The sequence below is a fragment of the Capra hircus genome, chromosome 10, assembly GCF_001704415.2.
Source record: "Capra hircus breed San Clemente chromosome 10, ASM170441v1, whole genome shotgun sequence".
NCBI lineage: Eukaryota > Metazoa > Chordata > Mammalia > Artiodactyla > Bovidae > Capra > Capra hircus.
The window spans coordinates 8217590-8289678 of record NC_030817.1 but is presented as its reverse complement, the minus strand read 5'-3'; positions in this window follow the sequence as shown (position 1 = coordinate 8289678).

Here is a 72089-nt window from a genome sequence, read left to right as displayed (position 1 = left end):
AAGGGAAAAAGGAGAATTTGGTTGCATATGGAAAATCTCATAGGTCAAGATTGTAAATAGAACGTTTCTCTTCTGCCTGCATTCTACTGATCAGAAAATACTTCTGGTGGGACACAGCTGTTGGAAAGCTGTCCAGTGGCATGTGTGAGGCTAAGGTGAAAAGGATATAGGTTTCGGCAAATAGTCAGCAGTCTTTGCTCACTTTCAGTGGGCATCTTTAGCTCAGTTTTATAACATACTCTGCTGTTAATGTTTCCTAATATGTTCTATTTTGAGGGATGACCTCTTAATATAGGACCTGTAGATAGTAAGTACTCAACAAATCCTTGCTGAATCAATAAGTGAGTCATATTTTACAAAGTAAACTTAATTTTTAAGTGACCCATAAAAGGTGTAATGAACATTAACCATTATATTTTGTTATGTAAAGAAAAAATTTACTTGAAACTTAATTCATTTGACCATTCAATCAATTTAGTAAGTGTCCATTGATGGAAAATCTATGATTTGCCACTGTCTTAGGTATAGGGAATACAGCAGTGAACAAGATTATTCAATTTCTTAATCTAACAGAGAATACACTCTAGTGTTAAAGGCAGTCAGTGAACAAATGAACAGTGATATACCCATTCATTCTGCATCGTAAATTACACTAAAGTTAATGCAATTAGTTTTATTACATTAGTGAATTTAATACATTGTTTGAAATATTTTAGGCACTATTTTAAGTGCTAGAGATATGAATGAAAATAAAATGCAAAATTATTTTCCTTCAGAGAGCTTATATTCTAATGGAAGAGATGTAGTATTATTAAAAATTAGATAACTTGTTCAGTCACTGAGTCACGTCTGGCTCTTTTGTGACCCTGTAGATTTTAACCCACCAGGTTCCCCTGTCCATGGAATTCCCAGGCAAAAATACTGGAGTGAATTTCCATTTTACTTCTCCAGGGGAACTTCCTGACTCAGGGATCGAACCCACGGCTCCTTCTGTGTCTCCTCCTTTGCATGCAGATTGTTCATCCCCGAGCCACCAGGAAATGCCAACACATTACAGGTAGGGAGGCTGGAGCAGCTGTGTTCAAGGACAGTGGTGGTGGTGGAGTCTCTGAGTGTAGGGACCTACAGAAAGCAGGGCTTGGACCAGAGTACGTCTGGGGGGCCTTGTGTAAAAGCCCAGCTAGGGATCTCCACAACTCAGCCCCCAGCCAGAGGGACGAGCCCATGCTGGGACTCCAATCTTGGGCACTGTTCCATGATTTGATGGGGGAAATGAGTCCAAAGTCCCCAGAGTGCTAGCACCAAGGATGCCTGGTTTACAGTGTGGTCTTGAAAGATGAAAGACCAAGGTCCTCGTACAGTTTTATTTCTCAGAAGGAGAGAGGTTGCAGAGGCTGAGATTACAACTGTAGGATGGGGCAGCTGTGAGAGGCTGCTCCTGTCTCCCTGAGATGTGTGTCCACCCATGACCGTGAAAGGTTGTCCTTGAACCACACAAAAATGCCGGGATCCTTGGCCTCCAGAGGAGAAGAAATCAATCCGGGGCCAGAGATGAGGCTTGATCGCTCAGAGCTTTTGTGTAATAAAGTTTTATTAAAGTGTAAAGGAGATAGAGAAAGCTTCTGACATAGACATCAGAAGGGGGTAGAAAGAGTACCCCCTTGCTAGAGTTAGCAATAGAGTTATATACTCTCCAATGAATCCAAAGAATGTCTGGAGGTTGTAAAGACCTCACCAGACCTACTCCCCTAATTTACATTTTAAGATAACAGGATTAGCCAGAAGTTTTAATCCAGAGACTGTCCTCAGGCAGGATACATTATTGTTATATAATCCTAAGGAATGTAGAGGAAAAAAACTTTGTCCTTTCTTCCTCCTTGAGAATTCCAGACCCCTGTCTCCTTAGGGACCCCTAGACTTCTTATCAATCTGCCTAGAAAATGACTCTCTCAACCACACGAAGACCAAGCAAGATATGGTGGGGAGTCTGCATTCTTGGGATGGTGACTCAGGTGATGGTGCCCCTTCTCTCTTAGGGGAGGAAATGGACTTCAAACACAGCTGCATTATCGAGAACCCAACAACTAAGGGATAGGCATGGAGTGGGGGGAAGCTGGGAGCCCCCTTTGACCCAGGTACCTAACCATTCCATCTGAGGAAACCATCAGTCTACCAGGATGAAATATGAGGAGACAGGCCAAATTTATGGCTGACCTTTTTGATATGAGCTCAAGTCCCTCATAGCTCTGTTGGTAAACAATCTGCCTGCAACGCAGGAGACCCCGATTTGATTCCAGGGTTGGGAAGGTCTTCTTGAGAAGGTCTAGGTTACCCACTCCAGTATTCTTGGGCTTCCCCTGTGGCTCAGCTGGTAAAGAATCCACCTGCAATGTGGGAAACCTGGGATGGATCCCTGGGTTGGGAAGAGCCTCTGGGGAAGAGAAAGGGTATCCACCCCAGTACCCTGGCCTGGAGGATTCCATGGACTGTATAGTCCATGGGGGTCACAAAGAGGTGGACAAGACTGAGTGACTTTCACTTTCATGTGCCACAAAACTGCCTTTATTGTCAAGAGCTATGGCGGCAGCCTGTAGATTTATGCCCCTTTTCACAGACCCATTATGTCAGCCACCTCACACCCACATTATGGAAGTATGTGGTGAGACAATCCTCTATGAGTTCCTTGAATTCCTACATGTCTCTCCAGGTATGTCAAGAATGCCAGGACTTCAGTGCTCTTCAGCTTGGCCACTTTCCAGGGTTGTGTTTGTAGAGTGCAGTCTTAAAAGATGAAATAATGTTGCTTCAGGGACAGAAAGCCGCTTTGCCTGTGGCTCGTTCTAGTGGATTATGCTAAGTCAGAATATCCTGGTGGGAGTGAAAATTCACTGAACGTGTAGCATCTCTCTTGCCTCCTCCCCATGTAGGACTTGGGGACAAGTAAAATAACACAAATATATTGATGCTCATACTGTTTGTGGTGCCATTAGTGACAAATCCCTTTAGTCCTTCTTCTGATCCAGGTGCTCTGCGCCTTCTGACAGCATCCGCAAAACGATGCAGGTTAATTTAATAGCTTATAAATGGGATAAGATCCAATCCCAGACCCCATAGGAAGTTTTCAGATGGAGTTCACTTTGGGGCATGTTGTGTTTGAGATGTTTGAACATCTATGTTGGAATTGTGCTACATAGATCTTAAATTCAGAGAAGAGAGCCTGGCAATCCACTCCAGTATTCTTGCCTGGAAAATCCCATGGACAGAGGAGCCTGGCTGGCTATGTTTCATGGGGTCATAAGAGTCAGACGTGACTGAGCGACCGAGCAGGAGTACGCACAAGGGTATATATGGTATTTAAAGCTCTGAGACCGAATGAGTTCACCAAGGGAGTGAGTGTAGAGTAGCCAGGACTGAGACCTGAGACACTTCAATGTTGATAGAGTAACAAGTGGCAATAAGTGCCCTGGAGAGTTAAGCACTCTTTTATGATTGTGTCAAGAGAATGGCACTGCCTTCTGAGAGAGACGTGTAAGATTATGCACTTTGGAACATGACAGTTCTGCTTTTCCATCTTATCTCAGGCTGTTTACACTCTGGGGATAATGGATATATTTGGCTTTTGGAGCATGCAAGTTTTCTTATCATATATTCTTGCCTTATTACATCTCTCAGCTTGGAATGCTCATCTCACTTCTAATAACTAACTCCTCTGTCCTTTCAGAGAAAGCAATGGCAACCTACCCCAGTACTCTTGCCTGGAAAATCCCATGGACAGAGGAGCCTGGTGGGCTGCAGTTCATGGGGTCGCTAGGAGTCGGACATGACTGAGCGACTTCACTTTCACTTTTCACTTTCATGCATTGGAGAAGGAAATGGCAACCCACTCCCGTGTGCTTGCCTGGAGAATCCCAAGGATGGCGGAGCCTGGTGGGCTGTCATCTATGGTCGCACAGAGTTGGACATGACTGAAGCAACTTAGCAGCTTTCAGATCCTTTCAGATCTCTGCTAAGATGTCATTTCTTTAGTGAGGGCTATTCCAACAGCCTCACACCCAGGTATGTTTTATCACAATATGCACTCATTGTCTTTGTTGAATGTATCACATCTTATATATTTACTTATATGTTCAAAAAGTCTTCCCAGGTGGCTCAGTGGTAAAGAGCTCACCAACAGTGAGGGAGACTTGTTCAATCCCTGGGTTGGGAAGATCCTCTGGAAAAAGAAATGGCAACCCACTCCAGTATTGTTGATGGGGAAATCCCATGGACAGAGAAGCTTGGAAAACTACAGTCCATGGAGTCACAGAGAGTTGAACATGACTTAGTGACTAAACAACAAGAACAATAATATGCTTAAAATATGTATCATTTTACATATGCTTACACATTTACTTATATACCCATCTGGTCCAACAGAATATAACTTGAAGGTATGGTTATCAATAATCATATCCTCTGCTATATTCCCAATGTCTGATCCAGAGTCTGAGTTTGAAAATAGCTTGGTAAATATTGAGAGAATGAATCTGAGACTCATCATATAAACTTTGACCTCTTAATCTATCTGAGCTTTTCCTCACTCATTTGTAGAATCATATCTACTTCACAGTTGTATTGAGGATTAATTAACCTTGTTGATATATGCTTTCTGACACATAAGTAGCCCTTAGTAAATGAGACATTAATCACTCAGTAGTGGAGGACTATATGGGGGAAATGCACCAAAAAAGATTATTTATTCAGAGGTACAATTCTTTCTGCTCAGGAAGAGAAATAAATAGGTTAGAGTACTCTATGTGTGAATAAAGAGCACACACAGAAATAAGATTAATAGACAGACTGTAACTTCAAAGGTTGGGAGACTGGAAAACATCCAAAATGAAGTGAAAGAAGCTAGAACCAAAATGAGCAAAGATCTAAGCAACAAAATGAAAAGAACATTGTACAAGATGTGTCCATAAATCTAAGGGATGTTTCTGGTTCAGAGGGAGCAAGAGATCAGCTAGGAAGAAGAGAAGCAGTGAGGAATGACAAAGATTGTTCTTTGATAGAGGCGGCAGAGCTGTCATAACATCAAAAATAATACCTTCTCTTCAGGATAATAAAAGAGAGTAATGGAGACGAGATGCAGAAAACACAGGTACAGCTTCTAGACAAAGTGCTAGGCACTGATTTTCAAATCTATCAACCTTGAGTCTAAATAATTGTTTAAAAATTAAGCTTTATGTGACCTAGACTGAACTCTGAGAAAGTTCCAGAATTCATAAGAAAGAAGTCAAAATGTTGTAGTGACTACTTTAAGAGAGGCTTCTTGAAAAATATATTTAGTAATATGGTAAGCATTTTTCTTAAATGGAGATTACTTAAGGATATATCAGAGAAGGCAATGGTACCCCACTCCAGTACTCTTGCCTGGAAAACCCCATATATTAATAGATACATATATAAACGTGTTTGTGTGCATATGTGTAAATATATAATGAAAGGAACAGAATAAGAAAAACAAACTAAAAGACTATTTCTAAAAGAATGAAAAGGTTCCTGCACACATATTAAATGCAAAGTATTTATTTATAACTATAATTTTATTGTAATATGTGTGCTCAGTCGTGTCTGACTCTTTGTAACCCCATGAACTGTAGCCCACCTGGCTCTGCTGTCTATGGGATTTCCCAAGCAAAAATACTGGAGTGGGTTGCAATTTCCTTCTCCAGGGGATCTTCTTGGCCCAGGGATTGAACCCACATCTCCTGTGTCTCCTCCACTGCAAGCAGATTCTTTTCAGTTAAGACTCTCTGTAATTTTATTGTAAAACTTAGAATTATTATAAGCTATTCTTTGAATGAATTCTACATATATACATATATAATATAATATTATATAATTATATAATATATTATATATATATGTATACATATCAATTGTGTCTGGTTCAAGCTGAAATTCAGGGACCTTGGATTGGGCTTTACAATGAGCAAGAACTTGTCTTCAAATGACAGGCTACAAAGGAAAAGTTTGAGAGAGTTGTATCATGGATTGAAACTCGAATGTCCTTGGAGTTTTCAGAGTCAAGGGTCTTGGTAGAATGGTGGAATCCAGGTAGAAGGAAGCACATGAGAAATGGTAGCAGAGAAAATAGAATGGAATCAAGGAGGCAGAGCCTAAAAGCTTTTCTTCAGTCATCAAAGAACTAAGTGGTCTGTGCTCTACCCTAGGTTTCGGATTGGTCCAGGGGGGCTGTTACAGGATGTGGTGATGGAGGAGGCAGCTATGAAAACGTGTTACTAATGTCAGTTGCCAAGTTTGCTTTGACCTATGGTCAAACTAAACCTAAAGTAATAGCTTCAAAGACCTATTGGTTTAAAATGTACATTAATATATTGAAACCTTAATACTCAACAGAATGGTATGTTGAGACGGTGTTTTGGAGAAGTAATTAAATCATGAGGATGGGACCACCTTGACAAGATCAATTCCCTTGTGAGAAAAGGCAAGAGAGCAAGTTTCCTCTTTCCTTATCATGTAAAGACACAAGATGATGACCATGTGCAGATCAGGAAGAGTGCCCTCATCAGAAACCAAATCACTACCTTGGCCTTGGACTACTCAGTCTCCCAAACTGTGAGAAATAAATGCTTGCTATTTAAAACGTCCAGTCTATGGTATCTTGTTACAGCAAAATGAGCTAATAAAAACAGCTTGCTACTCTAATAAAAGAAGTAAAGATCTTTCAAGCAGATATTTCAGATTAGTATAATATCAGATATCTAAGATTCCTAGCATCAGCTTCCTAAGACTACTGACCTTGTAAACATCAAATAGTAATTTTCAATATCAGCCTCGTTTGAAAAGAAAAATGTTGTTCTACACAGACATTACTTTCCTCACTTTCAGATAACAATCTTTTGGTAATAGCATTGCATGTTATGCAATAGAATTCTGAGACAGTTTTGGTAGAGATTTAACAAAATTTTCCTGGTGTCCACCTATATCGTTCACATGCTGTTTCTTACAATAGTTAGGTACCAGATTAGGGGTTGGCAAACTTTGACCAGGAAACCAAATTTGACCGACCAGCTGTTTTTGAAAATAAAGCTTTATTAGAATGCGGCCTCACCCATTCTTTCCTGTACAGGCTTTGGCAATTTTCCTACTGGTGATTTATTGTCACTAGATTCCTTTTACGCTTTGGGGACCCAGTAATCTGTAGCATCACATGTGATGGGGTACTCTGCTCATGGGTCTCCTTTCTAAACTTCATGATGCTTTTTCCTGCATCTCATACATAATTTTTAATTTATCTGGAATGTTTTACAGGTCTTCAAAGAAAAACCAACATACTATTCACAGGCAAAAGATGAGTAATTTTACCTTCTGGAGTCTCAGCTTTAGTTGAGTCTTATTGCTTAAAAAACCTTCTAGGACCTGCAAGTTTGGTTTCACACAGAGCATGCTTTGTTTCATAATCATGATTCTTCATCTAAAAAGGGGGAATAGCTTTTTGTTCCCCCTTTCCTGGTTGTTCTTTATGCTTGCATTCCATCTTTTCCTTCAGCTAGTCATGTCTTTGAAACTTTGTGATGACTCCTCATCTCCCCCAGGGTGAGTTTAAATTGCTTAATTAGGCATTAAGGACTTTGCATCCCGTGACCTGAATTCATCTGTCCTGGTTTGTCTCTCGCCACCTTTGCACACTCACACTTTGCTCTTGCCGCACCTCATGGAGGCTTTCTCACACCTCTAACATTTTGCATCTTCTCCTTTTATGCTCCAAGGAACTTGCACATCCCCACATACACAGTACCATTCATCATTCATTTCTTTATTCCCTCCCATTCATCAAATATTTATTGACCACCTGCTCTGTTTCTGCTTCCATGAAAAGCCTTAGGGGAGAAGGATGAATAAGTACGTGCTGTCTCAAGGAACTAATCAATCCAGAGGGAACTTTAACCATATAAACATTTAATCAAAATGCAGCATTGTATCTATATTAAGATAAATAGACATTTTTGAAAGAAAAGACAGATATGTATTATAATTTTTGTGCTATATATATATATATTTTAAGAAATGTCCTTTTTCAGAAGGTAAGTGAGTCCTGGATCCTATTAAAAATGGCACCAAAATGGTTGATATTACTCAGAGTAGTGTGTGTCAATCAGATTCTTTTTGAATTCCTACCAATATTTCCTGTCCTCATTTATTAGCTAACTAATCAGCAGTAAAGAATCTGCATAAAATGTAATGCAGGAGACGTGGGATCCATCCGTGGGTACAGGTGAACCCCTGGAGAAGGAAGTGGCAGCCCACTCAAGTATTCTTGCCTGGGAAATTCCATGGACAGAGGAGCCTGGTGGGCTGTAGTCCCTGGGGTTGCAAAAGAGTTGGACTAAACAGAGCGACTAAGCAATGACAACAGAGATGCACTTGGATATATTAGTGTTCCGCAAATTGGTAGCTCCATATCTGAACTCATCATCATATCTACCAGACATGGTCTTTTTGGTGAAACCATTTTCCTTCCCGTGAACCCCGAATTCCCCATCTGTAAACTCATAAGCATCTTGTGAGTCATGTAAACATACACCCACACGTACACAATTGCACACACAACTTAAATTTCATTTAACTCCGAGAGACTGAGGCTAGTCTGTTATACTCATTCATAAATTTCTATCCTTTCACAATGTTATTCACTGTAGAATTAGGTACTGCATAAAAAAATATAATTTAAATTTAATCCCTACCTTCTCCCAAACCCATTAGATTATATCTATTTGTAGCTACATGAAGAATAAACCATTGCATTCCTAGAATATACTCCAGTCTCTGGCACAGAGAAAATATTCAATAAATAATTATTTAATGAATACAAAGACACTGGTTTTCATGTCTGATAATTTTCCTAGACTTGTTGAAATTATTTCAGTACAAACATTGCATTGATACAGTTTGTCCTGATTTTTATAAATTTAAATCGTTAGTCTTCTATTTTTAATCTATTTGATACAGATAAGTCAAATTACATTCGCTTGAACTCTTTTTCATGTTTAACTTACTAACTCAAAATTTTTCAATAATTTCCCATTAACAAAAGAATAATTTCTAATTTTTTAGGCAGACAATCAAAGCCTTAATTTTTTTTTTTCTTGGAATCTATAATGTTTTTTTCCAGCTGGCCTTAAAATTGAGTGTGTAGAGACAACTGAGTACTGGTAAACAGATTAAGCCATGGTGGTGTGCCTTACTTCCAGGAAGGGTCCATGAGAAACTTGAATGCATGAGTCTCTACAACCTTCTCCATCTGTTGGCTGGATGTCAAAAAAGCAGGACAATCTTGGATATTTTATATTAAAAATAACAGAACACCAGTATACTATTGGTTGAACGGGTGGAACAGACAAGCTCCCTACAATCCAAGACATCAATTAAATTTTACATTAATCAGAAGTACATTTCTATTTGGTAAAGCTATTGAGATTTTAAGGTTTATTGATTATATTATCTCATGTTGATTAACTCATGTATCTTTACATCAATATTCCTCTTTAGAAATATTTTCCTCTAGTCAGACCAAACTTTAACTTTTTTTCTCTCTATGTATGTAAAAGGCATACTCTGTAATGTGTATATTTCACTTCTAACAGAAAGAAGACCTTGTATTAATGGAACTATATACCACATTATCCCTCACTGAAGTTGCAGATGATCAAGCAAATCATGGTCAAGAATGAATCAGTTCTATTCTCTCTCCCCGCTTTGGGACAGAGAACTGAATTCAAGCTGAATGGAGACTGGAAGCTACCGTTCTTGATAGTCACAATGGGCCAAATATACTAAGAGCAGAGAACACAGATAGGCAAAACCATCTTTCTCAGCCTCTACTGTTTCAGTGAAGAAGCTACAGGAAAAAAATCAACACTGAGGAGCAGTGTGGAGGATGTGATGTCCCAGATACTGACAGGAGGTCTGATTTGGGAAACCGTTGATAGGGATGTAGAGGAAGAAAAGGAACTTTCCTTTACTCTACTGAGTTCTCATATGAGACTCCTGTAATGGAAACCATGTTCACAAGAGAAAGACAAACAGAGGTTTATTAACAAATATGCGTCACATATACAGGGGAGATCTGCCAGTTCAGTTCAGTTGCTCAGTCATGTCCAGCTCTTTGCGACCCCATGGACTGAGCACACCAGGCTTCCCTGTCCATATGAGTAGCACCCAGAGGTGGTTTAAATTTCAGGATTAAATGCCATCTTCATTAGGAAAGTAAGAAGGGGATGTAGACCTCTTAGGGGAGAGAAAATGATTTTTTGAAAAAAGATGAACAGATGGCCTTAGATGCCCTTAGGACAGATGGGAGAAATGGTAGCTGGTGATTAAGTTTGTCTGGGTGAGGTGTCAAATTCTGGTCTCCTCTCCTGTGATGAATCAATCTTTCCTGGTTGATGAGACTCCCAGGGAGGGGATTATCTGTCTTTATGTTGATAAGAGGAGTTCAGAGAAAACATCCCCTTTAAAATTTGCTGTTTTTCAAGTGCTTACTATTCAAAATAATCGCTACATCAGAGAAATGCATTTTGGGATGGCATCTTCTACAGGGACATACTCAGATGATAGCAAGGTGTGACCAGTCACAAAGAATATCAGTGATTTAGGACAGTGTTTAGTGTGATTTACTTTGGATGCTACATCCTGGAAGGAATTAAAATGATGAGAGGATTTAAGTAGAGAAACCCAGGTGCCCCGCAGCACAGGCAGGAGTGTGAGGCACCTTTGGAGGAACAGGGTCTGCACTCAGTGCTACTATCTCATCTCCAGACCCTGCCCGCGACTGAAAGCATTTTGTGATATAAATTTGATTAATGCAGGATACATAGGAAATGGTGTTTATCTACTGTGTTGATACTTATTGCCATGCACAGATTCCTTCTCAAGAAATCACATAGATAACCATTTGAAAGATGCTCATGTTAGTAAGAGGAACCACGCAAGCTCAGAGAGGGTGGGCTTTTCTCTTTTCAGGCATATTTCAACGCTACCATCTGGAATCCCACTCTTAGCTTCTGTTTCATTTCTGCTACATTATGTCCAGGCTTAGAAAAGCTTAAATTCCCTCAGCATGTTGAAGCCAAACCCAGCACCAGTTTAGGACTGTGACACATTCCCACTGGCTCCATGCTCTTTTTCTTTTAAAACAATTTCTCCATACCTTTCTGTGGGTACCATTGCTTTTCTTCTTCTTCTTCTTTTGAAGAGGGAAGTAAATTCCTGAAACCCTGAGTCTAATTGCTGGTTGTAAAGTAATCATGACTTGTTTCTCTCTCCACAGCAAAAGAGACTGGCCAAATATATCATGTGGAGAGCCAGCAGAGGCCTTGGGCAGCAGGCAGATGGGTTGTACCTGACCCCAAAGATGCAGGAACCCAGCCATAGTCACTCAGTTCTGGACCAAGCAAATCATACAGAGAGGTTTTTCGCTGAGATGGCATTCCTGCAAACCAAATGGGCTCGAGTTCCCTGGAAAGTAATGGGGTCATTGAGAAGCCAGAAAAATAAAGACTCGTAATGGAGTAAGAGTTACAAATGCCTTATTGGCATATGGAATAAATTGTGAAGAAGTAATCATGAGACTCAAAACCATAGATTTAATAAGACTCCATTTGCACCACACATACAAACAGAATTAGAAATAAATCTTATATGATAGCTTGGGCAAACTAACACAAGAGCACTTACCATAGATAGATAGATAGATACACATGTATATATGTATACATATTTGTTTATTTTTAAAGAAGGAAGAATAAATGGTAGTCTATGTAATTCTGTTGACACTTACAAACAAATGCATGTTATGAAATAAGCATAATGCTTGAGAGATCGTTTTTAACATTTAATTAGTTCCCTGTTTTAAACATTTCACCTATCTAGTAGACTTTGAAATTTTGCTTTATCATCAAGAAAATTTTTGCTTTTATAACCCAGTGTAATTGTCTGTATCTCTATTTCTAGCATTGGAACTGAGGAGAGCTAGCAACATTTGAAAGCTGAAATTTTTCTCTGTGAATTTAACTTAATTTTATGTTTCACTCAGCAGGGTGCATATAGAGAGAGATTCATTTAACTTTCGGCTTCTCAAATATTTTCTGCATATTTTTGTGTTTGGATTTCTTGAACTACGGGTAGAGGCTTAAGCATAATACTACTTGAGCTTTTTTCAGTGCAAAAAAGTAATGGTTGTGGGGTGTCCCATATTAACCCCCAAATTATGAATAGAACATCAGCTATAAATTTCAAATTGCTGATATGTTTAGTTTTCCATTTACACAAAATAAAAAGTGATTTAATATAAAACCAATTACTTAAAGAATACCTTTTAAAACTCCATAGTTTGTGCTCCAAGCAGTAAAAACTAATGCGGTTTGAAATTAAATGATTTTACTCTCCATTGGTAGCAATTATATTAATGATAGAAACAAATTTTTTGTATTGTTAGTTGTGCATGGTACCCATTCTCCTTTCCCAAATCTGAATGATGCTATTTCAGGATTTGGGTCATATTTTTAAAAAATATAAAATAATATTTTGCACATGAAATTCATATATATTTTGTATTTTTAATATTATGGAGCCATTAATGAACTCCTGTGTATACATTCTCCTTCTAAACTGTCCATGTGCTTACCCTAATCACATTACTCTGGGCTCTTTTCCAGGACCAACCCCTCTCCTGAATATGAAATTTATAATTTCTTTCTATTTTATAAATTATAATTTTACCCCCTTTGAATGTAGTCTTAACCAATATATCACCTAATTACTTCTATTTTCAAGTAGGTTCAGTTCAGTTTAGTCGCCCATGGGCTGCAGCACCCCAGGCCTCCCTATCCATCACCAACACCCAGAGCTTGCTCAAACTCATGTCCATCGAGTCAGTGATGCCATCCAACCATCCCATCCTCTGTCATCCCCTTCTCCTTCTGCCTTCAATCTTTCCAGGTATCAGGGTCTTTTCTAGTCAGTCAGTTCTTTGCATCAGGTGGCCAAAGTATTGGGGTTTCAGCTTCAGCATCAGTCCTTTCAATGAGCATTCAGGACTGACTTCCTTCAGGATGGACTGGTTTGATCTCCTTGCAGTCCAAGGGACTCTCAATTAGAGTAGGTGGTGGTCTTGTAGGTCACCATCTTGTAGGTGGTGGTCTCTAATTGGCTTGATTTTGCCTAACAGTATTTGTATGAACCATCCGTTTTTGTTGAATGTTGTTATAGATTGTTTATTTTCACTGCTGTATATATTGCTTTGGGTGGATATACTGTAATTGATATCTGATGCTGTGATGATTAGATTTGTGTTTTCAGCTTTTATCTTGGTGCTATATGTTCTGCTACTATATATTCTGCTTCACAAGTCTCTTGGTGAAATAGCCTCCGAACTTTACTGATGGTGACCCACCACCAGGAAAAGTTCACAATATGGCTAGGCAAATATTGTGAAGAACCGTGCAGAGTGCGGGATATTACCCCACTTGCAACCTAGTGAGCCTGTCTGTTATTACCACATGGATGCTGGCAGAAGACATGAAATTCTCAGGTCAGAGACACAAGATCTCATTGCTGTGGCAATAGCATTACCCAGAGCTCCACATTTGCCGGCATCAGATTCCCATGCCCTCAAGTTCCACAGGTGTGACAAGAAGGGTTGGTGATGGATGCCTGAAAATGCAGTGATCTGTGTTCCAGGAGAGAAACACGCAGCTTGGGTAAGCTTGTGCTTACATAGTAAGCCTGCACTTTGTCTTGGAGGAGACATTACCTCATCTGTCAAAGCTCTTCACTGCAAATACAACTGTGAGTACTGACCAGGGCAAAGAGCTATCAGAGCTTTAAGTTCTTGGCACACCCAGCAGGAATGCTCAAGAGCCGGTAGTGGATTGCCTCTCATGACAAATATGTGTATGACTGAAACTCTCACACTTCACCTGTTAGGGGAATGTTGATTTTTTTTTCTTCTACATTTCATGTTCAAAAATCTGTGTGTGACCCACTGAAACAATTGTAAAACTTAATATGCAGCAACTCTCATTTAAAAAAAAAAAACACAGAAATATAGAAGTCAATATATTAAGTCATAGGCCGGAGAGTGTGATTGCTGGATTACATTCAGCCTTAAAATCGAATGTGAACTGTTTTATAAGGTAACATCATTATTTTCACATCAGTGTATGAATAATCTCCTGGTATATATCTTCACCACCACTTGGTGTTGTTAGACATTTTATGTTTTGATAATCAAATGATGCATAATTATCTCTGATTTGACTTTAATTTGCATTTTAGCATATTTTTAAATTGAGATACTCGTCCCTTTCAAATTAACATACAAATTTTTTACATTTGTCAGTTATGTATTTTGCCAATATTTTCTCATTGTGGTTCAATTTTTTTTTTAATTTCTCGTGGCATTTATAAATGGAATTTCTTTTAATGTTTTCTATTTTTAATTTACAGTTTGCAGGTTTTTCATGTATAAAAAAGTCATTCTAGATTATAAATCATAAAAACATTCTCCTAAATTCTCTTCAAAATTTTGAATGCCTTTATTATTCAAATACTGAATATTACATCTGAACTCGTCATGTCATTTGAATCAACCAAATACCTCAGAAAAACTGTAACAAAAGAAGAGATAAACCGATACAAAGTAATTAAAAGGCATTATTGAGAATCAGTATAACTTAAATGAAAGCAAATATTCATGAAATGCAAGACTTTCTATGGAAGGAGGGCAATTATCTTCAAATTCCTCTGTAAATTTACTCAATTCATCTGTATATTTACTCAAATCCCAAGAAAAATTCCAACAGAATTTTGTCTTGAAAATTACAAGCTTTATGAATATGAAGTTAATATGAATTAAAATTCATATAAAAATTCAAAGGGCCAAAGATAGCCAATGCAATCTTGCATAAAGAGACTGAAATTGGAAATCTAGGACTCTCATATATCAAAACTTACTTGAAAGTCACTGTAATTAAAACGGGCTTCCCAGGTGGCGCTAGTGGTAAAGAACCTACCTGCTAATACAGGAGACAAAAGAGCCATGGGTTTGATCCTTGGGTCAAGAAGATCCTCTGGAGGAGGGCATGGCAACCCAATCTAGTATTGCCTGGAGAATCCCATGGACAGAGGAACCTGGTGGGTTACAGCCCTTAGAGTTGAATAGTCAGATACAACTGAAGTTACAGCATGAATGCATGTACGTAATTAAAATAGAATGTGATTGGTGCATAAAAGCACTCACGAGAACAGAATAGAGAGTTTAGAAACAGGCACAGACATAAACAGATATTTGATTAACGGTAAAGGCAGCACAACAGAAGTGTTAGGAAATAACAGTCATTTAAATAAATTAGTATCAATTGGACATAAAAAATAGATTTGGAGAATTCTCTGGCTGTCCAGTGGTTATGTTGCAGGAAGGCAGACCCTTTCCAGGGCCTGAAACTGGGCTCTTGTCTAACACTTGGAAATGAATTGTCCAGGGAGACACATTGTGTTGTCAAAGCAAGAGATTTTATTCGGAAAGAGCACCCAGGAGGAGAGCAGAAGGGTAAGGGAACCCAAGAGAACAGCTCTCTCACGTGGCTCGCAGTCTTGGGTTTTATGTGATGGGATTAGTTTCTGGGCTATTTTTAGTTCATTCTGACTCAGAGTCCTTCCTGGTGGTGCATGCCTTGTTCAGCCAAGATGGATGCCAGCAAGGATTCTGGGAGGTGGTTGGACATGTGTGTCTCCTTTTGACCTTTCCTGAACTCTTCCGGTTGGTGGTGGCTTATTAGTTCTGTGTTCCTTATCAGGACCTCCTGTTGTAAAATAACTCATGCTGATGGTTACTGTGGTGCCTGGCCAGGGTGGGCAATTTCAGTCAGTGTGCTTGCCCTAACAGTTAGGACTCTGTGCTTCCCCTGCAGGGGATATGGGATAGAGCCCTGGTTGGGCAACTAAAATCCCATGTGGCACACAATGCAGACAAAAAAGAAAAGAAAAGGAAAAACATATCTTGGTGCACTCATTGCACAAACTAATTAACTGCAGAGGGACTTTAGATTTTAATGTAAAATAAATATTTCAAAGGATAATATAGAGAATATCTTCATTGCTGTAGAGTATATATAAAAACTACTTAGATTAAACAGGATGAAATCCCCTAATTATTAAAAAAATTAACAAATATTATATAGAAGTTAGGGTTTCCCTAGTGCCTCATACAGCAAATAATCTCCTTGCAATGCAGGAGACGTGAGTTTGATCCCTGGGTTGGGAAGATCCCTTGGAGAAGGGAATGGCTACCCACTCCAGTATCCTTCCCTGGGGAATTCCATAGACTGAGAATCCTGGCAGGCTACAGTCCATGGGATTGCAGAGTTGGACATGACTAAGCTATGAACACAGCAACAACAACAATATGGCAACAACATATGGCAATGGTATGGCAATATGGAAATTTAAAAAATCAATTAAATTGGTATATTGTTTATCAATATACACTATACCTTGAAGGGAAATCACAAGGCTAGCCCTAGAATGAGAAGTTTGCAATACATATTATTGACAAAAAACTAACGATTTGTTTCCAGGATATATAAAAAGTAATTCCTATAAAGGAATGAAAAAAGAAAGAAAACCCAATAAAAAATAACCAAAAGACTTAAACAGAAATTTCACAAATGAGGATATTCAAATAGAAATAAATACTTGAAAATGCACTCAACCTCATTAATCATCCAGGAATTTCAAATTAAAACTACAGTGACATACAACTTGAGAGGCAATAAATAAGAAGAGTAGAAATACTCTATGTTGGTTAGAATATAATGCAGTTTCTTAAGCATTGTTGATCCATGTGAGTAGATAGCTTTCTTTGGCTATCATCCTCCATAGAGTCTTCATAATATATCACATCCAAGTCATAAGTGGCAAATGCGTAATCCATAAAAGAATTCAAGTATACTTTACAACTTTACCATGTTTAATTATGAAAGTAGTTCTTTTTGATTTTCAAAACCTGTGTCCAGAAATCTCATTCTATAACAAGCAATTTCTATGTTTTGTTCTATATTTATCACTTATCTCTTTATACATTCACAATTTAAATTCTTTTTAAACTTTAGGTTATGTTTATCCATTTATCCATTCTATACTTATTTGACATGGCATATTTATTTAAGAACACTAATAAAAGTTGGCAATTTGAGCAGTCTCAATAAAATCTACAAGTCCAGGGTTTTTAGTTCTCATATTTAAATATTTTTCATATTACTCTGTACCTTAGCATCTATAAAAGTTGGAAAGACAAAAAACAGAACATGAAATGCATGGTTGTCTGGGAAAAGGAAACATATTTCTTTGTGGGAGTTCATTGTGAGAGTGAATAACTTAAGAAAACACTATAAAACCAAGGATTATATGATCCATGAGAGTTATTCAGAAAGAGATGTAGATGTTACATTTTTGAGCTGAAAAAAGAACTAAAAGTTCAACAGAGTTTGAATGGAAAAAACTAATGATACTGTTGCAGAATTCAAGTCTCTTTTCTTCCCCTTATACTGGAAGCATTTTGTTAATTTGTATAATTCTCACTGTGAAGATACATAAGCATGAGACCTCTGTCCTAAATTCTTTGTTTTGTTTTGTTGTTGTTGTTGTTGTTGTTGTTGTTTGTTTTCTAAGGAGTTTTCTTTTCATTAGTGACAGGCTGGGTTAATTCCTGGAAAAGTTCAAATTTATTCTCCTAACACAATCATCAAATCTGTCTCATGTTATTAGTTTAATTCAGTTTAGTCACTCAGTCATGTCCAACTCTGCAAACCCATGGACTGCAGCATGTCAATCTTCCCTGTCCATCGCCAACTCTCAGAGTCTACCCAAACTCATGTCCACTGAATTGATGATGCCAGCCAACCATCTCATCCTCTGTTGTCCCCTTCTCCACCTGCCTTCAATCTTTCCCAGCATCAGGGTCTTTTCAAATGAATCAGTTCTTTGCATCAGGTGGCCAAAGTTTTGGAGTTTCAGCTTCAACATCAGTCCTTCCAATGAACACCCAGGACTGATCTGTTTTAAGATGGACTAGTTGGATCTCCTTGCAGTCTAAGGGACTCTCAAGAGTCTTCTCCAACACCACAGTTCAAAAGCATCAATTCTTCGGTGCTCAGCTTTATTTATAGTCCACCTCTCACATCCATACATGACCACTGGAAAAACCATAGCCTTGACTAGACAGAGCTTTGTTGGCAAAGTAATGTCTCTGCTTTTAACATGTTGTCTAGGTTGGTCATAACTTTCCTTCCAAGGAGTAAGCATCTTTTAACTTCATGGCTGCAATCACCATCTGCAGTGATTTTGGAGCCCCCGAAAATTAAGTCAGCCACTGTTTCCCCATCTATTTGCCATGAAGTGATGGGGCTGGATGCCATGATCCTAGTTTTCTGAATGTTGAGCTTTAAGCCAACTTTTTCATTTTCCTCTTTCACTTTCATTAAAACAATAATAGTAATAATAAAAACTAAAAGCCTATTTTACTTATAGTAGCTCATCAAATTATCCATATTTCTTGGGCATAATTTTTCATGTCTGAGTCTTGTACAATTTCAATGCAGACTTCCATCTTGCCATCTTTATGAATCTTCCTCAAATTACATCAGGTCACAAAATCCTGACGTTTCTGCACACCTTTCTAACTATTAGAATATATATGTACTAGTAGTCATACTCAAGTAGGTAATTTCTATTAATTATATTTGTGTAATGTTGTCAAATTAACATAACTATGATTTTCTTATTACTCTTATATCATCTACAAACCTTTCATAAGACTGAAGCTAATACATGAATATTGAGCAAAATCTCAAAATTATGTCACTGAAACCAATTTCCAGCTCAACTCAATTTTTCTCCCGTTATGGGTCAACAGTCCAGAATTATTAGTTCTCTTCGTAGACTGTGAGCAATTTGTCTGAAGCTGAGTGATACCTGTCCCCATTCAAGTTTTCTTGTGGTTGGTTTAAAACCATTCCTTGCTTCTGGAGATTTTTTTTATCAAAATTTCCTCTTAACACCTTCTGTGTTGAGGATTGATACCAGTGGAATTCTGGGAGTGGAATTATTAGGATGTCCTTAAAGTCATTTTCCATAAATGAATAATTCATTGGGACAATGAAAGAAAAGAATAGGTTTGTCTGCTCAATATTGCCCATCATTTTTGATGACTGTGGTTCACCTTTGTGCAAGAAGTCCAGTTTAGCACTGGTACCTTTTCTGGAATTTACAGAGAAGAAAATTGTAAAATATCTTAGAAATGTGTCCATGGCAGGAACACACTGAGGTGGGAAGTTTCAAAATCTGAACTACATCGAATGCACCATAAAGTCAGTCCTGTCCAGGAAATTCCTCACTGGCGTCAGTGGTTAGGACTCCACTTGCACTGCAGGCAAGCAGGGGTTCAATCCCTGGGTCAGGGAGCTGAGATCCTGCATGCCACACGGAGCAGCCGAAAAAGAAAAGACACACACACACGTGCGCGCAGTACTGTTTGATATCCAAGATATCCACAGGATAAAATTCGACGTTTTTTCTTTTTGTAGCCTTTTTGGCTTGGTATCGACTCCCAGGCAGCAACATTTCACTTCTTTATGTCTTCTATGTTCATATTAAAGAGTGGCTTTAGGGCTTTCCTTGTGGCTCAGCTGGTAAAGAATCCGCCTGCAATACCGGAGCCCTGGGTTTGATCCCTGGGTTGGGAAGATCCCCCGGAGACGGGAAAGGCTACCCACTCTCGTATTCTGGCCTGGAGAATTCCATGGACTAAATTCATGGGGTCGTAAAGAGTCGGACACGACTGAGAGACTTTCACTCTCACTTTGTGGCGCGAGGGCTTCCCTGATAGCTCAGTTGCTAAAGAATCAGCCTGCAGTGCAGGAGACCCTGGTTTGATTCCTGGGTAGGGAAGATCCCCTGGAGAAAGGAAATGCTGCCCACCCCAGTATTCTGGCCTGGAGAACCCCGCGGAATCACAAAGGGTGTGACACGACTGAGCCACTTTCACTTCAGTCGCTTGACATTCAGTAGTCTGTTGGGTTGACTTGCAACAGTTTCTGAGAGCACTGTGTACATTTCTTCCTGATTCCATTTTAAGTGGCCTTATGTTTACAGCTTGTAGTTGGTCACAGTGAGAGCATTTATGCCATGAAAATTGGCATACCCCTTATTATCAGAGCTTCCCCATTTCCAGTGACCCACTGGGCTAAGCATTAATCATGACAACACCACACTACTACTTTCAAAGGGTGAATTGCAGAAGCCTCTCACATTTTCACCAATGTGTCAATGAAAACTGCCAGTATAATATGTTGTTCATCTATACACACAAAACTGTTTTCACATTCACAAGTTTGCTTGGCTATTACCGACTAATGACTCAATGAAATGAAATATACCAAAAAGAGTAATTGGTATACATTTTCTCAGATAATATAAAATATAGTGTATTTAAATATAATTTATCTTTTGCAAAATAAACATAGACATCAGCCATAGAAGAAATGAAATATGGAGAAACCCCAGGAGACTTCAATTTAATTTGAATTTCATCTTTTATGCTTATAATGGAAGTGATCTTAAATTACGTAATTTCTTTAAGCTTCAGATAGTTTGTAAGTAAACTTGGAATTGATATCTACATTTTAGGATTATTGTGGCTGTATGTTTTCCAAATTGTAGGAAATACATGCACATAACCACTCACACATCAAAGAAAATACCAAAATCCTTTGAGAACACAGTCTACAATCCTTTGCATTGTTGCAGTGTTTAGGGTGTTAATTTCTTAATCTTGCCTCAGTCCAACCTCTTGGGACACATTGAGCCAATTTCTCCTTTTGTCAAAATCTCAGATATGTGACTAAGTAGTTTAAGTAGTTGTGTGGTTCTGGGCATAGCACTTAATTGATATAAGCCTTGGTCATTTCATATGTAAAATAAGGATAGTAAAACTTACATACTTTTAATAAAAATATATAAAATAATGCTTTTAACATAATTATCCCAGGAATGTTTCCTTATAATTACTTAACAATGACTATTTGCTTTGTTATTATTAGAATTATTATCTTTGTTTGCTACCATCACTTTTACTAACAGGAATTTGTATGTTGTGTCTTGGGTGCACACTTCTCTCAAAAATATGAATAGAAAGTAAGGGAGCAATGTATCTCTCTTTCACAAAGGGTGTATTTAGCAAAGGAATACAAGTTCGTTTAGTCAAAGCTATGGTTTTTCCAGTAGTCATGTACGGATGTGAGAGTTGGATTATAAAGAAAGCTGAGCACCAAAAAATTGATGCTTTTGAATTATGGTGTGTTGGAGGAGACTCTTGAGAGTCCCTTGAACGCAAGGAGATCCAACAAGTCCATCCTAAAGGAAATCAATCTTGAATATTCATTGGAAGGACTGATGCTGAAGCTGAAACTCTAATATTTGACCATCTGATGCAAAGAACTGACTCCTTGGAAAAGACCCTGATGCTGGGAAAGATTGAAGGTGGGAGGAGAAAGGGACAACAGAGGATGAGATGGTTGGATGGCATCACCAACTCAATGGGCATGAGTTTGAGTAAATTCCGGGAGTTGATGATGGACAAGGAGGCCTGGTGTGCTGCAGTCCATGGGGCTGCAAACAGCTGGACACAACTGAGCAACTGAACTGAACTGGACTGAGAGGCCACCTATCAGAGGTTGCAAACCTGATACTGATACTGACCCAAATATCTATCACCATGTCCTTGAGTGATATCGGGATGCCTAGTCCTCCTAACTTCAGATTTCATTTCCAAAACGCCTCAGGAAAAAAATGCTAAGGTGTCTTCCTTCACTGGGTACAAAGTCATGAGTTCTAGAAAAGGGAAATAACGATGTGCCTTGCTTGAGGCACTGGAGGAAAAGCAGAATCTTACTGGAGTGAAGGCGATGCCTTGCCTGTTTCTAAAGACGTCATCTTTATCCTTCATCTCAGAATTTTTCTGAGGGGCTGAAGTCAAGGCTGTGGTTTTCCCGGTGATCATGTATGAATGTGAGAGCTGAACTATAAAGAAAGCTGAGTGCAGAAGAATGGATACTTTTGAACTGTGGTGTTGGAGAAGACTCTTGAGAGTCCCTTGGACTGCAAGGAGATCCAAGTCCATCCTAAAGGAGATCAGTCCTGGATGTTCATTGGATGGACTGATGCTGAAGCTGAAGCTCCAATACTTTGCCTACCTGATATGAAGAGCTTACTCACTTGAAAAGACACTGATGCTGGGTAAGATTGAGGGCAGGAGGAGAAGGGGACGACAGAGGATGAGATAGCTGGATGGCATCACTGGCTCAATGGGCATGAATTTGAGTGAACTCCAGGAGTTGATGATGGACAGGGAGGCCTGGCGTGCTGCAGTCCATGGGGTCAGAGTTGGACACAACTGAATGACTGAACTGAACTGAACTGAAGTAACAAGAGAGGCAGTAAAGGCTGAAGGATAGTTTGTGATATTTGATAACAGGGGCATTTATGTGGGAGGGGAGAGGACCCACCAGTTCTTCCGCCAGTCATTCACATACTCTCAAACCTGGGCCAATCTCACTGTCACCAAGGCTTGCCACATTTTGTCCCTGTAAAAACCAACACGTTTTCTATACTCTCACCTCACTGCTTTTCCACCACTCCTAAAACCCCTCTAAACTCCTAAAGTTTCAAAGTTACTTTCTTCCCAAAAATTCCAAAAATTTCTCCCAATTTGTGTCTAGATCACACTGGATGCATCCCATGTATTTTCTCCTGTGTCACAGGAATTCATGTTCTTTTTTAAAATGAGAGTAGGTGATAGGATTTGCCCATGACCCCCAGCTTTTTAATGGTACAGGAGGGATTTCTACAAAAATTTGATTTGTTTAAAAGTACCTGCTTTTTCCACTAAAGTTCACTAGCCCTAGAGGCAAGGTTGGATAAAATGAGAGGATTCAGGCAACAATTCTAAATAACTCAGTTGACTCTCTAAAGGGTTGTAATTAAAGTTGCTTTATTCTGAAAATTCTTTGTGAAGAAAAGAAAAAGAAAGAGCTTACCGTGGACAGCTGGAGTTGATAAAGGGTATTCGGAGAGAGAAAAATCCAGACAAATGAGACTCTTGGGAAAGACAGGGTCTGGCAGAAGCAGGATAGAGCATAGGTGGAAAGAATATCATTCCTAAAGGGAAAGAGAGAAAGAAATGTCACCGTGAGGTTTGGGGCATTAGTCTCTCTTTTCTGGTTGAAGGAACTCTATTCTTACCTGGCAGGAAAGATGGGTCTTCTAATCTTCCATTTACTTAGAGTGTTAACAGATTCCCAAATCCAGGTGTTAGGACAGCGGAGTGGAGAAAAAGCCATTATGCAAAAACACCTGCAGGACTGGCTTTAGACTTTTTTTTTTTTTCTTCAAACATAGAGTTTCCTTTTTCTAATTATATTTTGTGGACCATAACACTCTTCAAGGGTGATGCTACTCTTCTCCTTGGATGGGGCTCTTTGTGAAGAAAAAAAGGAGCTAGTTTCATTGATTTTAGGTTTCTTCTTTTTAGAACTGACGATTGTGCCACATATATATTCTGTTTTCTTTATTCTTCCTTTTAATTGCAGCATGCAGTTTGACTTCACTTGTTAAAGTGAGTTGATCAGTGTGAATGCATACCCAGTTAATCTCCCTCCTCATTGGGCCCTGTTTGCTCTGCAGACCAGAGATACAGGGCAGAGCCTAAGAAGGCTTCAGCAGGGGAAAATAAGGAGCTTGTTTTTCGAATACATTTATTCTCCACTCTCCTGTCCACCCTGATTTCTGACCTGAAGGGATTAAAATTGAATTTCTTATTCTACCTAATACAAAATGAATTTTATAAAATAAGTGTATATTTTCATTGGAACCCAAATTCGATCAGCCTCTTGATTTAGCATTGCTAAAAGGAGAGGAAGTCTATAATAGCCGTTATTCCTATACACTCAGCAGTCAGATCTGATTTTGAATCCTCTTATAAATACAACAGTGGACAACTCACATATCCTGTCTGAACCACAGGCTTCTCATCTGGAAATGGTGATAATATTAGTCCTCAGAATAATCCTAAATAATCCTTATAATAACTCTAAGGATATATGAATGAAGCTATGAATTTTGAAGATGATTATGAATATCTTAGTACATAGAACTTAGTGCAAAACCTTGCATAAATTGTTAAATAAATATGATTTTCTTGTCATTATTTTTCCTCATCTACCTCTTCATGTACATCATTTTCTTCTTCTTCTTCCCACTTTTTTCTCCTTTAATAAATTCCGTACTCATCACCTCGAGACGGGCTTCCCAGGTGGCATTAGAGGTAAAGGACATGCCTGCCAATGTAGGAGATATAAGAGATGTGGGTCTGATCCTTGCGTTGGGAAGATCCCCTGGAGAAAGTCATGGCAACTCATTCCAGTATTCTTGCCTGGAGAATCCCATGGACAGAGGAGCCTAGCGGGCTATGGTCCATAGGGTTGCACAGGAAAACACACACACATGTACTCAAGATGTTGATTTTTTTCAATGGAGGATAAGAGAACAAGAAAAATCCAATTTAATTTGCATTTTGTATTGTTGCCAATACTACTGAAATATGATTGTAGGACTCAGGCTTTTCTACCTCAGCCTTTGTTTACAGGTCCTGAATTACTCTTCCTTTCAGTAGCCATTGACAATTATACTTATCTAAGTGAAGACATTCATGGAGTTGCAAAGAGTCGGACACAACTGAGCGACTGAACTGAAGTGAAGAAAATTCAGGTAAAGTCCTCTGGCTATTAAAAAACAAAACAAAACAAAACAATTCCTCAGTTCTTAAAATCTACCCTTTGAACAAAAAGTGATGCAACCTGGATCAACTGCTTCTTTAATTGTATTAAATATTCTGAGATACCTGGATATCAGCCAGGACTGATGGAGTACAACTGTAATGCCTGAAGGGAAATGGATGTTTATTATACACAAAAGAGTACATGTGGAATATTTATTTTGGTGAAGGGAATATATCACGTATTCTATGTATTATTACTGGGATGGAGATATAGCTCTCATTCCAGGGGCATAGAATGTAACAGTAGGGACAAAGTTCTGACTGTACAATACCATGCTGTCTTAGTTCTCTTTGGGAGTCAGTTGACAAGCAGAATCTTAAATTCTGAAACCTGTGGGTTGTGCTTAGAAGAACAGAGGCTGGCATGTAAAAATTGCTTCTTCTTTGTCATTTTTTTTCCTCCCCAGTGCATGTTGATGAGTTCTCTAGATAATCTCTTTCCCTGAGAGGTGCTTTATATGAACAGAGTCAGTATATTTTACCAGGTGAAAACAGCCTAAGATTTTCAGTAGTATACATTTATTATATTAACCGTTTCAACTATTTATATGCCTTATTACTTAGTAAGGAATATTCTTTGTGATTTTTCTTTTGTTATTGTGCTGAGAATATTTCAATCCATGCTTTTCATAGCCAGAAAGGGGAAATATATTTTCTATGACTCTTATTTCATAAGGATTTCCCTTTTTATTTTATTCATGCATGACCACTTTCCAAACACATCTTGGTGCACAGAAATCAAAATGCAAATATCTTCTAACACAGATGACCAAATAGTGACTAATATAAAGTCTATTTTGCTCAATCACCAGCAGTGGACTTAGGTCTGGTGGGCGTTTTTAATGAAGAAGAAAATATTTCTTAGCCAGGCTTAGTCCTTTAGGCCAAGCCTAAGAAAAAAATCAATCTACCTCAACACAGCTTTTCTAATTTAAAAAAGTAAAAGAAGAACAAAAAGAAATCCTGCCTCTGCAAGGTGCAGTGTCCTGGCTGAAAGAGGAGTCCCTTCTTAAGCTCCATAAATGTTGTGTCTCCATTGTCAAGACTCTTGCAACTTAAAAAATCACTGTACCTGCCCCATGTCATGAAAATATATTTGGCAGTAAAGTGAAATCAAAAATAGTAGACTTTCTCATCTGTTTCTGATAAAGGCAGTTTTTCACGAAGAGTCTAAGCTTTTAAGATAAAGATTGTTAAGCCTTCCTTTCATACGCAGTTGATCCAGTCTCTAAAGTTCCTAGATCTATGGAATTTCTATGGATGGAAGGACATTAGAAGAGAGATCCTGATGGAGGGAAAAGTAACAGAGAGCTGACAAGGCAGGGAAGAATTGCAGGGCAAATGTCTAAGGCAGCTAGTAGCTCTGAGGGGCGAGCTTAGCATTGGGTGTTGCTTTCTCCTAGAGGTGCCAGATGATACATGAAGATGTAGTTGGAAGACTGAGTAATGGAATGGAATTTTTGAAAATTTGAGCAGGTTAGGGTGGGAGTGGTTAGAGCTTAAAAAACATAAATAGAGCCCAATGCTTGCCATATTGGAAGATGTATCCTGGCAAATCTCAGTGGGAAATATATAAGCACAATCTCTGTAGCAAAATATATCATGAGGAAATCAAGTGCATTGAAAATGTTCTGTAATCTTTTATTTAATGTTGTAAGTTATGTTAGACTTAACAAGGCCAGGGTTCATCTTGCAATTTTAAGAGTAAGTGATTCCAGAGAGTAAAATGCAGATTTCCTCCAACTTATGACAAAGTTATGTCCCAATAAACTCATCATGGGTTTAAAATATTATAGGTCAAAATGCAGTTAATACAGCAAAGCTACTGAACATCATAGCTTAGCCTAGGCTACCTTAAATATTCTCAGAACAATTATGCTAGTCTACAGTTGGGCAGAATCATCTAACATAGAGCCTGTTTTGCAATAAGATGTTGAACACCTCATGGAATTTGTTGAACACTGTACTGAGGGTGGAAAGCGGAATGGCTGTGTGGACATAAGATGGTGGTGTGTCAGCTGTTTGCGCTTGTGAGCTGGCTTTGCTGACTGCATGGCAGCTCACTGTCCCTGCCCAGCCTCACAGGCTGCGTATCATGGTCTGGAAATGATCAAAATTTAAAATGTGAAGTAAGGATTTTATTGAATCTATGTCACTTCCATATCATCATAGAAGAGAAATATATTAAGTGGGACCCTCAGAAGTAGGCATTTATGTGTAAAAATCAACAAATTACTGCAGGAGAAGGAAACATTTTTAAGTGAAATGAAAATACATAAAGGAAAAAACTAAAGAAAATATGAGAAATAAAAAGCAGATAGTAAGAAGAAAGATTCATATTTATATAAGAATAATTTAATTAATATAAAAAAGTAAGCTGTGATACTAAAAAGACAATTGGGCTGAGCTAGAGGAAAAAAGAGAAGCTACAATCAAGTTAAGAAACCAGAATGCAAAAAAGAAGGTTAGGGAAAAATTGAATGTGAGAGAATTTAAAGACATGTAACATATAAACACTAAACGTGAAAAGGTCAAGATACTGCTACCTTAATATTAAAAAATATATTTTAAAATGTAAATAGTATTGCTAGAAAGAAAAGAAGGATCAAAATGGTTAAATATCTAACCTGGAAGGTTATACAGATATTAATAGAGATTAAAATATATAAAAGCAAATATTAACAGAAGTGAAAGAGCTAGGCACACTTTCAATTACAGAGGAATCACTCTTTTAGTGAACAGAATAAATAGCTAAAAACAATTAATAGTGATACAGAGTATTTAAATAATAAACAAATATGTCCTAAATTATACTTTGGAGATTCTGTACTAAAAAACCATAGAATATATATTCTATTGAAATGATTATAAAAAGTTTGTCAAAATTAATCATATGCTAAGCCATAGAACAGTCTCTATAACATTCAAAGAAATTAAATTAACAGTGTTTTATATGTTCTTTAACAACAATGCAATTAATAAAGTAGCTAATAATAAAGACTATAATTAGAAAGTTACTATATGTTTGCAAATTAAAACATATACTTGTATATAACTTTATATTACTTTATATAACTCAATTTAAAAAAATACTGATGTTTTTATATTTAATTTTATGGAAATGTAATGGTAGTATTTTCAACAGAGTTCTTGTCAATGGTGAATAGAGGAATAAAGAAAGTATAATGAGATTCTAAGATTTTTATTAATGAAAATTTTTATTTCATATATTTATGTCATTTAGAAACTTTCAGTTCAGTTCAATCCCTCAGTCGTGTCCAACTCTTTGTGACCCCATGGACTGCAGCATGCCAGGCTTCCCCGTCCTTCACCATCTTGCTCAAACTCATGCGGATCAAGTTGGTGATGCCATCCAACTATTTCAACCTCTGTCATCCCCTTCTCCTCCTGCACTCAGTCTTTCCCCAAATCAAGGTCTTTTCTAATGAGTTGACACTTCTCATCAGGTGGCCGAAGTATTGGAGCTTCAGCTTCATTATCAGTCCTTCTAATGAATATTCAGAGTTGATTTCCTTTGGGATTCACTGGCTTGATCTTGTCATCTGAGTGACAGTCAAGAGTCTTCTCCAACGCCAGAGTTCAAAAGCATTAATTCTTTGCCAATCAGCCTTCTTTTGAAGAATCTAAGCTACTCCATTTTGTAAGGTTCCGGGAAAAGAGCCTTTGGAAATCCAAGAGCCTTTGGAAATCCCCTGACTTCACCCCACCACCTGCGAACCAATCAGAACCCTTGGCCAGCCCGGGAAATTCGAGTCAAGCCTGGGAAACGAGAACCAATCAGAACTCAACACCTAACCCTTCACCAGAAGGTGACCAATCAGACCCGGACACTCCCGTTTTTTTAATTTTTTGCGCGGGAATACCCTATATAAGCAATGCAACCCAGAGCTCAGGGCTCCTCCCTATAGCTGCTGCATCGGTATTGGTAGGAGCCCCAGCTCAAGCTTGGTAATAACTCTCTTGCTTTTGCATCGGATATCAGCTCCCTGGTGGTGACTGGGAGATTTTGCGACTAGGGCATAACATTTGGGGGCTCGTCTGGGATCTCCCACTGGCTCCACGGGAAGACCCATCTGGAGAGTCATCTGCAGCTGGTAAGCTTTTTTCTCTTTCTTTTCCTTTCTGGCAGGGCCTGGTATCTGAGGTCGGTATACGACTCAGGCGGACACGCTGGAGAGTCACCGGTGGGGGTCGTTGGGAGACGTCCCCGACCCCAGTAGTGGGTGAAGGAGTGCCCCTGTTCTCTGTAGACAATAGCGGATTGCTCCCACTGAACGGCTGGAGGCCATCGTCGGGTTTTACCTCCGGACTCTCGGAGATGTATTTCTCCTGTCTCTCTGTCTGTCTGTGTGGCTGTTCGTATTGTCTGTGTTAATTTACCAATATCTGACTGATCCAGGGACGATGGGGCAACGCCACTCTAGCCCCACACCTCTATCCTTGGTTACTGATAATTTTAAGGAGGTCAAGGTGTGCGCTCATGACCTCAGTGTAGAAATTAAAAGAAATAAGTTAATCACTTTTTGTAGCACAGAATGGCCGACCTTCCATGTAGGCTGGCCCTCAGAAGGCACCTTTGACTTGGGGACTGTACACTGAGTCCGAGATATCATCTTCTGACTGTGGATCGGACACCCTGACCATGGATCGGACACCCTGACCAAATTCCCTTTGTCAGCACTTGTGTCTCCTCGGACAATTCATTTCCGAGTGTTAAACAAGAGCTCTCTTCCTGCAACAAATGGCGACTCTGGCGGGGACTCTTCTTTGCCGAGACTGACATCCTGACCACTCGGGGTACTCAGGGGCCAGCTTGCCTGCCAATGGACCAGACCCAGCGGCCGCAACTGGGACAGTTTTGTCCCTGGTATCCTCCTGACGTGGACAACTGGCCAGAGTGCCCTGACTGGTAAGGAACAAGAGATTTTATTGATCTCTCTCCCCTTCTCTCTCTGTCTCCTCTCCTTAACCCTTCCTATCCTTCTCTGTTTTTCTAGTCCCCCGGTCCTGGACGTAGGAATCTGGTCAAAGGGCCCTCAGCCTGAGCTGAGGATTGGAGACAGATCACCTCCTCTTGGTAGAGAACTCAAATTCTGGTTCTGACTTCTGGTAGGGCCGAGTTCCAGTCCTTCCTTCTCTGGAGGCCCAGGAAAAGTCCCGTAACACCTGGGTATCTGTAGGTGGCAGGAGATGTCTGTAAGTCCACCCCTTTCGCCCCCCTCTCCCGCCTCCTCTCCCTCCTTCTTCAACCTGGCTTCCTTTCCTCCCTTGAAATCTTTGATGTTAGTACTTGGATCTGAAGTTCTGTGTCTCTATAGGAGGTTTTCTGAGAGACTGTATTTTTGTATTTAAGGGCTTCCCTGGTGGAGCCGAGGTTAAAGCGTCTGCCTGCTATATGAGAGACCTGGGTTCGATCCCTGGGTTGAGAAGATCCCCTGGAGAAGGAAATGCCGCTCCAGTATTCTTGCCTAGACAATCCCATGGATGGAGAGGCTTGGTGGGCTACAGTCCACGGGTCGCAAACAGTCGGATACAACTGAGTGACTTCACTTTCACTTTCACTTTTGATGAGGACTGCCAGGTTTATCTGTGTGTGTTTTAACTCTGTGTTCTGTGTTATGATTTTTGATGGCCATTCTGCTTTGTCTGGCCACCATTTGGTTTACACCTGCCACCATTTTGTTAGAAATTGATTTTCTTTCCCTGTGCCTTGAGACCAGGGCTCTCAGGAACACTTACCTAGACCATCTCTAACTCCTGACACTGAGGAAAAAGGGAAAAAAGGACTTGAAGCTAGATCTTGCACTGTGTCTGTGTAAATATTTCTTGGTATGTCTTTGTCTCTGGGTAATATTTTTGAGGTTAATTTATATATGAGCTCTATTTATTTGGCTTAAAAAAAGGTAAGCGCTTACAAATCAAGCAATTCTAAATTAAACAATAAATTCCAGGCTCATGCAAACTGGGAACTATTCAATGTTAAATACCTAATATTAAGATTTGTTTTTTGACCTATCTAATATAGACATGTCTTAGAATAATTAACGTTAAGTAGAATATTTTCATTGTACCTAGGATTAATATAAGTTAAATATTATATCTGTTACAAGTTTGTCAACAAGGAAATTACCTCAAGTGAAGAAACTTCTAAAAAATGTAAATGAGATATGAGCTTTTATATCTCTAGCTAACTTTGGGGTGCTTTAGAGGGCCCCTGAAGCATCCCAAGGAGAGATATTAAACTGTGTTTATTTGGTTGGTTAAATTACATGGAAAAGATTATCAGATGAGTAATAAATCCACTCAGGTTATAATGTATGGTAAAATTACTAATATAGATATCCTAAAAATTATATATGGAGTTTTTAACATTCTGATATGTCCTGGTATTTTAATGGAAAACCTGATGACTTCACAAAAGTTAACAAAAGCAGTGAATGAACCAGCGAATATGCTTATAACTTTTATGGTTTCTATCTGAAAAATTATAGGTTTAAATCTTATGTTTTCAGGGAGTAGGGAAAATCTTCTCAAACTAATTATGACAATACTTTGGTAAAATTAAATGTTATAAACAAAACAATTTTATTTTCTATCTGACTCCTCCAAAAATTGGAAGTTCTTAGGTTTCCAGTAAGTTTATCAAATGAGTTAAGAAGGTTATCTCATGGGTACAAAAATTTCAAGAAATTTTTGAGACCTTAAAAGGGAAGAATTCACCTAGATTTGTTAGGCAAAATCTGTGATAAGCCTTTGGTGTGAGTTTCCCAGCCTTGTTTTATTTTAAAAGTTCAGTCTGAGACTCTATAAATGATTCAGCAAAATAAAAGCCTATAATCAATTATGGTTATAAAAATCATCAGACCAAAATTAGTGAGAACAGACCTATTTTGCAAACAAACTAGCCTTAATTTGGTTATATTTAATAAAAATAAGGGTAACTTTAAGGAAAAAAAGATATTTCAAAATATTAAATACCAGTTTGTTAATGTAGGTCTGCATCTAGTAAGACTCATCTCTTAGACAGTTCTTTGCTGTTACGTGATGTTAATGTAAAATTTAATTGAATTATTGAAGAACACCCTAAGTTTGTTTCTGAAGCTTATCTCAGTAATCTATCTTTGGATGAAGATCAGATGCCTCATGACCTGCAACCAGGACTGGAAAAAGACATAATTTAAGGGGCTGTCTCCAACATGGATGGAAGGACTCTTTTATCAGAAGAAACTACACTATACCAGGATGAGAAGATGATGACATCAGAGGTAGACAGCTTCCCCAAGATGCTGGACCTGATTCGTATGATCATTTATGTTTTCTTGACTTCTTAGACCTTTGCCTATAAGTCAAATGCTTTTCTATAATAGGCCTGATCCTATGCTAGTTTTAAAAATGAATCCAATTGTTGGGTTTGTGGCCAATTACCTGTGCCTAGTTCTGGGTTACCTTGGTAAATTTCTCTACTACCAGACTCTAACTGGTTGGCCCTGAGAAATTTTACTTAAAAAAATTATAGTCATATTCAGGTCACTGTGATATTACTAGATAAGATCCCTTCTCTGGGCCAATTAATAATGCCTGCTCTGACTCTGGCTATAAAGTTGAGCTTTTTTTTCTATTACCCAAGCTCAATCAGAACAAGAAAAGTTTCCGCAAAGGTGGGGAAAGTCTCCCACAATTATGGGATGGATTTATATAGATAACACCAGGCTATAGTAATTTAGGTTTAAAGTCTCCTCTATGTTGAAAAAAAAAAATTAAATCATACTAAAGATAATCAGTCTAGTAACACTAAAAAACTGGGCTGTGTGCCTTATAGATGGTGCCAATATATAATTTCCCTGGAAGATAAAGATTCTACAGGGCAGACTAAGTCAGATGACCTGAAGATATACTGGGCTACATCTAGTGGAAGTTCTTAACATAACTCTTACTTGTGACTTTACTAATACTGCTGGCTATGTTATTTGTATTTCACCTGTTTTACAAAATTGCTGTTTCTTACACTGTCAAATATGTGTGTGAGGCCTCTAATAGAATAATATATAGTCCCATATGAGATCGATGATGGTAACAGTGTAACTCTAGATATGGCAAGAAGCAACAAGAGGGAATATTTTCTTGGACCAAAAAGCTAGTAAGACAGGTGGTCCAGAGAATTTTAGATACTGTTTTATGGCCTAGTCCAGTAACAGCACATTGAGTGGCCTGTTTACCTGAGAATGGACACTCTCAGCACCATGGGATAAAATTGTCATGAAGTGCCCCACTCATAATCATGGTCAAGTTTATGAGCAAAAAGGCGCTCTGCCAGCTGAAGACTGACACTTGCCATCTGCATCTACAAAGATTAAATCATGGCCACTGCAACTGCTGACTTTCAACGCCCCTGAAAGGAGTCCAGGGTGAAAATCAGGAATGAGGCACTCTGTGCTCTGAGAAAAACTGGCAGAACAGGCCTTCAGATAGTTAGATGTTTTCAGGAAAAGATTTTATGAGTCCCAATTCTTGCATCTTCTCATATCTAGAGAAACACTGAAGTCATTAATGGTGAAATCTGCTTTGGCTATTAAGGAAAAGTTTACAATTAAAAGTCAAAATAGAGTAGCTATGGTTCAGATATCCTGGGAAATAACTAGGTGATGCTATGGGTGTACTTTCAGATTATACTTTGTATTGCTAAACACTTGGATGCCACCATTTTCAAAACAATGTCTGCTGGAAGTTAGTAACCTTACTTTTTATAAAACTAGGCAACTGGCTACATGGCTGCAAGTCTCCCTGTAGTGCCAGGTCCAGACTAGGTTCCAGGCCTATTCTTCTAAAAAGAAATGAGATTACAGTTTCAATTTCCGTGATTGTGATGGTCTGTTAAGATTTTCTATTTCTTCCTGGTTCAGTTTTGGAAAATTGTACTTTTCTAAAAATTTGTCCATTTCTTCCATGTTGTCCATTTTATTGGCATATAATTGCTGAGAGTAGTCTCTTATGATCCTTTGTATTTCTGTGTTGTCTGTTGGGATCTCTCCATTTTCATTTCTAATTTTATTGATTTGATTTTTCTGTCTTTGCTTCTTGATGAGTCTGGCTAAAACTTTCCAGCAAACAAAAGCCCAGGTCCAGATGGCTTCACAGCTGAATTCTACCAAAAATTTCGAGAAGAGATAACACCTATCCTACTCAAACTCTTCCAGAAAATAGCAGAGGAAGGTAAACTTCCAAACTCATTCTATGAGGCCACCATTACCCTAATACTAAAAGCTGACAAAAATACTACAAAAAAAGAAAACTACAGGCCAATATCACTGATGAACATAGATGCAAAAATCCTCAACAAAATTCTAGCAATCAGAATCCAACAACACATTAAAAAGATCATACACCATGACCAAGTGGGCTTTATCCCAGGGATGCAAGGATTCTTCAATATCTGCAAATCCATCAATGTAATTCACCACATTAACAAATTGAAAAATAAAAGCCATATGATTATCTCAATAGATGCAGAGAAGGCCTTTGACAAAATTCAACATCCATTTATGATAAAAACTCTCCAGAAAGCAGGAATAGAAGGAACATACCTCAACATAATAAAAGCTATCTATGACAAACCCACAGCAAACATTATCCTCAATGGTGAAAAATTGAAAGCATTTCCCCTAAAGTCAGGAACAAGACAAGGGTGCCCACTTTCACCACTACTATTCAACATAGTTCTGGAAGTTTTGGCCACAGCAATCAGAGCAGAAAAAGAAATAATAGGAATCCAAATTGGAAAATAAGAAGTAAAACTCTCATTGTTTGCAGATGACATGATCCTCTACATAGAAAACCCTAAACACTCCACCAGAAAATTACTAGAGCTAATCAATGAATATAATAAAGTTGCAGGATATAAAATCAACACACAGAAATCCCTTGCATTCCTATACACTAATAATGAGAAAGTAGAAAAAGAAATTAAGGAAACAATTCCATTCACCATTGCACCAAAAAGAATAAAATACTTAGGAATATATTTACCTAAAGAAACTAAAGACCTATATATAGAAAACTATAAAACACTGATGAAAGAAATCAAAGAAGACACTAATAGATGGAGAAATATACCATGTTCATGGATCGGAAGAATCAATATAGTGAAAATGAGTATACTACCCAAAGCAATTTACAAATTCAGTGCAATCCCTATCAAGCTACCAGCGATATTTTTCACAGAACTAGAACAAATAATTTCAAGACTTGCATGGAAATACAAAAAACCTTGAATAGCCAAAGCAATCTTGAGAAAGAAGAATGGAACTGGAGGAATCAACTTGCCTGACTTCAGGCTCTACTACAAAGCCACAGTCATCAAGACAGTATGGTACTGGCACAAAGATAGAAATATAGATCAATGGAACAAAATAGAAAGCCCAGAGATAAATCCACACACATACGGACACCTTATCTTTGACAAAGAAGGCAAGAATATACAATGGAGTAAAGATAATCTCTTTAACAAGTGGTGCTGGAAAAACTGGTCAACCACTTGTAAAAGAATGAAACTAGATCACTTTCTAACACCGCACACAAAAATAAACTCAAAATGGATTAAAGATCTAAATGTAAGACCAGAAACTATAAATCTCCTAGAGGGGAACATAGGCAAAACACTCTCCGACATAAATCACAGCAGGATCCTCTATGATCCACCTCCCAGAATTCTGGAAATATAAGCAAAAATAAACAAATGGGATCTAATTAAAATTAAAAGCTTCTGCATAACAAAGGAAAATATAAGCAAGGTGAAAAGACAGCCTTCTGAATAGGAGAAAATAATAGTAAATGAAACAACTGACAAACAACTAATCTCAAAAATATACAAGCAACATATGCAGCTCAATTCCAGAAAAATAAACGACCCAATCAAAAAATGGGCCAAAGAACTAAATAGACATTTCTCCAAAGAAGACATACAGATGGCTAACAAACACACGAAAAGATGCTCAACATCACTCATTATTAGAGAAATGCAAATCAAAACCACAGTGAGGTACCACTTCACATCAGTCAGAATGTCTGCAATCCAAAAGTCTACAAGCAATAAATGCTGGAGAGGGTGTGGAGAAAAGGGAACCCTCCTACACTGTTGGTGGGAATGCAAACTAGTACAGCCACTATGGAGAATAGTTTGGAGATTCCTTAAAAAACTGGAAATAGAACTACCTTATGACCCAGCAATCCCACAGCTGGGCATACACACCGAGGAAACCAGAATTGAAAGAGACACATGTACCCCAGTGTTCATCGCAGAACTATTTATAATAGCCAGGACATGAAAACAACCTAGATGTCCATCAGCAGATGAATGGATAAGAAAGCTGTGTACATATACACAATGGAGTATTACTCGGCCATTAAAAAGAATATATTTGAATCAGTTCTGATGAGATGGATGAAACTGGAGCCAATTATACAGAGTGAAGTAAGCCAGAAAGAAAAACACCAATACAGTATACTAACACATATATATGGAATTTAGAAAGATGGCAATGATGACCCTGTATGCAAGACAGCAAAAAAGACACAGATGTGTATAGCAGACTTTTGGACTCAGAGGGAGAGGGTGAGATGATTTGGGAGAATGGCATTAAAACATGTATACTATCATGTAAGAATCAAATCGCCAGTCTATGTCCAATGCAGGATACAGCATGCTTGGCGCTGGTGCACAGGGATGACCCAGAGGGATGTTGTGGGGAGGGAGGTGGGAGGGGGGTTCATGTTTGGGAATGCATGTACACCCATGGTGGATTCATGTCAATGTATGGCAAAACCAATACATTATTGTAAGTAAAATAAAGTATAAATAAAAATTAAAAAAAATAAAAAGCATTAATTGAAAATTAAAAAAAAAGAAATGAGATTGATTTTGTCTATTAAATTCCAGTTATCACTCCTCCAACTACTTCTAACTGGGTCTATTACACCAAAATGGCAGACCAAGGGATTAGGATTTTAATCATACAAGACTCAGATCTAGAACTTGGAACTCAGAAATACTTCCAATTCAGTGTCTATACTCCAAGCTGGGGCAGTCCTATGCCCCTTTTTGACAGGAAGTTACCACAATCATAGTTGCCTAGTTCCCTAAAATTAAAACTGAGTGTGACTCTGTGGGGATCTGGAGTACAGATCTGTTCTGTGTTCTCCATTTCTTATCTGTAGGATATAGAGTTTGTTCAGCCTCCTTGACCTTCCCTGAATTCCAAAGCTTGGTTTCAAACAATCGCTAATCAGGGAACGGAGGGGATGCAAAAACAGAAACAAAGGTTTGTACAGCCTCCAGACAGAGTCCTGGTTCCTACTCAAAGAAATATGCATAACAATGTCTTTGAGCCCCTACCCAGGTGGAAGATTGTAACTTCAGACTGAACACAAGATTCCAGGAGCACAGCTCTGTTGCCTCACCACCAACCAATCAGAAGCGATCACAAACCCTGCAACCCTCACCCCAAATGTTGCCTTCTGTTTCTGGGGACCAGAGATGACCATCCTGTTAGGTCTCCTGTTTGGCCCTTGTGTATTTCATCTCTGAGAGGGGCCAAGTAAATTGCTGTTACTACGAGGGTGAAAGTTGGTTTCAGATGTGGAACACCCCAACTTAGATCAGGTAGAGAGAGAGAGACTTCTGCTCTATTAGGCAGACCTACGCCCAGGCACAGCAGGAAGAAGTTACAGAAGAAAGAGAACTCCGCCCCAATTCCCAAGAAGTATCTTGAATATGAAGTCTCTCAGGGGGGCCTATGTGCTGCGTTAGCAGAAGAATGTTTTTATGTGAATCATTCGGAGGTAGTCAGGGAGTCCCTGGCGAAGATAAGAGAAAGGCTGAGTCAGAGAAAAATAGAAAGAGAAATGTCTCAGATCTGGTTTGAATCTTGGTTCAATTCATCCCCTTGGTTCGCAACTCTCATATCCTCCTTGGTGGGGCCCCTGATTATCTTGTTACTGCTACTTACCCTCAGGCCATGCTTACTAAACTAACTAGTGGCCTTCATTAAAAGCTGCATCAACGCGGTGCAGCTAATGGTGCGCAGATCCCAATATACGGCCTTGCCAACAGTCTCCTTAGTGGGAGACAATATAGAGCTGACCTCAAATCCACGATTGGGTCTGTCCTGGATCCTAGAGAAGTGGGGAATGAAGAAGCTAAGCTACTCCATTTTGTAAGTTTCCGGGAAAAGAGCCTTTGGAAATCCCCTGACCTCACCCCACCACTTGCGAATCAATCAGAACCCTTGGCCAGCCTGGGAAATTCGAGTCAAGCCCGGGAAATGAGAACCAATCAGAACTCAACACCTAACCCTTCACCAGAAGGTGACCAATCAGACACGGAGACTCCCGTTTTTTTGAAATTTTCACACAAGAATACCCTATATAAGCAATGTAACCCAGAGCTCAGGGCTCCTCCCTATAGCTGCTGTGTTGGTATCGGTGGGAGTCCCAGCTCGAGCTTGGTAATAAAAACTCTTGCTTTTGCATCGGATATCGGCTCCCTGGTGGTCATTGGGAGATTTCGCGAGTTGGGCATAATGCTTTATGGTCCAACTCTCACATTCATACATGACTACTAGAGAAACCATAGCTTGAATATATGGGCCTTCATCAGCAAAATGATGTCTCTGCTTTTTAATACACTGTCTAAGTTTGTCATAGCTTTTCTTCCAAGGAGTGAGTACCTTTTAATTTCATGACTGCAGTCACCATCTGCAGTAATTTTGGAGCCCTCTTGGAGAAATATCAATGACCACATATATGCAGATGATACCATCCTTATGGCAGAAAGCTAAGAGGAACTAAAGACCCTCTTGATGAAGGTGAAAGAGGGGAGTGAAAAAGTTGGCTTAAAACTCAACATTCAGAGAAAAAGATCATGGCATCAGGTCTCATCACTTCATGGAAAATAGATGGGGAAACAATGGAAACAGTGATAGGCAAACAGTATATTAATTTAAATTAGAGAATTAGAATATGGGAGACCATTATTCCATAATTTAAAAAAGAAGTATTCTTTGCTCTGAAACATAATCAGAATCATGTCAGTAATTGTATTCATACTGTTTCCATTTAGTCAGCCTCTCATTGCTCTGTGCTCTGATGTAAATCAACAAGCTTTTGAAGTGTTTGATCTGGCTGTCATTCTTTATGATAATGAGTATTTTGTCAATCACTGCCATGTTAATTTTTGTTTTTTTTTGCATCTGGATGAGCGCGTTCCCTCTTTGACACTGGGCAAGGGATGTAAATAAAGAAATTTAAAAGATAGCAGGGACGCCAGAAATGAATTTGAAAATACAATCTTATTTGTGTTGTTGTTTTCTATTTCCTACCAAGACATTGATCTGTGACAATTATAGGAATAGGTTATTTAGTATGTCTTTTGGCAAGGCATTCCAAACTCTCCTAAATAGCTACTGCTAATATAATTATTAAGTACGGATAGAAACAGTGATAACAAACATATTGGCAAATATTTAATTTTTTGTAGTTTTTCCAACTTCTACAACTACTACTTGCAGAATCACAAAATGTAAGTTGCAGAAAAGCTATAAACATATAATACAACCCAAGAAAGCCAACTAGCCAAAAATTTCTTTATCCAAATTATCATGCAGAACTAGCTACATTCCCTACAGAGGATTGTAACATTTCAAATTGGGTTCAATGACATTATTATAAAGATTAAAATGAAATAAGGTATCTTCTAGATTGCCTTGGCTAAGGAAGGCTTCTAAAAAGAGCCAAGATTTGCGTGGAATTTTTGAATCTATTATGTAAAACAGTGCAATATTAGAGCTAACAAATATTGTCAGTACTAATTTTCATAGCTTGCTATCAATGCTCCATTTGGCCTAAATTTCCTCTAGCTTCAGTTAATCAAATCAGTTTCTACTTATGGGAATGAAGATTCAATGCACTTTATAATTTTTATCTAACCTGGACTTTAATACCCATAAACAGTGAATCCTCTAAAAGTTACCAACGCATTTGCTTCAATAGGCAGCCATGACAATTTGGGAAAACTCCTTTGCCTAACAGATTTCCTTGTGAGATTGTTCGGTTGATGACAAATGAATTTGAAAGTGAGGGCATCATTGTACTCTCTAAGACTATGCAAGGAGAATTCTGCTATCCAAGAAGACACAATTAACTTTGCTATATATCTTAATTTAGATTAACTTCATAACCATCACAGCACCATTATTTACCATCTTTCCTTCAACTCGTTGGAATGATTGCATTTCTTCTAATGCAGAGCTTGCATTGCATTTAATTTTGTAATCTCAGTAGAAGTTAGCAACATATCTTTTCATTATGCACCTCTCCCAGCTCCCACCAGATTCTCCACAGAGATCAAGTCATATAATCATAACAAAAACTAATCAGCCTCCACTTGTGAGAAAGAATGTCAGGGAAAGTAAATAGAAGCGGTAAATCAGGAGGCAATTGAGAAGGAAAATAGAGCACGGAGGTTACTAATAATCCAGAAAGAAGTACTCAAAGAATTAACTTTTGCACTTTCTATGATTGCATTCTTTACTCTGGATGCTTGGTGTTCATTCTGCCTTTAAATTAGAAAGAGAAGAGTATGTTTTTCTCCCCTTTCTCTAAACAAAATTTAAAGTAATCAGTTTTCTGCATTCTCATTTTGTGCTCACCAATGAATGCATGAAGAGAGAGGAGAGTGAGATTTTCTTTGCCTGAATCTGTCATTTTTATCTTTTCCTATCCAAATCTACCCTTTAAAAAATGCCTTTTATTAATGATGGTACATATTATAACTAGTTAGTATATTCACAGGATTTATTTAATTATATTGAATCTTAAGACAATTTAAAAGGCCATTACTTTACAGAAAAAATTTGATGGGTGTATTATTAATCGTTGTTATTTTAGTTATAATTAAAGACATTATTTAAAGCTTATTGCCCTTCTCTTTAAACCATGCTAATCTATCAGCTTTCAAAATTATCTGGCTTTTTATTTCATTACAAGGATTTTCAAAAAGATAAATTGTCACTAACTAGTTGTCAATTTTTCCTTTAATGGGCTCCTGGGCATGTGTCCAATTCTTTGCCACCCTATGGACCTTAGCCTTCCAGGCTCCTCTGTCCATGGGAGTCTCCAATCAAGACTGGAGTGAGTTTCCATGCCCTCCTCCAGGGAATCTTCCCAACCCAGGGATGGAACTTATGTCTCCTGCATTGGCAGGCAGATTTTTTACCACTGTGCCACCTGGGAAGCCCTGTGTCAAATGAGAAATATTTGTTTTTATATTATCTAAAATACTATCATTATTCATATTTTTCTCTTCTAAATTAAAATTTAAAAAAAGCAATTTATAAATTGATATGGTAGTGAAAGACTACAAAGTATCTCTTGGTGGACAATAATTATTGCAATATGTATTGACTTATGGACCATATGACATCAAGATCAAGGGCACAGTTTTTGTGATATTGCTGCCCTATTAGTTATTTAGACACAGAAATTCTAGTCTCTGATTTTGGATTTTATCTTTAAATCATTGGCTAAAGGAAGAAGTATAAATGAGAATGGGTGGCTTACTGTATCACAGGATCTTCACTAGAAACGGGTAGCGGCAAAATTAATAGGGAATTTTAATCTTAGGTTGTGAGCACATACATTGGAATTTATTGCTGCTAATTTACCAACCAAATACTTCAAGTCATTCATCCATTTTTCTCACATGTAAAATAGAAATAACTGCAAAACTCAGCTTTATTTTTCAGAGGAGACTAAGAGAGCCTGGGCGGAGGAGCCTGGAAAGCTGCAGTCCATGGGGTCACTAAGAGTCGGACTCGACTGAGCGACTTCACTTTCCCTTTTCACTTTCATGCATTGGAGAAGGAAATGGCAACCCACTCCAGTGTTCTTGCCTGGAGCATCCCAGGGACGGGGAGCCTGGTGGGCTGCCGTCTACGAGGTCGCACAGAGTTGGACACGACTGAAGCGACTTAGCGGCAGCAGCAAGAAAGAGAGTCTAGTAACACGCAATGAAAACCAGGATTCTGTAGCATTGTATAAGCGATATGTAGAAAATACCTGAAGAATTGTGAGGTCAACTGAAAGTTTGCTATGCAGTTGAATAAATCAAATGCAAAGAATTGGCACGATGTTTATCACAGTTAACCTTGAGGAGAGCCATTTCTGCATGGCGGTGAACACTTCTCTAAATCACCTATCTGGCAGTATCTTTCTATATTTGGCTGCGTTGGAGGTGAGAGGCTGGGCCCGGTATTTTTGACATCAAAGGTAGAAAGAGTGGGGTCAGGAAGACCTTGACCATCTTGTCAGCTCATGTATGATTTTCTTCTACTAACACATAACATAAACTTATCCCAACATTATGTTATTTGGAGGAAATATCATGTTTCATAAAATCTGAGATACTATCTGTCACAGGGCACACCATTATTCTGTGTATCACTAAAAATAAAAGAAGGAAAAAAATCAGCAAAATCTTAAATTATGATGAAATGAAGTTATGTCAATGCCATCAATTGCAAGACATATACCAATTACAGAGATGTTAAGATGTAGGGAAATTTGTGTCTCTGAATTGATGATGTACTATAAATCTCCTCTTAAATAACTTGAGTTATTACTTTTGCATTAAGCAAACTCACAAAGAAATCAATCAGGAAATAAAGAAACATTTCCAAGCCAATGATGAATTCCTTAATGGCCAAGCAATAAATAGAAAAGTGTTCCCTCACAGTGAATAGATATCCATTAAACAGACTACAGAAAAGAAAAGAATATTCTGTGTTATAGTGTATATACAGTTGGATCCTGCACTGTGTCTGCCTTGCTTGTTTTAGTGTCTGCGGCACAGGATATATTTTGATAAAATTTGTATTGTGTAGATTAATGCAAACATGGATGCTGCTGCTGCTGCTGCTGCTGCTGCTAAGTCGCTTCAGTCATGTCCAACTCTGTGTGAACCCATAGACGGCAGCCCACCAGGCTGCTGTCCCTGGGATTCTCCAGGCAAGAGCGCTGGAGTGGTTTGCCATTGCCTTCTTCAATGCCTGAAAGCGAAAAGTAAAAGTGAAGTCGCTCAGTCGTGTTCAACTCTTAGGGACCCCATGGACCACAGCCTACCAGGCTCCTCTGTCCATGGGATTTTCCAGGCAAGAGTACTGGAGTGGGGTGCCATTGCCTTCTCTGCAAACATGGATGAATTACTTTTAAATGGTAGGGTTATCTGATGTTTTTATTTCCAGGTCACTGGAAGATAAATACTTTGAGAAAAATAAAAATATAAATGTTGAAAAATTGGTGATGTTAAGAAAGAGTTTACTTGTATCTTGGTAGCAAAAATGGACACAATTGGCATGATGTTTACATGTGATAAGAAGCATTTTCTCCTTTCTTTAGTAGTTTTATAGAGGTGAACAACTCCAGCCCGCCCCCACCCCCAACCCAGCCACCTCTTTCTCTCTGTTAGTCTTCCTCCTAACTGTGCTTGTACCCGTGTGAGGGATCCCTCTGAATGGCATAACAAATTCAATTTAAGAAGAATGTTAACTTGGTGGGCCACAGATTACCATGAGTCTGTGATGTGGATTGGGAGTACTTCTTAGAAGTAATGGATTCACAGATTATAGGCAGAAACAATACTTTATTACTTCTTTGAAGGATATTTTAAATGCTAACATTATCTTTATTCATTCCTTTGACTCAGTGTAAATGTCCCTCAGGTTTTAAATATTAACTTTGAAACTGGGTCCTCTGGATTTCTAGTTATTACCTTATTAGTCTTTAATAGAATGAACTTTGCCAACAGCAACATATTGTAACATAAATTTTTGAGAAAGCAGTGTGTGAAAAATATGCGTATTAAAGCATGAAAAGCCTCTCAAATTCAACATTATGTCTTTCACTTACAGAATCTTTAAAAGTAAGAAAACAATATATTTTAGTGGGTAATGGTATACTCAATGGATGTAAATTTGTGCAAATTTTGGGGATATGGTGGAGTACAGAGGAGCCCAGCTTGTTACAGTCCATGGGGTTGCAAACAGTTGGACACGCCTTAGCAATTGAACAACAACATACATAGTGGTATCAAGCGACTTACTTCACACAGACACAGAATTTATTGAAAGCATGACTTATTTCCCTGAAAGAATTGCCGTCTTAAATTATATATTCAGAACACTATGAAAATTTGGCTAATAGCTATACAGTAGTTGCTTATTTCACTTTTTAAAAATAACTAGGTGGTTAGTACTAAAAAGATCTGAAAACTGTACATATGGAAGTATTTTAATGACTTTGAAAGAACACATGCTCATCATATCCTTCGATCCAGCTAGATTTTATAGTAGAAAGAAATTAAACAAAAGATAATTAGGTAATAATAAGGAATAGGAAATATGTTTAAGATATCTATAAGACAATTAAGTTAGCTAATAACTTACTTGTATTTGGAAAAAGAATCAATAACCTGGAAGAAAGTTTTAAGAGAAATTTGTCTAGGTAAGAAAAATATACATAAAATCTGTCTAATAAGGAAAAACAGGTGTTATTACCAGGAAAAAAAAAAATCAATAGTGAATGGCATTTCAAAAGAAGGCAATATGATAGGATTACAGATAGTACATATGACCTCACAGTGTCCTGCTTTAAACAATGTGGACAACATGAACCAAATAAGGTTGAAATGTTTTTTAAAAAAGGTAAATTTTATCTAATGGTAAAAAATTGTCATTAAAATTTGACAGAAGAGGAAAAAAATAATGATTATACTTGTTGAATAGTGTCTGCATGTGTACATGTGTTCGTGTGGATGTGTAAAGTGAAGTGAAGTGATAGTCATTCAGCCTTGTTCGACTCTTTGTGACCTGTGGACTGTAGCCCACCAGGCTCCTCTGTCTGTGGAATTTTCCAGGCAAGAATACTGGAGTGGGTTGCCATGCCCTTCCCCAGGGGATCTTCCCAATCCAAGGATCAAACCTGGATCTCCTGCATTGAAGGTGGATTCTTTACTGTCTGAGCCACCAGGGAAGACAATATCCTAACTGTTATTATATGATTCTACTATAGCTATTGTAGTAAAATCAAGATTGATTTCAAAACAGACTGAAAATTACTGCCAAGAAACAGTGTGATTAGGAACTTCTAGCATTTAGCTCTCATGGATGTGTGACTCAGCTAGGAGGGAGTTCTCTAAACTTCTGAAATGACAGTAAAATCAATCATAATAACCACGGTAAAATTGGTTGGTAACATGAAAATAAATACAAATTTGAATGTGAAAATCTATCTATGAATTCATATAAAAGAAAAACTTAGAAATAGGTGAATGTGAGAGAGGTTAAGATCAGAAAATACGTATATCCTAAGTGAAGGACTTGAATTTTGCCCTGAAGAAAATTAAAATTTATGAGTGATTTTTAAACATTGATACGGACAAATTTATATTTTCAGAAGATCATTGTGAGGCCCATTAGCAAGCTTTCCTCTGATCACCAGAGTTACATACTCTAAGGGTGTCCTCCACGTGGTCTGCACATGCATTCACCTATTCTGGTGCATTGGTAGGCAGGGTAGCCCCTGAACCATTGGCTGCAAGGCCTTGTCTCTTATAATAGCTGTGGGTCCACTGGGTCCCTGCACAATTTTCTGCAGGGTTGGAAGGCTTGGGGTTGGTGCAGCTTGCTGGTGTGCAGGGTCAGACTCCTGGCACTAACAGACTAGTACCAGGAGTCCAAAAACCTGGTTGCCAGTGCCGATGTTGACTCGGTAGAACAAGCACCCCAAATGATGCCCCAAATGACAGAGATGGCAGCATCTCTGTCCCCAGGGGTCTCCATCCTTAGGAGGCTTTCCAAGACCAGCAAGTGAGTGATTCAGGGTCCTTTCAAATGATGATTGCCTTTGTGCCTAGACTCAGAGAGTATGAGATTTAGCACTTTGAGAGCAGAGTCCCTGATTCTTTGAGTCCTCTGGTCTCTCCAAGACAAGACTCACTGTTTTTCAAGCAATTGTCTTTCCAGGGCAGTGCATCCAGACTGGGCACTCTCAGGTGGGGCTCTGACTCCTTGCTCCTTGGGTAGAGCATCCGTGGCGGTTTTAGTCCACCTGTTTGTGGGTGACCAACCTGGGGGTGGGATGGACTCTGACTTTATCACATCTCTGCCCCTCCTACTCATCTTGCGGTGGCTCCTTTCGTTTCCTTAGTTGTGAAAAATCTCTTCTACGTATCCTCAGGTCATTCTCACAGTTGTTCTGTAACGGTCGTTGATTTTCATGTTGTTCATGGCAGAAGGTGAGTTCAATGTCTTCCTATTCTATTGTCTTGGTCCACATCCTCAGGAAATATTTGACATGGTCATAAGAAATACATTTATTATTCAGTGGTTTTTATATAAATCTGTTAAATATTTTAGGGGAGGTACTATCTTCACAGGCTTTTGAGATGAATTTTTAAAAATGCTTTATGTATGATGCAATATTTTTGATACATTATTTTTGTAAAATAGATCATGGGAAAGTGAAACAATCATAATTTTTTAACCTGTTCTATAATTTTTTTTAAAAAAATCTGCTTTTCTCCAAATACATGCTATAGAACAATTATAGGCCACAGTGGATGTGTTATGTTTTTGGTTTTGAAGTTCAGCACCATTTTTTGAAGCTTAAGAGGAGATGTTTTCAATTTGCAAAGTGACTCTAAGTGGTTTGAAAAGCTTTACAGGGAAAGATAATATGCCTAAAATATCACTTTGTCTAGTTGACAGAATTTAATGAGGAATTTTCTATCTTAAGACTTAGACATGAGTTTTCAATCAGACCATTATCTTTTCTGCAATAATCTGTCTTCTAGACTTAAATTAGGGCAAATGTGAGAGGCTGACCACCTGGTGAAATTGAAAATAAAACTCACTTCCTTTTTTTCAACATAACCATATGTATTCTAAAATATATACATTCAAAAACTTGCTGCTATTTTGTTACAAAACTAGTAAGGGCTATCTATGTAGATTTTCCTCTCTCTCTCTCTCTGAATTTGTGATCATGAGAAATGCAAGAACAATTTTAGTATATCCATTTAATATGGTGTTTATAGTATAGGTTTGATTAAACTTACATGTCCTTATTTATATTCTAATAAATGCTACTTCTATACTGTCTAAAAGTAGATACAAGCTTTCATTTTGGGTATAGGACAAACTTGGGCTGGATTCTTAGCTCTGCTATTCAAGCTCATGAATTGGAGAACTTTCTTAACTTGTCGGACTTTCAGTCTTACTATCTGTAAATTAATGTTCTAGTACTACCACGTAGCTCTGTTTTGGCAATTAATATAAAGATGTTTGTGACATAACCTAAAGGTTAGTTTCACATAAGCCCTGACTTATGGACTCTTTCCTGCCTTTCTCTTCTGTAGAGCTTGAAAATGCAAGTCGCTCACATTCCCAGACCATTTTGCACCTAAATGTGCTCCTGTTGTGAATTCTGGGTGGTAAGACAGAGGGCAAAACCTCGCGGGGAGCCTTTCTGAGAATAGTCCTTTTATGAAAAGGGTTCACTTGGCATATCCCTTGGGCTTTTCACCTTTCTTCCTGCTCAGAATGTAGAAATAATACTTGGAGGTGAAAGAATCATCTTGCAAAGAGGAAGATGGAAGCCATGTGCAAAAGATAGTGATATCAAAGATGAAAAAATATCTCTCCTAATAAACATCTTTAAACCTTTGAACTAACCCTGGACCACTGCCACTAGAATTCTTTTATGCTGGAATAAAATATTTGCTTATTTAAGACACTATTGTGCGTGAGTCACTCAGTTGTGTCTGACTCTTTGTGACCTCATGGACTGTAGACCCTCAGGCTCCTCTGTTCATGAGATTCTCCAGGAAACAATACTGGAGTAGGTAGTCATTCCCTTCTCCAGGAAGGTACTGTTAGTTTTTAGCTTTTGTTAGTTTGCTTTTGCTTGTGGAATGCATTCCTTGTTTTTATAAGCTGTAAAGGGTCTACGAATTTTGTTGACATAATTTGTTCTTTAATATATTTTAATCCTCTCCTAACCACTTTACTGACTCTGATAGTACATGAGGATAAAACAAAAAACTAACAAAAATTAGAAAATATTCATACTGCACAGTTAGATTTCAATAGGTATTAGCTTGTTATTTTGAAGAACAGAATTTAAGAGTAGCAGAACTTCTCAGGATCACTGTTGCCATAATATTTACTCATTATAAAGAAGAATACCATTATTAAACACATCACACCAATTGATCAGATCAAGCCCCTATCTCATCAATAAGTATTTTAATAAGGAAATGAGACACGTTTTACAATTTGTAATTTTTGCTGAAATTTCATCCATTCTTTTTAAAACAATTCAGTTTTTCTCCCTTTTTCAGCTCATTCCTTTCTCAATGTCTTTGGAGACACAGCCCCGCAAAATAACCTTTCCTGCCTAAGCCATTTAGTTCTCACTCCCATCCTGACAAATATAAGCTACAATCTTGTGCTTCACAGTCATGTCCTTGGTGAGAGGGAGATGATATAGAGGGTGAACCTCAGTTTATCTTATAACAACTGCAATGAAATGAAAGTGAGGCAAATAGGAGCTCTTTTAAATGTTCATAATTTTATAAAATTAGGTACTTTAAATGACAGAAAGAGTTACTTATAGTAACTCATTGCTAGAACTGTTCCTAAAGGGACTGCGTTTTGTTGCCAAAAGGCAATTGAATGTGACTACTTAATTTATGCGTATTTGTGTATAACTTAGCAACAAAAGATAGAATGAAATAAAACCCCTTGAGCTTGTGCTTCCTTTCAGTTACAAGGACTTGGGTACAGGGGAAGTAAAGAAGTTTTAAAACCCAGATATTTTAAATCTCAAAAGCAATGCTATGCTATGTAAATAGAGGAAGGTTTTTGAAAGCTGTATCACCACTGACTGACTGTGTGGAGAACAAATTTTAATGAGATATCTTTGTCCTCTATGAAGTTTTGTGTGCTGTGTTCAGTCATTCAATCATGTCTGCATCTCTGCGACCCCATGGGTTGTAGCCTGCCAGGCTTCCCTGTCCATGGAATTTTCCAGGCAGGAATACCACAGTGGGTTGCCATTTCCTGCTCCAGGGGATCTTCCTGACCTAGGGGTCAAACTCTGTCTCTCGTACTTCAAGCAGATTCTTTACTACTGTGCCACCTGGACTAATCGGAAGTTTAAAAAAGTATTTGGATACAATCAGTTGATTCAAACAAAACATACTTTTTCCCCCAGTTTCTTTATATCTTAGAGGCCTATTGCTTATTTATTTATATTCTACTTTTTCAATATTTGAGCATAAAGTATAATCTTCTAGTTCTGTTCATTCACAAGTGGGTCCTGAATCAGAATGGGCTGACTCATCCAGTTAGAGAAGGAGTTTGTTCTTTATTCCTCTCCTCCAAACAGAACTCCCTATTTTGTGCCACCAACCGCGATTGATACTCATGCTTTTTTCTTTTGTTGAAACTTGGCAGAGGAAGCAGGCTGCAAACAAAGATGGGCTTCTCTGTGCTTTAGTGGCAAATTAGCTTCTTGTGCGTCTTAACGTATAAGCAAATCCTACTGAAAAGCAACTCAAAGACTATTCATTGTGGAGGGTTTCTAGTTTCTAAAAGGTGCTTTATTAACACATATACATATACTTTTGATTTGGTGTTCATATTTATATAACAATATTTTCATCATAAATCTTCATCTTTGTGTTCCTAGGAGACACGGGGTGACAAAAAAGATTTGTTTCATTCTTTATCACTATGAAAGTTGCTAAATGATAGAAATGACCAAGAGACAACCCCTCCCTTCCCATTTTTTCAGAAGAATTGGGTGATTACTTGACTTTAGCCTTGTAAGACATTTCACTCTTATGACTTCCAGAGCTATGAAACAGTGAATCTGTGTTATTTAATGGCACTGTTTGTGGTAATTAGTTATATCAGAAATAAAAAGATATACACTCATCTACTGTAAAAATGACTTCCAGAATATTGATAAGAAAAACTTAGAAAAATCCAAGTCCATGTCTCTGTTAAGATGTTGCTGTCAAGGGATCATCTGCTGATGATAGAGAAGCAGATAAGGGAAGCCTTCTAGTTGAATCTGAGGAAGTATGACTGGGAGTTAAGATAACTGATATGCAGTAGAAATAACAATTATCCAAGCCAAAGGGATGTTGTGCGGAAATATTCAAGAAGAGGGAGGTACTTCTGTCAAAGGGAAAAAGCATTTGTGAACAATTTATGTTGGTTAAGAGCTTGGAGAATACCAGAACTGAAAGAACACATATCTCTAAAATATTCAAAGTGATGTGAAAAGCAGTGTACGATGAGATGGTAAGCTGGAACGAATGGAGAACTATTTGTTATTTTTCACTGGACCATCAAGGAGCTTGTCTTTATTTCAGGAATACTTGGAAGCCAGCAACGGATTTTACTGCACACACTGAGGTAGTTTGGACTTTCGTTTTAATTGAACTATTTAATTTTATGACTTTCATCTCACATTAGTCATTTGAATATTTCAGTGCTTTTCTTCACCTCAGCATTTAAAAGCATCTACAACAAATATATGACAAGGGTCATGATAGTTTTAGGATATCATCCTATTAAGCACTTGTAATAATGCAAATACCATAAGTGATTGTGATGTTTTATACAATAAAATATAATGATTAAATGCCCATATTTCTGGTACTGAGTAGGCAGTTTAGATAATTAATGAAAGTCAGTTAGTTGTCCACATCATCTTAATCAATAAGGTTAGATGGCCTCAATATTTCCTCCTGCCCTTTTGCCCAGCCTTAATGTAAATGGAGATGAAAAAGAAAAATCACTGTGATTAAAAACAAATCTTCTTTAAGTGAACTTTAAAATTAATGTGCTCCTTGTGATAGTCATGGTCTGAGTTTTACTCCCAATTAAGTACAATCTAAAGATGAATTAAAATGACATTTGTAAATGGATGGAAAAGAAATCATATATAAGAATGATTTGATTTTAAATACCTAATGATATTATCTCCTTAAAAAAGTCTGAGTGCAAGAATGAATTGGCCTATAAAATTTCTGATATCAGTATTTCCCAGAGACAGATGAGACCTTGCTAATTTTTGCTTATTTGAAGGGAACTGCTATAAGTTTGATTAAGGGTCTTTTTTAAGAGGGGTACAGGATGACATGGGGCTTCCCATGTAGCTCAATTGCCAAAGAATCTGCCTGCAATGCAGGAGACAGGGGTTCAGTCCCTGGGTCGGGAAGATGCCCTTGAGAAGGAAATGGCAACCCATTCCAGTATTCACGCCTGGACAAGTCCATGGACAGGGGAGACTGGCAGGCTACAGCCCATGGGGTCACAAGAGTCAGACAACTTAGCAACTAAACCATCACCACCACCACATATATATTACTTTTTATAACTTTTATCAGTCATGATAAAAAAATTAAAGTGGGAAGAGTCCGATTGAAAATGGATTTCAGAAAGGATAAAGAAAATTTCACATAATGGCTCTAGTTACAATCAAGCTAAAGCATCTACTTCCCTATCACATATTTCCAAATAGATTTAGGTATAATTTTTAAAAATTAAGATGGGTCCAGATCTTTTTTGTATATTATCATAAACCTCCTACTAGTAGATGAAAAACGCAGGTAGACTCAAAGTCTCTCTTGGGGATCAGGATATTTCCTCTCTGCTGGCAATAGTTAAGCTTTTCTCTATTCAAAGTATGTTCTCTCATGTTTAAATCAGAGTCACTACATTCACATAGAAATACTTCAAGTACTATGAACAAGTCATACAAACTCAAGGCACCATGTTTAGTCTTAGAGATAGAACATCAGATTCTGAGAAGGTCAAAGTATTTCCACTCTGTCTTCCACTCATTGACTTCAATTTCCTCCCATTTCTCCCATTCAAGTAATTACTTTTTTTCCTTCATGCTCCATTTCTAAAATAAGACCTTGCTGTTTATGGCATTATGCTATTCTTAAAATGATTTTAAGTGCGAAATTAAGTATAATGGTTGTGGTCTATAAAGATGTTAACATTTCTGGATTAATTTTCTTATGAATTTCAGATTTAATTCATGGTCTTCTGTGTTAGGAGACATTTGTGTGTGTGTGTGTGTGTGTGTGTGTGTGTGTATTTAACTCTATCTCCTTATTTTTAGTGTTCAGAAGCTTTGTGATAGTTAAGACCAAAAGTTTACCTAGAGAAACACCTAATATTCACATAAGACAAACTTGCATTCTCTGTCATGTCTGACTCTTTGCCACCCCATGAAGTCTTTTTATAAGCAGGAAGAATATAATCAAACGTGGTTGGTGTTGAATACTGGATGCTAAACAAATGAAGTTCAAAATAATTTAAATGGTGAAGTGAATCTGTACCTTGGAAGATTTTGTTTTCATCTGGAAATTAATTTAGAAATTAATAACAGAAATTAATAACAGAAATTAATTTCAAAAGTAAGTATATAGTCATAGAAGGTGAAGATTAGTGCTGGCCACTCACAACCACTCTTCTCTTAGGGACAAATCAGAACTGGAGAAACCAGTTTTCATCACCTGTAAGTAGAATCATGTATTCTCTAGGCATTTAAAATCGTGGCACTAGCAATTTGGAAATATGCCTTATTTATTTACTGGAAATGAAATTTGAGGAAAAGGGGGCTTCAGTATCTTCATTTGTAGCTGAGGGAGACTAGCACTCATGTATGTTCATGACCAATGCCACATAGCTATTTAAAGTCCCAGTTTTTTTTCTTTTTTAAAAAATTATTCATTTTAATTGCCAGCTTATTACTTTACAATATTGTGGTGGTTTTTGCCATACATTGACATGAATCAGCCACATGTGTACATGCGTCCTCCATCCTGAACCCGCCTCCCACCTCCCTCCCCATCCCATCCCTCAGGGTTGTCCCAGTGCACCAGCTTTGAGTGCCCTGCTTTATGCATCGAACTAGGACTGGTCATCTATTTCACATATGGTAATACACGTGTTTCAATGCTATTCTCTCAAATCATCCCACCCTCTCCTCCCACAGATTCTAGTTTATGCTTTAACTCTGTGTCTCTTTTGCTCTCTTGCATATAAGGTCATTGTTACCATCTTTCTAAATTCCATATATATGCATTAATATACTATATTGGTGCTTTTCTTTCTGACTTTTTTCACTCTGTATAATAGGCTCCTGTTTCATCCACCTCATTAGAACTGAGTCGTGTGTTCTTTTTAATAGCTGAGTAATATTCCATCATGTACCTGTACCACAACTTTCTTATCCATTTGTCTGCTGATGAACATCTAGGTTGCTCCATGTCCTGGCTATTGTAAACAGTGCTGCGATGAACACTGGGGTACCAGAAACCATAAAACTTCTAGAGGAAAACATAAGCAAAACACTCTGACATAAATCACAGCAAGTTTCTCTATGACCCACCTTCCTGAGTAATGGAAATAAAAGCAAAAATTAAAAAATGGGACCTAATTAAACATAAGTTTTTGAACAACAGAGGAAACTATAAGCAAGGTGAAAAGACAGCCTTCAGAATGGGAAAAAATAATAGCAAATGAAACAACTGACAAACAACTAATCTCAAAAATATACAAGCAGCTCATGCAGCTCAATACCAGAAAAATAAATGACCCAATCAAAAAGTGGGGCAAAGAACTAAACAGACATTTCTCCAAAGAAGACATACAGATGGCTAACAAACACATGAAAAGATGCTCAACATCACTCATCATCAGAGAAATGCAAATCTAAACTACAATGAGGTACCATCTCACACCAGTCGGAATGGCTGCTATCAAAAAGTCTATAAGCAATAAATGCTGGAGAGGGTGTGGAGAAAAGGGAAACCTCTTACACTGTTAGTGGGAATGCAAACTAGAACAGGCTTTATGGAGAACAGTGTGGAGATTCCTTAAAGTCCCAGTTTTCTATTGATGATCAGAATTAATGGTTGACAAAGAATGCTAGAATTAAAGCTGGGGTGGGTAAGGCCAAACTGGAACCCATCAAATTCACAGTGGAGATATTTACCTAAATAATGATGACCTTTCAGAGTGTCATGGCAACTGCTACTGCTTGTCTTCCAAATCTTGTACAACTTTATTTTGACCAACTCTAATCTGGAATAGGCTTCCCTGGTGGTTCAGTGGTAGAGAATCTGCCTGCCAATGCGGGAGATGCGGGTTCAATCCTTGAGTCAGGAAGATCCTCCAGAGAAGGAACTGACAACCCACTCCAGAATTCTTGCCTGGGAAATTCCATGGACAGAGGAGCCTGGCAGGCTACAGTTCATGGGGTCGCCAAGGAGTCAGACACAGCTTAGAGACTAAACAACTTGGAACCACCCAGGAAAAGGACATTCTATGAAATTAAGTGTCTAGAGTAACCAAGTTGACAAAACCACAATTCAGCCTATTTTCAACATTAAAGCAAATATTTTGACCAGTTTGTCAAAGCTCTTTTTTTTTTCTTGTTTGACACTATTTCTAATTGAGTTATAACGGACATGTAATATTATATCAGTTTTAGTTGTATATCACAATAATTCAATATTTATATGTATTGTGACTTGATATCTATAATTAGTCTAGTTTAAGAGAAAGCATGTTCTCTGTATGTAGAAAGAATGCGTAGCATTAAGTAGAAGATATGGTACCCTTAGTATTCTTTTATAAATCCATGTAATTACCAGTAAACAGTTTTCTAAAAGGCATAGTGGGACCCTGTTTTGAAAATATTAATACTGGTGTTAAGGATCAGAGAGAAAAGGAATTCTACAGTCAATTGTTTGGTAAGTACAGTTTTAAGCAAAGTTTAGCAAATATTAAAAATGATGATTTAACATTTTGGTATTTATTTTGATTGAAGAAGAAAGGAAAATAGGAAATAATATGAGGAATTTTGTTAAATTATATGTCCATATAGCTGCTACTTTTTCCTTCACCTTGATGACATCTCTAAGAACAAAAAAGGAAATTTTTCTACAGGTTTAAAAATCTGATACAAAATTTCACCTGCATATCTTATTCTCTGTATTAAAAAGTAAATTATCTCTTCAACATGAAAGATGAGGAAGGTTGATGATCTTTCACAATACACAGTCATCTTCTGACAATTTTGTATTACCTAAAAAGTAAAGAATCGATGATTTAGTGCAAACAAATCAGCCATTAAGGGTCATTTTTAGTTAATCAGCAATTTAAAAACTTTCATAAGGTATCCTCAGAGTGGAATTCTTTCCTTGTCCTTGATTCATGATATTCCTATGACTTTGCTCAGGGGGAGACTTGGCAGAATCACGCTGCAGTCAATCATAAAGCTATCATTAAATGCCCGTATTAATGACCATCTTCTAATCATATTGTGGATCAAGTTAATCAAAGATAGAGAGGAGCTTTGTGAAAAAAAAAATTACTCATGAAATTGGTTTTGAGTGAAAAGTCACACTTTTGCTTATAAAGTTTAATTTTAACTTCACCCTTTATTTTTAACACTTGTCTACTCACACTGCACAGTCTGAAAAGACATGTAGCGCTGCCAAGATTTTCTTATATAGTATTTAAACATCAAGTCCGTACGAGGACTGTGATGTCTTAAAAGCTCTACTATATTATATAATAACCCATATCCAGTGTGAATGATAACTCAAAAATGGCATCCTGAAGAGATAATAAGAAAGGTCAACATTTTATATCAGTATATGTCTTTCTATGCATAGATCAAAATTAGTGTTTATAAATTTGGTGCTATGAAAGTATTGCAAGAATGCTAGAATTAGAAAAATTAAACACATAAATAAAATTTATATTGGTGATATTTTCCCAATGTAAATTTAGTAAACTTACAATTTCCATATAAATTTTAATATATTCCAATATAAATTCCTGATTCTTTTATATTTGCACTAAGATTGATTATTCACTCCAGATGGTCAATGATCTGATTTAAATTCTATTAGGTCTTCTCTAATCTGCATAGTTTATCTGTCCCTTCTATTGATTAAAGAGTACTATTTATTTATTTATTTTACTTTACAATACTGTATTGGTTTTGCCATACATCAACATGAATCCACCAGGGGTGTACATGAGTTCCCAATCCTGAACCCCCCTCCCACCTCCTTCCCCATACCATCTCTCTGGGTCATCCCAGTGCACCAGCCCCAAGCATCCTGTATCCTGCATCGAACCTAGACTGGCAATTTGTTTCTTACATGATATTTAAAATAAAATTAGCTTGAATATGAAAATAAATATATACACTATATATGTAAAAATATATTCTTACAATATTCACATATATTATGCAATGCAATATTATATAAATGCTTGTATATACTATAAATAGCATATTTAAATTAATTCAGATGTAATAAAGGGATTTGAGATTGAGATGAAGTGATATTTCTTATATTTGTAGAGTTGTCATATACTTTTATTTTCTGATCTTTCTGAATATATTCTATGTATCTTTAGTTAAGCTATCTTGTAGCAGAGAAAATTAACTTTTTGAAAATAGCTTTTCAAATTGTTGGTAGAGAAAATTCACTGAATTTCCCTGAATAATTCTTCCAGAACAACTGATACCATTATGATTTGAAAACATATTTAAATTTTACAAATTCAGTGAAAGAAAACCCACTGGAAAGAAATGCTAATCAAAATTTCCAAAACAAAATTAGCAAAACTTGAAACTATAAAATATCAATAGTTATCAAGGTAGGTACATTTGCAGGAAAAAGATTGAATAGACACTATTTCATAGTAAAGTTAAATGCTTAGTTTTTAAGAAGTTAAAAGGAGATCACTTGGGAAATGAAGCAAGAGATTCTTTGATGAATAAAATAAGTGCAATTTTTTATTGAGTTAATTTTGAGCAAATTGTCCACTAGAGTATTTATTTGGGCTTCCCTTGTGGCTCACCTGGTAAAGAATCTGCCTGCAATGCAGGAGACCCGGGTTTGATCCCTGGGTTTGGAAGAACCCCCGGAGAAGGGAAAGGCTACCTACTCCAGTGTTCTGGCCTGGAGAATTCCATGGACTGTATAGTTCATGGGGTTGCAAAGAGTCGGACATGACTGGACAACTGTCATTTTCATGTTTCACTTTCAGAATATTTATAAACTCCAAGAGAAAGAATTTTACTAATTCGGGATATAGTTATTAAAGAAGACCCAAAATTCAGTGGATCAATTCAATTAGATCACTTTTCTCTGACCTAGGAGTATAGAAGTAGGTGAGTAGAATGTAGGTCAATCAGCTGATGCAACTTCATCAAGACTCAAGTTCCTTCTACCTTGAACTTGTCTTCTCTAAGGTGTTCTATTAAGGAAGAGATCAGTGCCATCTCTCCTACACATTGTCCATTCTACAGTCACTGAGATGGGAGACAGTTATTTCCTTCAAATCAGTTAAAGTCAAGAAACACGTTCCTTCACAAAGATTTGACCTGGAAGTCTCATCCCTTGCTTCTGCTCACCTCTCACTGCTGGAAGCTTACTCATATGCTACCACACACAGTTTCAACGGAAACCCAGGTTTGTATTCTTTGAATTAGGTCACCGTGTATCCAGCAAAACCCGAGACAGGTTTGTAGAGAGAACACAGGAGACTCTGTGGCTGAAAGAAGATGGAGACAAGGAATATCTGAGGGCTTTAGCAGTCTCTACCCCAGGACCCTGGAAATTGTGTTCACTAACGTATCCTCAACTGAACTAGTCCACTGTAGTTGCTTAATGAATATTTTCGTTTCAAGAAAATCAAACCACAAAGAGAAAGTATGATGTTTCACCCAAGGTGAATTGCATTTAACTTATTTATAACAAAATTCATTATTCCTGACCTCAGTTGATTTAAAAAGTGTATTATGCCACTTTCATGGATGTGTAGACTAATGTTTTTTTGAAAACTTTGAGAAGTTTTGGCTCTGATTTTTTTTTTCAGTTTTGTTTCCTTCCCTTTCTATCTTTCCTTTCTTTCTGGAAATCATATCATGTATAAGAGTCCAACACGACTGAACGACTGAGCATGCACACGTATACTGGTATGCCTGATTGTATCCAGATCTATATATTTTCTTTATTGCTTGTATTTCTTAGAATAGAAAATTTCATTGATATAAATTTAAATTCGCTGATTTTTTTTCTTCTGCCAGTTAAAATTTGCTTTGAACCCTTTTAGCCAGTTCTTCTCCAGGATTTCTTTTTTGGAAATTGCTATCCATTCATGGTTATTATCTACTTTGTGAGACATTATTCTCATCCTTGCTTTTGCTTCTATAGACATGGCTTTCTTTAGTTCTTTCAATATATTTGCAATCACTGATTTAAAGTCTGTCCTAACAATATATGAGTTTCCCCAGGGACAGTTTCTATTAACAGTATCTTTTCCTGTGTATCTGCCATACAGTTTTGTTTCTTTGTGTGTCTCAATTTTTTTTTAATGAAAATAGAATATTTATGAACAATATACTGTAGCATCTCTAAAAATCACATTTACCCTCCTCTCTGTCGATTGTTTTTGTTGAAATGCATTGTTTTTGTCTGTTTGGACTATTTTTATGAAGTGAAAGTCTGCATTAAGTGTCAGATGCAGAAACTGAAAACGTTGTTCAAGTTACCTTAATGATGAGCCTTTCATTGGGCAGAAGTATACTTAAATACCTTGAATCTTGCTGAGGGCACACCTGGCACTTTCCAACTCTGCCTTAGTCTTCACATGTTATTCAAAGACAGCCAGAGAGGAACAATTAGGACCTTCTTATGTATGGGGATGTACATAGTCTTGCATATGTGTGTGGCCTTCTAAATTTTCAGAAATATATTAAAGTTTTTAAAAGTCCACTATGGACACCGTTTTCCCCAATTTGTCCTTTTAAGATTTTTTGGTGAACTTCTTATTCTCCCAGACTGGTTTTGCTGGTTCAGATCTCTGTGATTAAACAATTATCAGAGATTATTTTTGAAAAAAAAAAAAAAAACAAAACAAAACAAACAAAAACCTTAAATAGTAGTCTTTTTGCTGAGAGCATGCACTGACTCATATCAGAACAGACGATTCTGAGAAGAGAGCTTTTCAGGAACCATCCTGCCATGTTAAATAATGACTCTCCCTTGGGATTTTTGAGGTGGTGCAATCCTGGTCTCTTTAATGATTGCTGAGCTGCTGGACTGCTGGGTTTTAGATATTGCAATTGAAAAGTTGTTAGTTTTCAAGGATATAAAGAATACATGGAGGAGAAGTAGGGAAAGATTCATGGCATGTTAATGTCCCAAGACTTGCTCTTATTTAGATTTCACCATTTTTCTTGATAGACTCTTCTTGCGTTGTTACAAGCTTTTGGTTGATTTTCAGAGTTTTTAAAAGGTTGATTAAGGACAATTTTGATCAATGTTTTCAATATTTTATAGAGAAACAGATTTTTGGATTTCCTTAATTTTTTTGTTTGACATTTGGTTCTTATAATTTGATATAAGTACCCCAGTGCTCATTGCAACAATATTTACAAAAGCCAGACACAAAAATAACTTAAATACCCATTGACAGATGAATGAATAAAGAAATTGTGATACATTTATAGTTGAAATATTACTCAGCCAGGAAAAGTAAATAATTTAAGTCAGTTGTAGTGACGTGGATAAACCTAGATATCTCACCTTTCTCAGACCCTTTATTATACAGACAAAAAGTTTGACATTCTGTATTTAAATGACTTTCCAAAAGCAACCCAACTGGCAAATCTTTTATCCAGATTAAACCAAGGCCTTCTGTATCCTTGGAAACTCTGGTCAACATTTAAGAAAAAAAAAAAAAAGAATGTATGAAACTAGATATTATATCTTATGTATATAAATGCAATATTATTTTTTTTTACAATGATAAGCATACAGAGTAGAGTCCAAAGCTAGATAATGGCAGGGTATGCTTGGAGGAAAGATCAGAATAAGTTTCAGATCTGAGAAGACATTACCTTGCATGTCATGAGGATGTTTTAGTCTTTGAAATAAACCATTATAATAGTAAAAATGAGACTTGACTTTGAATGAAAATTCGTTGTTTGGAAATTGTTTCAAGGATGACGTGTTTTTCTTTAAGTTGATTAGAAAATTGCTTTTTTCTTAAGTAATTGTCTCCTCTTTGTAGTTAACTGCTGCTTGTCAAAGGTAGGAATATGTGTGTCAGTGATGTCAGTTAAGGGTAACTTCATTTTACTTACTTAAAAGTTTAAGAAAGTAACATCTTACAGTTCCACCAAGACCCCCTCCACAAGTTTATCATCAGCAGCATAGATAATTGCCATTCATGACCAGCTCTCCCAGATATTCTTTGGACAGACACATCAAATTTAACTAGTTATTCTAGAATACAGATCCCCAGCATCCAGGATCTAATGCCTGATGATTTGAGGTAGAGCTGATGTAATTATTCCAAGAAGGGAGACCCTTTCCAGGGCCCAAATGGAGCTCTTGTCTTACACTCAGAAATGAATTGTCCGAAGAGATACATGCGCCAACAAAGCAAAAGATTTTATTGGGAAGGAGCACCTGGGCAGAGAGAAGTGGTAAGGGAACCCAGGAGAACTGCTCTGCCATGTGGCTCCCAGTCTCGGGTTTTATGGTGATGGGAATAATTTCCGGGCTGTCTCTGATCAATCAGTCTGACTCAGAGTCCTTCCTGGTGGTGCATGCATCGCTCAGCCAAGATGGACGCCAGTGAGGATTCTGGAAGGTGGTCTGACACATGGAGTCTCCTTTTGACCTTTCCTGAACTCTTCCAGTTGGTGGTGGCTTATTAGTTCCGTGTTCCTTACCAGGACCTCCTGTCATAAAGCAACTCATGCAAATGGTTACGGTGATGCCTGGCCAGGTGGGTGGTTTCCCTGTGCTTTCCCTAACATAAAAATAATAGAAATAAAGGGCATGATATATGTGACACACTTGAATCAACCCAAAACCATCCCTCTTACCCCCTGTTCTTGGAAAACATGTCTATCAAAAAACCGGTTCCATATGCCAAAAAGGTTGGAGACTGCTGCTCTAGAATTTAGCTAATGTAGTAACTGGGGTGTCTTCAGCAGCTCCCCCAGTCAAATGGTCAAATAACCTTTGTGAAGATGTGGGGAAAAAAATTTCTGAAGATGGCTGACTCATCACTGGCCACCCACCCTCAGTCTCTATTTTTCCACTATTAGTAAAACAGAGGACGAGATCGACATTTCTGTTGCTTTTTTCCTCTACTTAAAGTTGATTTAATTTAGTTTCTTCTGGAAAATTGTTAGTGTTGTGACAGAAGGGAAAGCCTGTGTCAGTGTTTGCTTCTGCTCAGCTTTCGTCAGAGGGTTTCCTGTGGCTAAGAATCCTGGGTGAGTTTTATGATGCAGGTTCTGCTCAAAGACCCATCATCATTCCTGGGAGAATACGGATGAGGCAAATGCTCATACTAAACAGAAAACCCCAAGGACTCTGGTCACTTGTCTCTCCCTTAAGCACATAACCAGGCTATCAGATGATCCTTTGAAACAACACACATGCTTTCACTTCTCTGGTTATGTCCCTGTTTCACCAGAGCATTAGGCTGGAATCTGTCTTTGACATTTTCTGAGGTTGCATCTCCACTGCTGGCAGATTCTTTGATTCTTCGTGCAGCATCTTTTGCAGAACTTGTAAAGCTAGACCAGAAACACCCAAGTGGCAACACATTTAAGCTGTCTTATTAGAAGCAACTTCACAGGCAGCTTTGCCATAGTTTGTTCCAGAAGCTTGAACAAGAAATCTATTTGCACACACACTGTGCTACAAAGGCCAATGTGATCTTTCCAAACTTGAAGTGCTGCCCCATAAACAGTCTCAAAACACCTAAGTCTACAGGGAGGCCCTCAGCTGTGACCTACTATGAAAATCTGTTTGGAACTTGAACCACACATTTGTACAATTTTGGGGGAGATATTAATGTGTTAAAGGCTTGAAAGAAGACAGTGCACTTTCTTTGAGTAGAATGGTTCTCCCTCTTCAGGGAAGCCTAGGTAAATGGATTTTCTGAAGAATTGTTACAAGCAAGCTGTTTTTGTTTCAGTTGTAGGGATTTAATTGGTTGATTTGTTAATAATTGCTATTACATGCTATGCTCTATCTTCTGAAAAGATAGATGCAAGTGTATTTTTAAAGCCTGCTTAAATAAATTATGTTGCTTTTTAGACCTTTTTAAAATGCATAGCACTGCTTCAAAAACCAAGCAATAGGTGCACTGGTAATTGAATGGAAAGTGGTTTCCTTAATTCCTTCCTATTGTATGTGGTGATGATGTTAAAGAGGCAGAAATTTGCCATTGGCATTGTAAAGTGTCTGAAGAGGTTATTCTCTGATATTTTAAATTAAATTGTTACTTTGATTTATAAATGAACGGGTAAATACCAAGAAATTAACAGCTACGCCAGTTGGAGCTCTAAAGCAGAATTCAAAAATCTATGGAATGCTGCTGGAAACACTATGTAGTATTTTTGCAGGGAGTGCAGAAACAAATTTTCAAAATGTTTTCCATGTGTTGCCAGGAGAAAATGAAACGGACATTTCAGGAAATGCAATGAACATTGACAGATCGAGAGTCTAGGATTTCTTTCCCAGTTATCATCTAACACATCATCCTACTATTCCCATACATAATTCTTTCTTCAACATTCAATTAAGTAATATTTGTTGAATTTTGCTATCTTCTAGAGACTGTTTTCGGAGAAGGCAATAGCAACCCACTCCAGTACTCTTGCCTGGAAAATCCCATGGATGGAGGAGCCTGGTAGGCTGTAGTCCATGGGGTCACAACGAGTCGGACACTTACTGTGAGACTTCCCTTTCACTTTTCACTTTCATGCATTGGAGAAGGAAATGGCATCCCACTCCAGTGTTCTTGCCTGGAGAATACTAGGGATGGTGGAGCCTGGTGGGCTGCCGTCTGTGGAGTCCCACAGAGTCGGACACGACTGGAGCGACTTAGCAGCAGCAGCAGCAGAGACTATTTTATACACCTGGATTGTGTCAATAGGAAAAAAGCGAAAAGGAAAAAAAGAAAAGAACTATGGAGCTTAAGTTTTAGTTTGACAATATATAATTGTAAGAAATAAATTTTAAGGTATAAATGATGATAATTGATGTAGTTAACACACACACACACACAAAACAAAAACAAAATAGAACCTAGTAATGTGAGGAACAAAGGAATGGGTGGAGGGATGGAAGTAAGTCTTTCATTGTTAAATAAACAGATCAGGCTTTGAAAAGACTTAAAGAAAGTAATGGGATTGCACAATGTTTTAATCTAAAGCAGAGCTTTCTGGGTACTGGAGAATGAATAGCAGGATCCTATTGTTTTGAAGTCCAAGCTCAGTCAGCTGAGTGGCTGTCAAAGGGCAGTGAATCCAAGGGAGGAGTTGTTGAGCAAGGAATACAAATTTATTCAGAGCCAGCTGACTGACCAAGAAGATGGCAGACTAATGTCTCAAAATAACCAACTTGTTGGGGTCTGGATGGCACGTTCTTTTATGGGTCAGAGATGGGGGAGGTGAGGAAACAAATTATAAAAACCACTTAACTCTTGCAAATATCTCCTAGAATGGCAAACCTCAGGCAGTGGGATGTGTTAGTTTTTATGTTTCTTACAGTCCTTCAGGGGTTAACAGGGTCAGATTATCTCCCAGTCATCTAACAAAGGCACTTTAGTTTAAGGGTCAGGCAGAGGCTTCTGAGGCAGGCCATTATGTATGATTATGATAGCAAAAGTGGCAAAAAAGAAAAATGGCAAAATCAAAGACACAGATCTAGCATGGAAGAGTCAAAATCAGTTCCTTCCTGTTACACTATTGCTCCTAGAAATATGTGGCTGGGACAAACGGGAGACAGAGAGTGATTGTAGGCACTGAAATTAATGAGATTTTAACATAATAAGGGTAGGGAAATCATTGTAAGTTATTGTAAAATCTCTGGCTTTCACTGTAAATGAAGTTGAGAACTATTGCTGTTTTGAGCTGAAAATCTGACTTTCTTGTTTAAAAGATATTTCTTTTGTAGAAGAGAGAGACAAATTTATAGGCTACTTCAGTAGTCATTTTTAGAAAAGTTGTTGACTTGAACCAAAGGGTAACTTTAGTAAATGTGGTAAGAAGCGCTCAGCTTCTGGATAAACCTTGTATGTTAATCCAATAAGATTACTGACAAATTGGATTAAGATGCCAGAGTAGTTTGCAGGAAACTGACATTAAACCATCAGAAATTTGGTAATTAAAAGAATACAAGACAGGATCATAGGAGGACACGATCAATAATGTATATAAGTATGTATATAAGTATGTATATAATAATGTATATAAGTATGTATATAGGTATGTATATAAAAGTATGTATATAGTATGGATATAGGTATGTATATAAGTATGTATATAGGTATGCATATAAGTATGTATAAAAGTATGTATATAGGTATGTATATAAAAGTATTATATAAGTATGTATATAAGTATGTTTATAGGTATGCATATAAAAGTATGTATATAGGTATGTATATAAGTATGTATATAGGTATGTATATAGGTATGCGTATAAGTATGCATATAAGTATGTATATAAAAGTATGCATAAAAGTATGTATATAAGCATGCATATAAGTATGCATATAGATATGCATATGGATATGCATATAAGTATGCATATAAGTATGTATATAAGTATGCATATAAAAGTATGTATATAAAAGTATGTATATAGTTATGTATATAGGTATGTATATAATATGTATATAAGTATGTATAAAAGTATGTATATAAAAGTATGCATATAGGTATGTATATAAGTATGCATATAAGTATGTATATAAGTATGTATATAAAAGTATGTATATAGGTATGTATATAGGTATGTATATAATATGTATATAATATGTATAAAAGTATGTATATAGTATGTATAAGTATGCATGGGCTTCCCTGGTAACTTAGCTGGTAAAGAAGCCACCTGCAGTGCTGGAGACCTAGGTTCAAACCCTGGGTTGGGAAGATCCCCTGGAGGAGGCATGGCAACCCACTCCAGTTTTCTTGCCTGGAGAAGCCCAGTGGACTTCTCCAGGAGCCTGGTGGGCTACAGTTCACGGGGTTGCAAAGAGTCAGACATGACCACAGCACATGTAAACGTGCGTGCATTATGTCAACTAACTTTTAACTGAGTAAATATTTCACAATTTTATAGATTAAGAAAACTAAAATTTGCTTGGTTCATGATTATGTGGGTTGGCTGGATGATTCTCTGATGTGGGCTTATTTGGGTAAACCCCATGGGCTTTGTCATGCGTCATAGTCAGCTGAAGGGTCAGCTGGTAAATGGATGATCTAGGCTGACCTCACAGATAGTTCTGGCAATTGGCAGGCTGTCAGCCAAGGCACCAGGAGTGATTCAGCTGTGGCGTCTCTCACTGTTTGGCAGGGTAGCCTGTCCTTTCGCACAAGTCAGTGTTAGTTTTTCCGAAACAAGGGCGCACAATGCACACACATTTTACAAATCTCCACTTACAGTACGGTTGCTAATGATCCATTGGTCAAAACCAGCCACACCGCCAACCCACATTAAAAGGATGTTGAACCAGACTCCATCTTTAGATGGAAAGGAACAAATTTGTAGCCATTTTTAAAATTAGCCATATGTATTTATTTTCTGTCTTATCTGCTACATTCTAACTTCCATGAAACTAAGTCAATCATGTTCACGTATTAAACCTCTATTGCTTTGTATGGTATTTGAAAAACAGTGCTCAATGATAGTATAAATGCCTATTTATCAGTATCTAAATATACCCCAAAGTTACCCACTTCCCCAGTAGACCATCACCACTTCCTATTTCCCAGCTTTCAGGAAATAGCATATCTGTTTCCTAACTCTTTATATCAAAACATTGCTGTCACTTCTAGGCACTCCTATTATCTCTTGCCTCATTAGATCCAGTTCCTTGTTTATTCTAGTTACTCAGTTACTCTCAACTGTACCTCTCTCAACTTCTATTAGTTTTTTTCCTTATAATTATGAGGTCAGATGATCTCTAGACTAGATAAGTTTTAGCTTGATTTTCGGCTACTACAACTCCTTCCATTGTTCACCCGTCCTCCCACCAAATCTTGGATTAATCTTTCAAAAGCCTACTACACATTATGCCAACTCTCTGCTCAATGATTTTCAATAATTTATATTTTTTAACAAATTGTCACCTGCATACTGAAAGGTCAAGATTCCATGGAGTTAATAAGCTTAAAGCCTGGCATGCTATAGTCCATGGGGTTGCAAAGAGTCAGACATGACTTACTGACTGAACATCAACAACCAGCTTTCACAGTGCTTACTTTCAAGCTTTCAAGTATCTGATATTCCTGATACCTGGACTACAACTCTTCCCCTCAATATCCATATTATTTTCCTTTTTCTTTCCTCTGTATCCACTAGCAAATCAAATTTTGCTATTGATCAGTCACTGTCATGTCCAACTCATTGTAACCCCATGAGCTACAGCATGAACTCATGTCCGTTGAGTCAGTGATGTCATCCAACCATCTCACCCTCTGTCATCCCCTTCTCCTCCTGCCCTCAATCTTTCCCAGCATCAGGATCTTTTTTAATGAGCTGGTTATTCATATTGATGTCCAAAGTACTGGGACTTCAGCTTAAGCATCAGTTCTTCCAATGAATATTCAGGATTGATTTTCTTTAGGATTGACTGGTTTGATCTCCTTGCTGTCCCAGGGACATTCAAGAGTCTTCTCCAGCACCACGATTCAAAGGCATCAATTCTTTGGTGCTCAGTCTTCTTTATGATCTGTTTCTCACATCAGTATATGACTACTGGGAAAACCATAGCTTTGACTGTATGAATCTTTGTTGGCAAAGTGATGTCTTTGCTTTTTAATTTGCTGCCAAGTTTGTCATAGCTTTTCTTTCAAGGACCAAGTATCTTTAATTTCATGGCTGGATTTACCATCCAAAGTGATTTTAGAGCCCAAGAAAATAAAATCTGTCACTGTTTCTGGTTTTTCCCCTTCCATTTGCCAGATGCTATGATCTTAGGTTTTTGAATGTTGAGTTTTAAGCCAGCTTTTTTGCTCTCATCTTTCACCCTCATCAAGAGGCTCTTGAGTTCCACTTTGCTTTCTGTCATTAGAGCAGTATTACCTGCATATCTGAGGTTATTGATATTTCTCCTGGTAATATTGATTTCAGGTTTTTGTGTTATGCAGGCTGGCATTTCTCATAATGTACTCTGCATATGAGTTAAATAAATAGCATAATATATTGGCTTGATGTACTCCTTTCCCAAATTTGAACCAGTCTATTGTTCCATGTCCAGATCTGACTATTGCTTCTTATCCTGCATACAGGTTTCTCAGGATATAGGTAAGGTGGCCTGGTAGTCTCATCTCTTGGAATTTTCCAGTTTGTTGTGATCTATACACTCAAAAGCTTTAGCATAGTCAATGAAGGAGAAGTAGGTTTTTTTGTTTGTTTGTTTGTTTTTTGTTTTTTTTTGTTTTTTGTTTTTTTAGAATTCCCTTGCTTTTTCTATGATCCAATGAATAAAAATTTTCCCACACTCTGAGCTTCTCAGTGGTCAAATTCCAGCTCTCTGAATATTGCTCTATTCAGTGACACTTCACAATTTCAAACAAAACATAAAAAAGACAAAAAACATTGCGAAGTTTTAATAGTAAAAGCGAAATTTTCTTTTTGTGGGTTGGGTGCTTCTGACAAATTTTTGAAAAAAGTGCCAATGGATGTATGATCTTTGGTGTTTCAGTGGAGTTAAGAAAGAAATCTAGAAATAAAAGTTTCGTTCCTCAAATAGGTTAGGAAAAACTGTGTTCAGGTTATTTTAATGAAAATGTTTTATAGTGTTTTACTTTGCTGATTTATTTGATGAATATCAAAGGAAAGGATATGGTTATTCTCAGAGTTCTATAACACTTGAAACAATTATATTTTCCTCCTTTATATGCAACCATGGATCTACTAACATACTGAGGAACACATTTTGGAAGATAGCTGTTGATAATTATTGGCTACTCTACATGTTTCCATATTCTGTGCTTGCCATTTGCATTTTACTGATGATATTGGACATTTGCTGTCCATGGCTTCTTGCATTCATGCATCTCGCTCCTACGTAACAGGGCCTCAGTATACTTTCAAGCAATTCCCTCATTTAGCATAGAATTGATGGGGGTGATGACACCATCCGATAGCCAAGCAGTGGATGTCATGACCCAACCTGGGCTATTTGTAATTTTTGGAATTTTGAATCTTTAGTAGAAAGCCAGAAAAAAATAAAGAGCTAACTCATTCCAGTAGCAGCAGCCTGCCAATACCATTAATACATGACAGGTAGACACCCCTGCTTCCCGCCACCCCTCTACTTCAGATAGCCATATCTTAATCCCTATAACCTGTGAAAAGGTGAACCAAGTAGGCCAATATAGTTACAAGTGTCTTTAAAGATGATAGATGAAGGATGAAGAGGGAAAACAAGAGGAGTGAGAGTTTGAAAAGGAATTTGATGCTGCTGGCTTTCAAGATGAAGAAAGGGACCTAAGCTAAGGAACCTGTGCAGTGTCTTGAAGTTGAAAACTTAAGGGAATGAATTCTCCGCAGAGCCTTGGAAGGGAATGGCGTCCTGCTGACATGTGGGTTTTAGCTCAGTTAGACCTGTTTCTGGCTCCCCAAATTACACAACAGTATGATAGTACATTAGTGTTTTGAGCCAATGTGCTTGTAGTTATGTGTTACAGCAGTCAGCCATAAAAAATAATGCAACAAACCTATCTTGATTCTTGAAATCAGGTTAGGTCTTATTTATTCCTAAATGGTTCCTCAACTTTCTTATACATTGTATAATTCTTCCTAACACATTCTAATAAATTCTGTCTTTGCTAAATTTATTCAGGGTCAGTTTCTGAGGCTTTATAAACAAAACATACAATTTATGATGTTTATCCATGTATTTTTGTCATCTTTTCTCCTTATTAGATTATAAAGTTTCATGGAAAATATCTTCATGTGCTTTATATATACATATGTAAATATAAATGGAGTCATTAATTATTTGCTGTTCAATAGATGTTGCTAATCCTTATTAATTGGATTCATTAAAAAATACAAAAAATAACTTATGGAGAAACATACACTATAGGTATTTTATTAGAATAAAAGTGGAATGATGTAAAATTAGTCATAAAGCATAAAATTTCCTCTGAAGTCTTGTTTAAATGTATGAATACCATTACATAATTCCAATGTAGCTGTTTTACAAGTTTTATTTTCATCTTTTACTTAAGCATTTTGTGTGTCAGCATGTGTTTTCATTACTTTTATTTTCACTGGCAATGAATTTCATTAAGCCAGGTGGTGTAGTGGTAAAGAATCCACCTTCCAATGCAGGTTTGATCCCTGGGTTGGGAAGATCCCCTGGAGGAGAAAATGGCAACCCACTCCAGTATTCTTGCCTGGAAAATCCCGTAGACAGAGGAGACTGGCAGGCTACAGTCCATAGGGACACAAAGAGTCAGACATGACTGAATGACTAAGAACAAACACACAATTGTTAGAGTTTGCACTGCTTTAATTTTTTAGAAAATAATTTATACTGCTTCTCTTGTAGTAAATGTCCATGGGTTGTAAGATTTTGTCCAAAGTAATTAATCTGATTATTTTATTTGTTTATATGGTGTTATCAAAAAGTTGGCATTAACTGTATATGAATGCAAAAATTTTGCTATACTTTTGCAGAGTTTTAAGTCAGTAGCTTTTATCTGTTTCTGTTTCTGTCCTTTTGTTGTTCTTATTCTTGTTCAGTTGTGCCTGACTGTGACCTCATGGACTGTGGCAAGCAAATTCACAGGATCTGTGACCTCATGGGCTGTGGCAAGCAAATTCACAGGATCTGTGACCTCATGGACTGTGGCAAGCAAATTCACAGGAAACTGGATAATTCATTCCTTTCTACAGGCTTTTGTCTGAAGTGTTGCTGATAAGTCAGCTGTCAGTTAAATTTGTATATCTCACCTGTGTGTGGCATCACAGGTTCAGTGGACTGAGTTTGAACGAACTCTGAGAGATAGTGAGGGGCAGGGAAGCCTGAGATATTGTAGTCCATTGGGTGACAAAGGTTAGACATAACTTAGCGACTGAACAATACCTGTGTGCATTGTACATGTGCTTTCTAGATGCTTCACAGATTACATGGATTTACCTTATTTACTCTTACTGGGATTATGATTTGGAATATTATTTTTATTGATTTACTTTGGTGACTGTTTCTCAACAGTTCTGGAAATTTCCTGCCTAATAGTTCTTTAAATATTGTTTCTTCATTGTTTTTATGTTTTGGAACTCTGATTTAATTTACATTTAAAAATTTTTTTGTCTTTACCGCTTCTTTTATATCTTGCATCTTGTTTTCCTTCCATCCTGAAATCTGCTACATTCTTATATTAAAAAAAAACACTTTATTAATCCTTTTACTGCAGTTATTACTTTTTTCTAATCTGCTGCTTACCTATCTTTTGATAATTTCAGTGATTATATATACATATGCATGTATATGCATGTGTGTACATATATTTATATTTCTACTTTCAGAATTTATAATCAATGTTTTTTCTTTTTAAATTATATGTTTTATTTCTTTGAAAAAAATTTATTGGCATACAGTTGATTTACAATGTTGGGTTAGTTTTAGGTATCCAGCAAAGTGAATAAGTTATGCATATACCTACATCTACTCTTTTATAGATCCTTTCCCATATAAGTCATTACAGAGTATTGGGTAGAGTTCCCTGTGCTATATAAGGGGTCCTTATTACTTATTTATTTTATGTATAGTAGTGTGTATATGGTGACTGCAGCCATGAAATTAAAAGACACTTGCTCCTTGGAAGGAAAATTATGACCAACTTAGATAGCACATTAAAAAGCAGAGATATTGCTTTGCCAACAAAGGTCCATCTAGTCAACGGTATGGTTTTTCCAGTGGTCATGTATGGATGTAAGAGTTTCGCTGTGAAGAAAGCTGAGCATCAAAGAATTGATGCTTTTGAACTGTGGTGTTGAAGAAGACTCTTGTGAGTCCCTTGGACTGCAAGGAGATCCAACCAGTCCATCCTAAAGGAGACCAGTCCTGGGTGTTCATTGCAAGGAATGATGCTGAGGCTGAAACTCCAATACTTTGGCCAGCTCGTGCGAAGAGTTGACTCATTGGAAAAGCCTCTGATGCTGGGAGGGATTGGGGGCAGGAGGAGAAGGGGACGACCGAGGATGAGATGGCTGAATGGCATCACCAACTTGATGCACATGAGTTTGCGTGAACTCGGGGAATTGGTGATGGACAGGGAGGCCTGGTGTGCTGCAATTCATGGGGTCGCAAAGAGTCAGACATGACTGAGCAACTGAACTGAACTGAACTGAGTGTGTATATGTCAATCCTAATCTTCTAATTTATCCCTTCCCCGCTTTCCCCCTTGGTAAAGGTAACTTTGCTTTCTACATCTGTGATTCCATCTTGCATGTAAGATCATTTGTACCATTTTTTTTTTTTTTTAGATTTCACATAAAAGTGACATCATATGATATTCATCTTTGTCTGACCTCACTCAATATTTGTTTATTATTTAGATATTCACACACTTATCTTTATAAGGCTTCCTTGGTGGCTCAGAGGGTAAAATGTCTGCCTGCAATGTGGGAGACCTGGGTTCGATCCCTGGCTCAGGAAGATCCCCTGGAGAAGGAAATGGCAACCCACTCCAGTATTCTTGCTTGCAGAATCCCATGGATGGCGGAGCCTGGAAGGCTACAGTCCACAGGGCTGTATAAATATATTCATCTTACTACTTTATCTCCATGCTTGTTAATTAAAATATAAGCATTTTAAACTCAAATTCTGACATCAATTTTATTTTATTCACTGTAGATCATATTACTTCATGTCCTTAGTTG